The 72,089-nt window shown below is 36.4% G+C and overlaps 4 protein-coding genes, 1 long non-coding RNA gene and 2 pseudogenes across 15 annotated transcripts in view; 4 read left to right on the forward strand and 3 right to left on the reverse strand.

Annotated features, from left to right (window-relative positions):
- The first annotated feature begins 1,988 nt into the window (after nt 1-1,988).
- LOC139811182 (uncharacterized) lies at nt 1,989-4,566 on the forward strand. Of its 2 annotated transcripts, none has more exons than XR_011731568.1 (7): nt 1,989-2,408; nt 2,589-2,725; nt 2,813-2,939; nt 3,071-3,162; nt 3,414-3,601; nt 3,848-4,016; nt 4,201-4,566. XR_011731568.1 is itself a non-coding variant. In XM_071775303.1 (7 exons), the coding sequence occupies exons 5-7, from the start codon at nt 3,489-3,491 to the stop codon at nt 4,333-4,335; spliced, it is 417 nt and encodes a 138-aa protein (XP_071631404.1). In that variant the 5' UTR covers nt 2,098-2,293; nt 2,589-2,725; nt 2,813-2,939; nt 3,071-3,162; nt 3,414-3,488; the 3' UTR covers nt 4,336-4,566. The 2 variants fall into 2 exon arrangements, 1 of the variants encoding a protein (XP_071631404.1); XM_071775303.1 differs by having other exon boundaries at nt 2,098-2,293.
- Nucleotides 4,567-4,714: 148 nt separating this feature from the next.
- Nucleotides 4,715-6,018, reverse strand: LOC139811181 (putative nuclease HARBI1; annotated as a pseudogene).
- LOC139812110 (brefeldin A-inhibited guanine nucleotide-exchange protein 1-like) lies at nt 5,975-9,920 on the forward strand (annotated as a pseudogene).
- Nucleotides 9,921-16,727: 6,807 nt separating this feature from the next.
- Nucleotides 16,728-47,653, reverse strand: Zip102b (Zinc/iron regulated transporter-related protein 102B). 6 transcript variants are annotated; one of them, XM_071775440.1, is made up of 9 exons: nt 47,635-47,653; nt 47,215-47,318; nt 46,987-47,113; nt 46,684-46,910; nt 46,110-46,244; nt 17,655-19,491; nt 17,404-17,554; nt 17,250-17,313; nt 16,728-17,150 (listed from the first exon to the last, which is right to left on the reverse strand). In XM_071775440.1, exons 2-6 carry the CDS (start codon nt 47,308-47,310, stop codon nt 19,243-19,245), a joined length of 834 nt encoding a protein of 277 aa, XP_071631541.1. In that variant the 5' UTR covers nt 47,311-47,318; nt 47,635-47,653; the 3' UTR covers nt 16,728-17,150; nt 17,250-17,313; nt 17,404-17,554; nt 17,655-19,242. The 6 variants fall into 6 exon arrangements, with proteins under 6 accessions (XP_071631541.1, XP_071631539.1, XP_071631540.1 ...); XM_071775438.1 differs by lacking the exon at nt 47,635-47,653 and adding an exon at nt 47,519-47,631; XM_071775439.1 differs by lacking the exon at nt 47,635-47,653 and adding an exon at nt 47,519-47,618 and having other exon boundaries at nt 47,215-47,335.
- A 3,898-nt stretch (nt 47,654-51,551) lies between these two features.
- On the reverse strand, nt 51,552-55,099 carry Pnn (desmosome associated protein-like protein pinnin). Its single transcript, XM_071775731.1, has 5 exons — nt 54,831-55,099; nt 53,970-54,165; nt 52,478-52,651; nt 52,107-52,401; nt 51,552-52,012 (listed from the first exon to the last, which is right to left on the reverse strand). The coding sequence occupies exons 1-5, from the start codon at nt 54,983-54,985 to the stop codon at nt 51,699-51,701; spliced, it is 1,134 nt and encodes a 377-aa protein (XP_071631832.1). The 5' UTR covers nt 54,986-55,099; the 3' UTR covers nt 51,552-51,698.
- A 1,461-nt stretch (nt 55,100-56,560) lies between these two features.
- LOC139812158 (serine/threonine-protein kinase SIK3) overlaps nt 56,561-72,089 on the forward strand; it is a 245,452-nt gene continuing 229,923 nt past the window's right edge. For 3 of the 5 annotated variants that reach the window (XM_071776791.1, XM_071776792.1, XM_071776793.1), the window contains exon 1: nt 56,561-56,772. In XM_071776791.1, the coding sequence (XP_071632892.1) occupies nt 56,620-56,772 (153 nt within the window). In that variant the 5' untranslated portion in view covers nt 56,561-56,619. Of the gene's footprint in view, nt 56,773-69,812; nt 69,913-72,089 lie in introns of all 5 variants that reach the window. The other 2 variants (XM_071776796.1, XM_071776795.1) reach the window with 2 other exon arrangements.
- On the forward strand, nt 69,924-71,742 carry LOC139812162 (uncharacterized). Its single transcript, XR_011731818.1, has 2 exons — nt 69,924-70,283; nt 70,389-71,742. It is a non-coding gene; the product is annotated as an uncharacterized lncRNA (long non-coding RNA).

Below are 72,089 nucleotides of genomic sequence, written 5' to 3' on the forward strand. Positions count from 1 at the left end.
CCTGTACACACACAGAGCGCTCAAAAAAGTCTCAGCTATCCGCGAATTGAACTCACTCACAATTTTAAGCGGGAGATAACTCGCCACCATGCGCACGCCACGATGGCGAAACCGGAAGTCAGAAAGGTAATTATGTCGATCATATAAAAGAGCTGAAAAGAAAAGGAAGGATCGCTGCAAATAGGGTCTGGGGTTTAGGAGAAAGATTATGTAAAGATGATTTTAGTAGGAGATGGACGCTTTTTAAATACCTAGTGAAAAGTGTGATGGAATACGGAGCAGAGATATGGGAGTGGAGTGAAAAAAAGGAGTTGGAAAAAGTCATGTTAGATTATGTAAGATGGATATTTAGACTAGATTTTTGCACACCGAGGTATGTAATACTAAGGGAACTAGGATTAGAGAAACTTAAAATCTGTTGGGGTATAAGAGCCATGAGGTTCGAGAAAAGAAGCAGAGGGAAAAAAGATGGAAGTTTAGTAAAGGCATGTTGGGATGAAAAGGACACAAAGGATAAAAAGAAAAAGGATTTATATAATTTGGAACGGGAAAGGTTTTATAATAGCAATGGTTGGAGCTCTGAAGTAATAAAAGAATTAAATAATGAAGGTAAAAATACTGAAGGCTTAGTAAGAATAAGGGAACAGGATATTCAAGGGCAAATAATAAACAGTAAAATAGTAGAAGCAAGGTATAATACAAGGTACAAAGATATAGAGGTGACAAACAAAACGCCGAGTTATTTATTAAAAGCGAACTTGGATAAAGTGAAAACAGGAGATGAGATTAGAGCGATAGTAAAATTAAGGTGCGGTAATTTTGAGGACGCAAATAAATACTGGCTTGACGAAGATGATACGAAGTGTAGATTCTGCAAGTCAGGTAGGGACAATTTAGAGCATTATATAAGCGAGTGCAACATCACAAGTATGTGGTTTGAGAATTTAGGTAGGAATAACGGGGAACGATTAGAGAATATATGCGATGACAAATTTAAAATGGAAAAAGGAAAGGTGCTAAATAGATTATGGAAAAGGAGAGAGGAATGCTACAAAAAAGATAACGATTGTAAATAATGTAAATCATAATGTATTGCGGCTTGTTTGTAAAGAAGAATGTGTTTGATGCGTGGATGGATGTGTGAGTTAAGTGGAATTGTAAACCAAGTCCTTTCTTGGCGTATAGCTGAAATAAAGACATATATATATGTTCTGAAGAAGGCCAAGTATGGCTCGAAACGTCAACTAACTCGATTGTATATTATAATTATTATAAATATATTTTTAACATCCATTAATGCTCGAAATTGGCCATTGTTAATTACTCAACTTAAAGAAACTATTTTATGAAACTCATGTTTGCAAAGCACTTCTGGATCCGACTCTTCAAAGTGTTAGGGTGCCATTACATGGAGCGCGGAAATGCGGAAACGCGGAAGCGCGGAACAGAATAGTAACTCGATTCCGCGTTTCCGCGACTTGAGACCGCACGTTTGAACGGAAAAGCGGAATCCGCTATTATCGTGTATGTATGTACCCTGGCTTGCATAAGATACTTCATAATAACCATCAACATGATGTTTGGATCTATAATATATTATACTGCCACTTTTATAAAATAATAAAGTAATCGAAGTATGTAAAAGCTTTCCTTTTCAATGTGATTAGACAGCTCCGAAATTTGATGGAGTATACTGTATCCGCGTTGACAACGGATTTTAACGCGTTCGTTCCGCGAGCTTGTTTCTCCTTATATTACATGGAGCACAATTTGCGCGGAAAAGCGGAACAGTATAGTGACAAATAGACATTTGTATTCATTTCTTAAAATTGTGTTTACTTAATTCATTGCAATTTTTATTAATATGCTTATCTTTTCAGCTTATCTATTAAATACAAGCATTTTAATCAATAAATACCGTTAAAAATTAATATTTTATAATTCTCCGTTTTACTTTTCCGCTCAAAATGTGCTCCATGATCGCGAAGGGTGCATGCAGTCCCATTAAGCACGGATCGGAATGACGGATCGGATTCTGCTAGGAAATTCTAGTGAATTCTTGATCCCGCTATTCCTTCCGATCGGAACGCGTATATTTCCTCAATTCTGGACGGATCGGGCGGGTGTTTCTGCCCGCGCAAGGTTTAAAACGCCGTTGTATTGGAAAAATATCATCTCCGAATTGTTCCAATTCACGTGGTGTGCGTGCTGTGCATTTTAAAAGGATTTCGTACGTTATAACAACAAGCTAAAATTCTACAAGATGAGTACCAACAATCATGAAAAAGGGCCGGTAATAATAATTTTAAATATAGGTTATATGATTATAGTTTTGTTTGTTTACCAAAGAAAACCTGAAATTGACACCTCTATTGACAAAATCTGTGGACATGTCGACAAACCACATGGTAGTAATACTTTTTTTATATTATTGAACGCATATATGTGGATTTTTTTCACAATGTGGTTTTACCACATTGTTTTCATATGGTTTTCACCGCATGATTTTCAGCACATAGATATTTTCAATACGAACAACATATCAAATATTATGCGATTCATGTAGTTACATGTGTTTATATTTGCAGGCTGTAAAATGCGGTTACTGTGGGCAGATAATGTACGGATCCTGTGCGGAGATTCAAGCCCATAAGTGCTTCAAAAGCTATATATGATGAAAGTATTCATGTCCTCGTTGTCGACGAGAAGGGGCGTGCTACAATGAGTAATTTTATTTGCAAGCAAATATCTTTCAACATTTGTTTGCAAAAATTAAATATATTTAATAAGTATATAATTTATGTCTAAACAGGATTGAAGGAAGTAGGAGAAAGTACGCAGAGAGACGCACTACCATCAGAGAGTAGCAATGAGTCTACTTCATACTCGGCAGACATCATGGACGAGATGCTCATCGATGCCGTAGAGCAGAGACCAGGGCACGTATTATGGACTTGTTCGGAATGGATTCCGATCGGAATTATTCCGTTTTCCCTAGAAAAGACAATAGAAATCTAGGAAATAACTGAACAATTCCGATCGGAATCCATTCCAAACAAGTCCATAATAGGTCCCCAGGTCTATGGAATCAAAAGTTGCCAGTTCAAAAGCGAAGCTCCTGTGTACGAGGAGAATTGTGGGATGAAGTCTTTAATAATCTTGGTAATATATATAATCATTTTACTTTGTTTTATGTACTCATAAATGTATATTTAATCTGCACTCGCAAATGGGCTAATGTACGTTTGTATTCGTGTAAGCGAGCTGTAGCGGGATTCTATAACTCCGACAGTTTTAGTATTATATATGCGCAGGTATTATATATGTTAAAAAGCTGCGCAATAATATCGAAACTCGTTAAAGATTTACAGAATTCCGCCTCTGAATTCGTAATTTAAACTAGGGATTTTCAGGTTTTAAAGATGTAGCGTGGATGAAATCTCGATGGACATACGCTGAGGGACTGCTATTCAAAAGCTCGTAAAAAAATGAAAGGTTACGTACGCAGGGGATCGGGTGCGGAAGCGGGACATCCGCAGAAAAGTACATTCCGCTTCTATTCAAGGATGCAATTTCTAGACGAGGCTGGACAAGAAACCCCGTACGTAATAACTTGTCTTATATGGAGGGGTAAAAGCTATATAGTGGTGTAAGTTAAAATTTTTTAAATATTGACTTGTATGCATAGATGCAATTTATATATTGCACAGATTGCATCTAGGTACACAAATCAATATTTTAAAAATTTTATTTACACTACTTGCACTATGGCTTTTACCCCTCCATATATAGGCTTTAATATATAAAAAAGTACACTTTTTTACATATCTTTGCTGTTCAATTTTAGTACAACAAGCTCTCTACCACAGAACATATGTCGTGATGAAGATAATGCACAGATCCTGAACGATTTGGAATTCGAGGAATGTAATGTGTATTCTCCAATAACTTGTAGCACGCCAGACAATCCTGAAAGAGCAGGAAGTTCGGCTAATTGTAGACCACGAAAAAAAAAAGTGAGCTAATTTTGAATAATTGATAATCGACACACGTCTCATAGATTTTCATAATTAATTGATACATCTTCATATTATAATTGTGTTACTTTTTTCATGGACAATCAGCTTTGTTTAACAATGTATGAAAATGTAGGAAAATTCATTACTTTGAATGCATTAAATGGAATTTTTTGTGTTACAGGAAGACAGCAGCACGATCCCGATGTGCAGGCACTGCATAACAACATATTGCAGCAGTTACTTCGCGAAAATGCGCCGAAGAAGGATGCAGTGGACAATTTCCTGGAGCAGTTGGGAGATATCCTGCGTAGATTGAGTTATCTTCGAAGAAGGCAAATGCAAGTAGAGCTGCTGCGTCTCGTTCACAGGGCAGAAGACGAAGAATTAGCGGAGGCTGAACATCAAAGGCGATTTTTTCGTATTATTATTCTATTATATTTTGTACTATTATCATTACCTTTTTATCTTTCTACCAATACATTATACATTACATAATAAATAAATAAAACATTTATTTCTATTTCAATAAAACCTGATGAGTAGTTCATATTGGGGTCTAAAAAAATGAATGTTTTGTTGTTACCATTACATATATGTGTATGTAAAGTTCAAAACATTGAGATGTACGATCTTGTATTTATTTATAATTCTTAGAAAAAAAAGTAGAGTTTCTGTCTTATAATAATGAGTTAATCGCAAAATTTCGCAGCAACTAATCCGACGCATTTTCGCGACAATCAACGGGCGTTTTTCCATGAGGGATCACTTTTTACATAATACATAATACATGATAGAAATTTAATACTCATTGTTTAGAGCTTTTCTCCATTGCTAATCAAGTAGGTTCGAAGTTTCAAAATACGTAGCAAAAGAGTCTCTAATTCGTATAGCCTCAACGTTCCTTCGCGCACTGCAATTACGTACATTTTCAATTCCGGTCGACGTTACATTTCGATCATTGCCACTTAAAACAGAATAAGTTCTTTCCGTTGGCTCCAATTGAAGTTCGTGTTTCATTAGAAAATTATGTACAGCCGTTGCAGCTTGAACGGCTAATTTAGCCGTTGAAATATGAGCGATAATTGGCCGACGAAAAATTCGCCATCTTGCCGCTAGTATCCCAAATGAACATTCTACAGTTCTTCGCGCCCGACTTAATCTATAATTAAAGATTTTCTTCGTAACAGTTAAGTTCCTATTTCGAGAGTATGGCCGCATCATATAAGATGTTAGCGGAAATGCTTCGTCTCCTACTAGGACGTATGGAAATTTGAATCCGCTATTATCCAAATGCCTGTCCGGGGGCAGTTGAAGTGATTTCGTATACAATAGGCGAGCAAGGTCACTGCTAGCAAATATACCCGCATCGCTACGCCTTCCTTCCGCTCCAATGCCCACGATGCTGAAGCAACAATTTGCATCACTCACAGCAAGTAGATTGATGCTGTGGTTACCTTTGTAATTATAGCAGGACGAGCGCCACTATTCGGTGGTGCCTACAATTAACAAGAATACAATAATGTCAGATTTATTAAAAAATGTATGAAAAATGGTTGTATCAGATACGTACCTGAATGATAATGTGCTTCCCATCTATAGATCCAATGCAGTTTGGAAATTGACAGATTTTCTGAAATTCGTCAGCAACCTGTTGCCAATTGTCAGCGGTGGGTTGCAGAAAAACTTTATCTTTCAAGACCTCCCACAATGCAGTGCAAGTCTCCCTTACGATTTTGGATGCTGTATTGCATGCAATACGAAATTCGTATGTATTTGACCGGAAATGAATGTCCGGGAAAGAATCTACCATATGAAATCGTTTGTATTTCGTATGAAGACTTTTGAAGTGCAATTGAAAAATTATTTTATAGTGAAATAAATAAATATACAGACTAATAAGCCTGTAATTATAAACGATAGTTGCTAATTAAGTTTGTGACTCATAATTCCGTCTTGCAGAGGACCTCCGTAACGAGATCAAAGATGTACCAGCTGTGCAGGGTGAAGAGGTTATCTCAAACGCCCTGCCACAGCCCAATTGAGCGACTCAAATGTCATTACCGCTGAGAAGTACTTCTTGCCATTTGAATCAGTATGTCAGAGCTAGTCACTACGGATTGTGGTGACACAGCACTGGACTGCCTGCAGAAGTTAATCGCATATAGCCATCTCACTGGCAATGTGTCTGATTCAACGGAGACTAACAAGCTGCTGATTGTGCGCATTGTCGAGACAATCTGCGGTTGCTTCACCGGTCCACAGATCAATGAGGGTGTGCAGCTGCAGATTATTAAAGCTCTGCTGACTGTAATGACAAGCCAGCATGTGGAGGTACACGAGAGTAAGGTACTGTTATTATAAAACAATTCGTACTGTTTACAACGTTTACTTGGCGTCGCGCAACCTGGTGAATCAAACAACAGCCCGTGCGACTCTCACGCAGATGATCAACGTGATCTTCGTGCGAATGGAGACTCAGGCGGAGGAAGAGATCGTGAGACTTGATGGGGAACATCAGCAGGAGGGTTCTGTTATAGCAAACGGCGAAACTGAAGCCGAGGTTAGTCCAAAGAATGCTCCTAGTAATGATAACATTGATTCTCAAACAATTGTCAAGAGTATATTCTTGATGATGTGGTAAAATCCGTGGTGCCATTGGAAGAGGAAGTCAGTTTGGAGAACGGCAGTCCGGAGGACAACGGTGACGAGGCAGCCGCTGAGAATGACAACATGATAACTGCAAAATTCACCCATATGCTGCAAAATGATGCAGTCCTGGTGTTTCGCGCTCTCTGCAAGCTCTCTATGAAACCGCTGCCGGACGACACTCCCGATCCAATATCACACGAGCTCCGTTCCAAAATCTTGTCGCTTCAGTTACTTCTGGGAATCTTGCAGAATGCCGGTCCAATATTGCGCTCTAACGAGATGTTTGTTATCGCCATTAAACAGTACTTGTGTGTCGCGCTGTCGAAGAATGGCGTGTCTTTGGTGCCGGAAGTGTTCGAGCTGTCGTTAGCGCTGTTCCTGGCGCTGCTCGCCCGTTTCAAGATGCACCTCAAGATGCAGATTGAGGTGTTCTTCAAGGAGATCTTTATGAACATCCTCGAGACCCGTAGCAGCTCTTTTGAGCACAAGTGGATGGTCATACATGCGCTTACGAGGATCTGTGCGGATGCCCAGAGCGTCGTCGACATCTACGTTAACTACGATTGCGATCTCTCAGCAGCGAATCTCTTCGAGAAGCTCGTCAATGATCTCTCTAAGATTGCTCAAGGTCGTCAAGCTCTGGAGCTAGGTGCATCGCCAAATCAGGTGCGTTATAAGAAAGAGGATGACAGGATAGATGTATTATTTGGAACAGAGAATGTTCTTCGAAACAGGCAATATAAAGTTTTGTTTGTAATATTAGTGTCTTGATCTTTCAGGAGAAATCCATGCGCATCCGTGGTCTCGAGTGCCTCGTGTCTATTCTGAAATGCATGGTGGAGTGGAGTCGGGATCTTTACGTGAATCCCAGCGTGCCAGCGGATCAGCAACCATTGTCACATCCACCGGATACGACGCCGGAGATCCCGCTACCGCGTTACGGCAGCGCTGGCAGCCTCTCGTCGGCCAACTCCAGTCTCCAGTCTGACTGGCAACAAGGAGGTGCCGGACTCGCCGGAGCAGTATGAAGTACAGAAACAACAAAAGGAGGTATGGGAGGCCGGTATCGAGATCTTTAGTCGGAAGCCCGGCAAGGGTGTGCAGTACTTGCTGGAGCAAGGACTGCTCGGTACTTCGCCGGAGGACGTGGCCAGGTGGCTGCACCTGGACGAGCGGCTCGACAAGACCGCTATTAGAGACTTTCTAGGCGACCATAATCATAACCAGGTGACGAGGAGAAAACAATTGAAATTAATAGACTATACTAATTATAGACATAAATAGCGACCATGGTTGATCAACTCTAAATCATGTTATGATTATTGCGCGATAATTATGTTAATTAATTAAGATAATGACTAATTTTGTTATACCGTTTGCACAGGTAATGTACCATTACATCGATCAGATGAACTTTGCCGAACGCAATCTAGTAACCGCACTCAAGTATTTCCTGGAGGGCTTTCGGCTGCCCGGCGAGGCACAGAAGATCGACCGACTAATCGAAAAGTTTGCCAGTCGCTATTGCGAGTGTAACCCTAACAACGGCCTCTTCACGAGCGCGGATACAGCCTACGTTCTCGGCTTCTCAATTATAATGCTGTCCACCGATTTGCGCTCGCCGCAGGTTAAGAACAAAATAACCAAAGAACGATACATTAAGTACGTATAGCAATTTTTAAAGTTAATTATAATTAAAAAATTATGTTTTACATACATATAATTATTAATATTGAGAAAATTTTATTGTATTTAAGTTTATCTTTGTTAGTATATTTTTATTAATTTTTTTTTATTATATTTTATTATTATTAATATTATGTAATAATTAACAATAGGATCTACGATGAAATCGCTGGCAACAAGATTAAGATGAAGTCGAACCCTAATAATAGCCGGCTCGCCGGCAAACAGCTGATATCTAGTGAAAAGAAACGACGATTGTTATGGAACATGGAAATGGAAGTAATTTCTACGGCGGCGAAGAATTTGATGGAATCTGTCAGTCATGTTCAGGCATCATTCACTACGGCGAAGCATCTGGAACACATGCAGCCGATGTTCAAAATGGTCTGGACGCCATTCCTCGCGGCGTTCGGCGTCGGACTTCAATACTGCGACGATCCAGAGATCGCGTCGCTCTGCTTGGACGGTATCAGGTGAGAAGAAATCGGAGAAACGAAGGAAAATAGATTTATACGGCTGTGCCTTTCGTGCTTTATATTATTTATATGTTATATATTTTAGATGTGCCATTCGTATCGCCTGCATCTTTCATATGAGTCTCGAGCGCGATGCCTATGTACAAGCTTTGGCAAGATTCACCTTGTTGACGGCTAATTCACCAATTACGGAAATGAAGGTGAAGAACATCGATACCATCAAGACTCTCATCACAGTAGCTCATCACACCGATGGCAACTATCTAGGCAGGTCGTGGCTCGATGTCGTCAAATGCATCTCCCAGTTAGAATTGGCGCAGCTAATAGGTACTGGAGTACGGCCACAATTGCTGGGCTCACCATTAAAACCGCACTTTCCCTCGCCATTGGCGAATTTCGGTAATCTCGCACACTCTGCCAGTTCGCACCAGACCAACAATCTCAACTTGAGCTCGTTGGACCCCAGCGTGAAGGAGTCCATCGGTGAAATTAAAATTCCATAGATACACACGTTTAGAAATCGGTGTACAATCAATATATGAAGATGTAATGTGTGATACTAATAGAGAGCATACAGTACGTGCCGTATGTGAGAGCTTTCAACCAGCAGAAGATGCTGAATTCAAGGTGATAGCTCACATGATGCCGGATTTACTAAATGTCGATTAATTTACCAAATAATTACTACGTTTACGCGTTATTATGTAACATTAGCAAAGACTGAATCAGATTATACGTAAAGTGTGGCTTTATCTTTATTTGTAACTCTATTGTACAATTTCACAGGACATCGAAAAAAAAGAAACGTTTAAATATTCTTTATGTTACACGTGCATGGAAAGTGGCCTATTACGCACGCTACACGCGCGTGATAGGCCACTTTCCACGCACTTGCAACATAAAATAGGGTATGCAAGCCGTGCTGGAAGATGAAAATTCACGGGTGCGGAGTTGACGCACGAGCCGAAGGCGAGTGCGGTCACCGCACCCGGGAATTTTCATCTTCCAGCACTTGTTGCACAAATAACTAATAATTTATGTGTAAACAATAAAGAACTTATAGAGATTGATAACCATTTAGCAGGATAAACTGTGTTGGCGTACTCTTTCTACATGCGTACCTTCCCCAAGAGCCGAGACTCGAACCAGATCCGTGAAAAATATCGCCACTTTCGTTGAGTTTTTGTACAGTTTTACTCTAGGAATATCGCGAGAGAAAGAAAGATTTTTATCTGAATCGATCGACATAAAGAGAGAGCATATAGTAAAGAAGCTAGCTTTCGAGAATTTAAACGCATAATACTTTGTTATACTATGAGCGAATTAGTTTACGTCACTCTGTCAAGCTTTAATATTAAATTACTAATAATATATCGATATCGGTAGTATAATAATAATACATTTAAAAGCGCTCAATTTAAAAGTAGGTCCTCTGCAAGATGGAATTATATGAGTCACAAACTTAATTAGCAACTATCGCTTATAATTACAGGCTTATTGGTCTGTATATTTATTTATTTCACTATAAAATAATGTTTAAAACGTTTATATTAATTCTGATTGCAGACGGACCTTCGGGAACACTAGCGCCTTCTTCTTTTAACATGAATAACTAAAAATCTATATTTCGGCTAATTACCGAGTTTATAAATATTATTTAATTAAAATTATCTGGATGACTCACAAACTTTTTAATCACACTTCATAACTCTTCATACGAAATACAAACGATTCCGTATAAAAACTTTTATTAATTTATCTATTTCGGCTAAATGCATGGTGTAAAAATAATTAATTAATTACAATTAAACGAATGATTCACAAACCTTTTCAATTGCACTTCAAAAGTCTTCATACGAAATACAAACGATTTCATATGGTAGATTCTTTCCCGGACATTCATTTCCGGTCAAATACATACGAATCAATACGAAATGCATACGAATGAGATGCTAAACTGTCACCAGATGCTAACCAGCGCAAAGTCAGCTGCAATCTTGTACGAGCTAAAATTGGGATTCGACAAACTTCTTCTTTCTGAATCCGTGGTCCAACTAACGTTAGCAGTTCTTCAAATACTTCCGGAGTCAATCTGAAGTAATTGAAGAACTTTTCACGATCAGTTATTTGCATCTCAACGACTAAAATGTCACTTGCACCTTGTAAATGCCTCATTTCGTGCGTAAACATTGGTCGTACCCAGAATTTCCGTTTCTTTCTCATATTTTCCAGCTTTTGCAATAAAACGATGTAACCTAAATATAGCTTTCGCACTCTGTTGAACACCGGTACAGCATGCCAAGTTGGTAAATTGTTCGCCGTTCGCAGTATTTTTAACATAACTAATAAGACTGTTTTTTCATCCATCGTTATGTGTTTCAAAATGTTATTTTCACAAGCCACGTTAAAGTTTTTCTTCTTTTTCAATCTAGCCTTTTCAACGAGTAGTGCCTCCAGCAAGCCAAAATCCAGATATGGAACGCTGTCTAGATGTATATAAAATAGATGTAGAAATGAAAAGATTGTCCAAACAATACAACTTCGCTAAAAACACGTATATAGTTAAAATAACAAACCAGAGAGCACGTGCGCACTCCAACGTAAGTTAAAACTGTCTAATATTACAAAGTATTGTTTACGTTTTTTCGACATTTTCTCTCTCAACTCAATCACGCATGTCCGTTCCATTCCGTAAAAAGTTTCTCTACCAGTCCCATGTAGCAAAAACGGAACGGAATCTGGTTACAAAATATATTTTACTCCTACAATTCAGTATTTCAGAGTACTCACAACAATGTTATCGGCAAGATAATTGCACAAATAATGTATGTTTATTGCTTCAGTCGCATCAAAATAACAAAATATCGACGAATAAGGCACATTTACCTGCGACCGAAGCGACGTTCCGATCCGTTTTTGCTACATGGGACTGGTAGAGAAAACTGTTACGGAACGGAACTGGAACGGACCGCTCAATTTTAGTCAATTCTAGTGAGAAATCCGATCCGTCATTCCGATCCGTGCTTAATGGGACTGCACCCTAATACAAGGCATTCAAAACAGACGGAACGGATCGACGGAAATCTAGTAAATTTTGTCTTCCGCGTTTCCGCGTTTCCGCGTTTCCGCGCTCCATGTAATGGCACCCTTAGAGGTGTTGCTGAATATCTCGCAGACAAGCAGCAAGCTCCTGAGGAATTTTTAATATATATGATCCACAAAATGGTTCCCTTGAATATTAGAAATGAGCAGGTTAGATTATTTTTATATTTTATTTATTAACATTAAGCGACGTTTTAGATTAGATCATATTTTAACAAATATTTTTATTCTAGTAAAACTTATTGTCCAGTTGAGTGACATTGTTTTTATATAAAATGAGAAATATAAATAAATATATTTTTTAATAATATATCCATATTTGGTTCCATTTGGATTATATATATGCTATATAAAATTAATTTATACTTTTAATACAATAAAAAAAATTAGTGTATATGAATTTTGTCCATTAAGCTATATATAACTTTTATTACAGTTTTTATAAACTATATATCTAAGCAATACCTAGTCTAGGTAATTTATAGTATCTAGATTTACAAAATCTAGGCTTAATATTGTAATTAAAGCTATTATAATTAATATTGTAGTTTTCGTTATGCTCGTATTTACGGTGTCAATCTCAATGTTACTGCGCTACTCGCATCACCAGATCTTTGTCTTTATCGTTGATCTCATACAAATGCTATTGTAATAATAATATTGTAATTAATATTGTGATTTAACAGCTTCTATATTAATCACCAAATATAAGATTATTATTTTTATGATATATATAATAAGTTAGATTCTCACGTTTAGTTTTACTTTTTCATAATATGGCATCTAATAAAAGAAGCAGATTATTTTAATAAGTCGTGTGAGCTTCTTGGAGTTAAAAAATTACGACTGGAGTTGGCTGCGAAACATACAAGTATTATTTCTCCTGAAGATCCTATTCTTGTCGAAGTTAAAAAGTATTTACATATGTCAGAATCTATTATCGAAGATCCTCTACAATGGTAAAATAAAATGAAGTTGTCACTGCCGAATTTGTACAAATTGGTATGCTGCATTTATGCCATACCGATTACAAGTTCCTCATCTGAACACGCATTTTCTTCTGCAGGTTTGCTTATCACAGCAAAACGTTCTTCGTTAAAATAATCAAAATCTAATAAAATATTATTTATTCTCGATAATTAATTCAAATTAATAAAAGATATGTATTTAAAGTCAATAAAATAAGTTTTACATTAAGTATAAGTTATATTATTCATATTATTTATACAACTTAATATGTGAAGAAATGTTTAATAAGTAAGAGAGAAAAAAGTCTGATATCTGATTGTTATACCAGTGAATTACATTTTATTTTTGTTACGTATGGATGATCAGGAATAACATTTTAAGATAAATTTTCTTTTCTTTTATGAAAGAAAAGATATTAGTAATGCTAATAAAGTGATCGTATTTTGAAAACAAGTGCTGAGTATTTATTGTTTGCTATTTTTGTTCATATTATTTATGAAAAGTTAAAATTGAACTTTATTTTAAGTCAGGAGGATTTAAAAAAATGTATTAACGCCGCCGTTCGCCGTCGCCGCCGATAAATTATCACTCGCCAATTCCGCCGCCGCTGAAAGAGAAAATTATCGGCGAACTTTGCCGCCGCCAAACTATTTTGGTTCAAACGCCGCAATTCACTACCATTCACTATTGCGCGCCGCTGTTCATAGAGCGCCGCTGTTCTATAAACGCTAACGCTATTAATGCACTACCTCGGAAGGAAGAGCGTTGGTAGCGAGCAGTTATGACGTATAATACTACCAGTAATGACGTCACGACAGCGTTTGGTAGCGCTATCATAGAGCTCTGCGAACAGCCAGTAGCGCTTGGTAGCGCTAGGTAGCGCTAATAGACCTCATAGAAGTTAGCCGGACAATTTCGACTTATATGACATTTTTTTTACGAATCGATTGTTAGTCGTTTGTTATTGATTGTTAGACTAATTAGAACGTTTGTTAGTTAATAGTTTTTACGTAATCACGTATAATAATTTTTAGTGTTAATTTAGCCGGTAAATATAAAATTCTTTACAATTTTCGGTTCAAACCGTGGTCAATCGATGCGGAATCGTTTGTTAGTTCCGAATATACTAATTAAAACGTTTGTTAGATCACGGTTTCGCTAAAAAAAGCGAAAAACTGTATATCGTTTAGCTGCTGCCGGAGAGTGGGGGTGAGACGTAGAATATGTGGCGGTTTCGGAACGCATTACGTAATAGTTTATCAACTCGGGAAACGTGCTTAACCTATTTTCAATTTATTTATCAGATTTTTTTATGCCTAATACCTGGCTACATTTCACGTGCAAAAATATAGGTAAGTGTAAAATGGTTATGATTCCTGTCATACCGACGAGCTGTAGCGACTACGAACATGCCCTGTGGCTATATGCGCATGCTCAGTGGCCGCACACGCATGCAAAAGTGCGCGAATTTGAAACGTATGTATACTTATATAATGCATATCACTTATTGTTAGCTTTCAATGATGAATATATCTTATATAATATATCAAAGTACGGGAGGGCTTTGCTCCTCTGCACACCCTCCCCCCCCCTCATGCATGTACTTTATAATTTCGCTTTACAAAACTTAGCATGTACTTTAAGTTATAAAGCGAGGTCCACGCTGCCTACCGGCGGGGTGGGTGCAAGGGAGGGGACCGAAGGCCCCCTCTCGCACCCCCCCGTGTGTGTGTGTGTGTGTGTGTGCGTGCGTGCGTGCGTGCGTGCGTGCGTGCGTGCGTGCGTGCGTGCGTGCGTGCGTGCGTGCGTGCGTGCGTGCGTGCGGCGTGCGCGTGCGTGCGTGCGTGCGTGCGTGCGTGCGTGCGTGCGTGCGTGCGTGCGTGCGTGCGTGTGCGTGCGTGCGTGCGTGCGTGCGTGCTGTGCGTGCGTGCGTGCGTGCGTGCGTGCGTGCGTGCGTGCGTGCGTGCGTGCGTGCGTGCGTGCGTGTGCGTGCGTGCGTGCGTGCGTGCGTGCGTGCGTGCGTGCGTGCGTGCGTGTGCGTGCGTGTGCGTGCGTGCGTGCGTGCGTGCGTGCGTGCGTGCGTGCGTGCGTGCGTGCGTGCGTGCGTGCGTGCGTGCGTGCGTGCGTGCGTGCGTGCGTGCGTGCGTGCGTGGTGCGTGCGTGCGTGCGTGCGTGCGTGCGGCGTGCGTGCGTGGCGTGCGTGCGTGCGTGCGTGCGTGCGTGCGTGCGTGCGTGCGTGCGTGCGTGCGTGCGTGCGTGGGTGCGTGCGTGCGTGCGTGCGTGCGTGCGTGCGTGCGTGCGTGCGTGCGTGCGTGCGTGCGTGCGTGCGTGCGTGCGTGCGTGCGTGCGTGCGTGCGTGTGTGTGCATAACATCTACAATTTAACATAGTCAGGATAGTCAGGATAAATTAATAGATTTTATTAGTTTATTCTAACTATATTAAATTGCATATGTTATGCATACACACACATACACACACACACACACACACACACACGAGGGGGTGCGAGGGGGGCCTTCGGTCCCCCTCCCTTGCACCCACCCCGCCAGTAGGCAGCGTGGGACTCGCTTTACAGTACATGCTAAATTGTAAAGCGAAATTATAAAGTACATGCATGGGGGAGAGGTGCAAGGGAGCAAAGCCTCCCGCCCACGTATGTACTTTGATATATTATATGTGATATATTCATCATTGAAAGCTAACAATAAGTGATATGCATTATATAAGTATACATACGTTTCAAATTCGCGCACTTTTGCATGCGCGTGCGGCCACTGAGCATGCGCATATGGCCACAGGGCATGTTCGTAGTAGAGTCCTATATAAAGAGAGAAGCGCAACCGGTGTATCGGCTGCTGATTGGCTCCGCCATTTTGTCGACGAACAGTGGCGCGACTTCTTCCTGCTTTGAGTGATGCAATGTCATGTAATGTCATCTGTTTGGATATCATAGTACACAATAAATGTTGTATACCTGGATTCTCGACAAAATATGGTCAAGATCGTTTTCTTCGAATTTTTCCGACAAATAGTATTTTAAAGACGGGATTTCTTCCTGCTTTGAGTGATGTAATCTTATAATGTGATCTGTGCATCGTACATCATGGGAGGTTACAACAAATGTTGCATACCTGGATGCTTGACAAAATATGGCCAAGGTCGTATTCTTCGGAAATTTCCGACAAAAGTATTTTAAAGACCAAGTGGAGACAAAATTTAGGAAATTTACGAATATTGCTGTCAGGTGGCAAAACTCAGAACCGCATCCTATGAGTACAATTGTGCTTTTAAAAGAATATGTCATGTTCTCTAAGGAGAATGATGGTGATACTCATCAAATAATGGTTTCTGATGAGTGCTTCAAGGCCATTATAAAAGCAGAAATAACATTTCGTGAGGTCCGTGATCATACCACTTCATTTCAATACACAGATGTACTTGAGTACCTTGTGAATGGGCTAGAGTATGTATGGAATAATACTTCTATTCCAAATTGTCACAAAATTTGCAATAAAATACTACGATGCTATTTTCGATCTAGACTAAAACAATATGGCTTATTGAGAAAACAACAACTTTCTAATAATAATATCAACAAAAGTAGCAAGAGTGTAAGCTATGCGGACAGTAGCAAAGTTATTATAAAAAATGAATCTTTTTAACAGAAAATTGATTAAAATAAATAATTGAAAATATTTACTGCAAATAAATATATTTTTACTTTTAATCATATTCATGCAACAGTATGTTTATGTTATTTTTTCACAATTTTTTTTTTAAACTTACACAAATAAATATTACAAATCTTGGAATAAAATACATAATCCAATTTTGATCCTTTTATTTTGATCCTTAAATTTTATCTGATTGAGGTCCGGATGCACCGACCTCTTGGTAAACTGATAGTTAAATCATATGTTTTTCCTTCACATTAGACAAAGATAGACATATGATTTAACTATCAGTTAGCTTACCAAGAGGTTGGTGTAACCGGGCCTAAAAGGATTTCAGTAGAAATTGTTTCTGTAAATCAATCGATTAAACATTGTTTTTACACAAAAGTAGGTATTCACTGAACTAACTTTAATAACAGTAATTGGTAAATTAGATATTCCAATTTCATATCTTTTACACTGTTCTCGGCTATTAATTTTTTTATAATTCTCGAGTTTCTTTTTGCTTCTTCTTTCAGTTGTTCCAAATATGCTGGTCTATTTGATATCAACGAGTCTTTCTCCATTGTTGATCTGGAAATGTAAAATAATTACTTATTAAAATCTTCAAAGATAGTACTTAATCAATGACTTAAAGAAACAAGTGACACTTTATTAGCAACAAATACTCACATTAATCACAAAAATTATTCTGTCAATAGTGTATGGATTTCTCTTGGATCTTCGCAAAATTATTCTACACGTTACGATCAAATAAATCAGTTTATTATTAAGTCAGTATTAAAATTTCTGTGATCAAATTACTTTTATATGAATATATATTCACCTTAAATTTGTTACAACTCAAAATATTAACGAACAGCAGCACGTTGGGACTCCACGTTACAAATAATTAACTTAAACTTTTTTTAAGTTCGGGATAAGCCTATCACCGTGTCTCCAACTGAGGGTTTTAGTTAATTAACTCAAACGGCAATCTATAATAAATTAAAAAGGTATAAGGTATAGCCTATGTATAACATAACCTCCCTCCTCCCTTTAATCAAAGAAAACCTCTTTCGATTTTTTTACACTCACATACACGGAGCCACGCGTCATTCTGCTTCTCCACATTTTACGTTTGATATTCGATCTGCGACGAGGACAGAATGATACTTATAGCGCTGAAAGCGTCAAAACGAACGCGAACGCAGCCACAGAACTCCGTTTTTCTGGAGCTAAAGAGCCAGTTAGATAAAAGAGAAGGGGAATATCACGTGATATCAGGCAGCCATTTTGTCGACGAGTAGTAGCTATATATATTGCTCGGTTGCGCTTCTCTCTTTATATAGGACTCTAGTTCGTAGTCGCTACAGCTCGTCGGTATGACAGGAATCATAACCTGATTCCTGTCAAATTTAACGTTTAATATTTCGCGTCGCGGAGCAGAACGACACTTTTTTCTGCCAGATTGGGTCGTTTCGTGCAAAAACGCGTCGAATGAGCCTAAATTCATCGTTTTTTGTGCTGCTGTAGCTAAACTGAAGAATTACCCTATTACGTAATGCGTTCCGAAACCACACTACATATTCTACGTCTCACCCCCACTCTTCGGCAGCTAAACGATATACAGTTTTTCGCTTTTTTTAGCGAAACCGTGATCTAACAAACGTTTTAATTAGTATATTCGGAACTAACAAACGATTCCGCATCGATTGACCACGGTTTGAACCGAAAATTGTAAAGAATTCTATATTTACCGGCTAAATTAACACTAAAAATTATTTTCGTGATTACGTAAAAACTGTTAACTAACAAACGTTCTAATTAGTCTAACAATCAATAACAAACGACTAACAATCGATTCGTAAAAAAAAAATGTTATAAGTCGAAATTGTGTCCGGCTAACTTCTATGAGGTCGCTAATAGCGTCTCCCCGAACCCATTATATTCTTCAGTCTTTTCTACCCTTATTTCATATATAATTCTATAAGATTTGGCTGATTAGACCCAGCTTTTTACGCGATTAAAGGTCCATATACGAAGTCCATATATGGACCATGTAACCTGAACTCCCAAAATCAACATCGATTTGACATTGCGTTGATTAAAACCCCACTTGTGCTACTAAGCTAACTTTCTATCAATTCATGAAAAGATTAAAATTAAAAAAGTGTGCAAATTAGGAATTTGCACATTGCTTCCTTATCATTACAGATCGCTACCATTGCTCCTATTTTATTTCGCTCATAAAGCTTCCTCTATAAAGAAGCCAAACTAATAAATACTAATAATAATTATTAATGCATCGAATAAAATACAAGCTTCCTCATAAGAGAAGCTTTGTGAGCGAAATAAAATAGGAGCAATAGTAGCGATCTGTAATGATGAGGAAGCAATGTGCAAGTTTCTAAATTTTTTTGATAAAAATGCTAGATTTTTGAAAAGTATTTAATAAATCAAAGCTGGGATTAAATTTAATTAAAAAATATATTTTAATCGTATTAAGAAATACACATCTACAAATAATTCTCGTATTTTTTAGTATATCGATCTGTATATAATATGATACAACTTTTTATATCTTAAAATAATTATAAAAACTATCTTAAAGAAAGAATTTCTCAAATTAGGATAAAAACTTTCATTTACATATGTAAATATCTTTATATAATACTTCATTTGGTCAATGATGATGTCCAGTTGTAATCAAAGCAGGTAAGAATGATCCTATTACTAAGAATAATATTTCTTTAACTTTAAGTCCAGTCGTAGAGAGCGTCGTACCCTCGCCGCTTGGCACATGCGAATAATTACTGCTTCGTGTCATCAATTCTGGCAAAACATGTACAGTGGCTACATAAAGGAATGTTCCAGCACTAAACAACATAGCCAAACCAGTTGCATTGACACTGCTCAGTGTTTCTTTTCCTTCCTGAAACGATACAAAAGTTATAATTAATATTTATAATTCAAAAATTATTCTCTATAGTACAAGAAATGATAATGGAAGAATTATAAATTATCAGTTATAATAATCTCTATATGTATAAAAATGAATGTATGTATGTATGTTTGTCCGCTATGCAAATGTACAGTTTTCAAATTAGAACAACTTAAATTTGGTATACTATCTCATGATACTCTAACTTAGACCATAGACGTATTTTGAGAACCGCATCATTACCGATTTTTTGGGAAACCGGTTCCAAAATTTTTCTAATGTCTGTCTGTCTGTCTGACTGCGAACTACTCATTCATTAATGGACCGATTTTCTGGAAACCGGTGCCAAAATTTGTCTAATTTTTCGGAGATGGTGTCGATAAAAAATAAATTAATATAAGAAAATAAAAATAAAAATAAAAAAAGGGGCCCTCATACCAAATTGTTTAAAAAAAATCCCTTTTTTCAAAAAAAAATTTTTTTTGGGTAAATATTACTATTCGAGGAAAAACATCGTCTACTGTCTAATAAATTAACCCGTAAAAGGTTTTGGAAAGGGGTCGAAGTGAAGGGAAAAGATCTGCTGGGAAAGAATGTTTATTAGCATCAGTTGCGTTTAGAATTTCATGATCAATTTAATTTGTGATATTATTATTTTACTCTCACAGTTTTCAAATTAGAACAACCAAATTTAGTATATTATCTCATGATACTCTAACTTAGACCGTAGAGGGTTTTGGGAATGGGTCTGAGGCCGGGGACAAAGGGCCCCCATACAAAATTGTCTAAAAAAGGTCCCTTAATTTCTTGAAAAAAAAATTTTTTGGAGATTATATTACTATTCGGGGAAAAGAAGGAAGAGCTTTTTAGCGAAAAAGCTAGTTAATCATAATAATTAATAGTTATTATAAATAATTAAAAATGTAAAATTTTATATAATAAATCAATATTTTTGAAACACTATATATATATATATATATGTAGGTCCGGAAGTATGTTCCGGGACTTTTATTTTTTTACATCGGTATATTCCAGGACATTTGGCAGTTTCCAGGACTGTCCTGGAAAAAATTCATGTCCTACGGCACGTTTCGGGACAATTTTTTGAATCTGATTACATATATATGCGTTATATTCCAGGACTGTACATTTCAAAAAACGTAAACAGTCCCGGAACATACCTCTAGACCTACATATATATATATATAGTATATATATATATATATATATATACAGGGTGCTAAAAAAGCATTCAGCATTTATATGGTAGATAGTATATTTATATGGTACACATAGTACTGAGAGTAAAAAAGTTTTAGTAAACATAGATTGAAAACTAAATCACACATTTCAGAGATATAAACAATTTTATATATTACTACTGTGGCGATTATATCGTCATACAACTGCCGAAACAACTTGAAGTAAGAAATAACGAGGTCGAAAAACAGGGAAAGACGTTAGATCGGAAAACATAAATATAAGTAACGATAAGCGGAAACGTTAAAGGCAAGACACAAACAATAATTATTAACGTTAAACCGAACGAGACGTGACGAGCGACTTCTCGAAGGACACGAAGTCCGGAGAGGAGAAAACTGTCGCGAGATCCCGGGGACAGAGAGACAAGCATTCGACACTGCGACTCGCTAGGGTAAAGACGTATCCGCGTGAACTGTAAATACTTAGAAACTTTCGTGATTAAAGACAGTATTAAGTATTAAGTATTAAGACAGTATTAAGAGACAGATTTGAAGAGATCAATCAATTAATCCTTTCACGCACGACTTATTCCCAAACTACCATGACTGTCTTTTATATGTCACATATGAAAGTTTACCTCGATGTTTACAAACCGCGTTCTAAATGAACCGCGTTCATTCAATTTCCATACATACTTTAGAAATATTTCACCAGCAATCGTTCAGTTGTCATTATACTATTAGCGATTGTAAATCTATTTGGTGATTACACAGTTACGAAGTATCGTGTTGAAAATGTCAACGCATACTCAAATCAAAAGAAATAATTAATGCAGATATACATTTTATGTATGGTCATGGTAATGGAAATGCTGCAGCTGCGCAACGTCTTTACGCAAAAAAATTTCCTAATCAAAGAGTTCCCTCACATACATTTTTTTGTCTTTACCCATGTCTTTGTAAATCAGGTTCATTTGGAACTCGCCATCGGGACTCCAAAAGGCCTAGATCTGTATTGTCATAGAACGCTAAAAAGATTTGCATTTTAAGGGCAGGAAAATTCCGAAACCAATGTAAGAAAAATATCGGTAAATGTTTACAATTAGGGCCCCACCTCCGATGACCTTGACCTTGACATATGTTGTCAAGGTCACCTTCCTGAGTGACCTTCAGAAGGTTTTAGTCGGGGGTCGTTTCTTATTAAAAAGATATAAACAAAAAAAGTTTGGAAAATATAGCAGCTATTTTGAGTATTGGAAGGCATAAATGACTAATATATATGTCGAAATAGTTCACGCATACATTTTTCACGCGAACCGAGGTTCACGCACACCCCCCCCTGCTTTCGGGGGAGGTGCGGTAGTCCCGAAATAGTTCACGCATACACTTTCCACGCAAACCGAGGTTTACGCACCCCCCCCTGCTTTCGGGGGAGGTGCGGTAGCCCCGAAATAGTGCACGCATACACTTTTCACGCAAACCGGCCCGAAAGCGGGGTGGGGGTGTGCGTGAACCTCGGTTCGCGTGAAAAGTGTATGCGTGAACTATTTCGGGGCTACCGCACCTCCCCCGAAAGCAGGGGGGGGGATGTGGGTGAACCTCGGTTCGCGTGGAAAGTGTATGCGTGAATTTTTCATGCGTGGAAAGTTAATATGCGAAATGTCACATGGGTTAGATGACGCGCTTTAAAAGTATTCAACTGTTTAAAGCGCGTCATCTAACCAATGTAAGTATTCTCTGCTTTAACAAAAAGACTTCAATTTATCAACAATTTACTACTTTAAATGTTGTGTTTTGGTAAAGCAGCGACTTTCTCGCGAAATAAAGTATTCTCTGCTTTAAAGAAAAACGTAATATTAGTCGTTTATGCCTCTCAGTACTTAAAATAACTGCTATATTTTCGAAACTTTTTTTGTTTATAACTTTTTAATAAGAAGCGACCCCCGACTAAAACCTTCTGAAGGTCACTCAGGAGGGTGACCTTGACAACATATGTCAAGGTCAAGGTCATCGGAGGTGGGGCCCTAATTGTAAACATTTACCAAAATGTCCAATGCTATATAAGTTAGTGCTCCTCTTGTCTGAAAAACACTTCATGAGCAGTTACTTTATCCATACCATATCCAACGAGTGCAAGTATTCATTCCATCGGACTATTAAGCAAAAGTACAATATTCGGTAATTATTCACTTTAAGGGAAGCACCTCCAATGACCTTGATATGTTGTCAAGGACACGACCCTGAGTAACTTTTCCTCATAACTTAATCATCGCTCATTGCTTATTTAAAAGTTATGAACAAAAAAGTTTGAGAAATATAACAGTTTGTGTCAGTGTTAAAAAGAGTAATTTGCTGATATATGTGTATAAATCCTATTTCTCTTATTATTATTCACGTCGCCTGAGAAAGACGTTTCAAACTACTATTAACCGGCTATTGCGATAAATATTACCACATGCCTCGGTGGTCGAATTGGTACGACGCCCTACACGGAATGAAGGAGGTTCCAGGTTCGAATCCTGGCTGAGGTAATATTTTTCGCAATAAATTTTCTTTACAGTTATTAGATAATTAAATCGAGTCAATTTAATTCCGGGGAGAGAAGGGTTTTTAATTCTAACAATTACTGTGTTTTAAGTCCGACAAATAATCGGCGCGCAGTTTGTTGGAAAAATTATATGTATATATATAGACATATATGTATACAGTAACTAATATAAGGCTGTCAAAGACCTAAGCTTTGATCGCATGGCTTTTGATTCTAATTGATTGTATATCGTCGATCCTATTTCTCTTATTATGTGTATAAACAGTGCACATTTAGGCGAGAGAAAAGCCCTCCCCCGCAGGCAGGGGTGGGTGGGGCGGTGGACGTTGGTTAGCGTGAAAAGTTGAAAACCTTACCCGTACAATAATAGACCTCGTTTTGCCTTATAAGCAGGATTGGTGGGATGAGGTGAACCTTGCTTCAATCTATTCAAAGGTCTATTATTGTACGGTTTAGGTTTCCAATTTTCCACGCGAACCGAGGTCCAACCCTACCCACCCCTGCTTGCGGGGAAAGGGCGGTAGCCCCTCCTCCGCCTACATGTGTACTGTCTATGCACACATATCAGCAAATTACTTCCTTTAGCACTGACACAAACTTGTAAATTTCTCAAACTTTTTTTGCTAATAACTTTTAAATAAGTAATAACCGACAATTAAGATGTAAGGAAAAATTACTCAAGATTATGTCCTCTAGACAACATATGTCAAGGCCATTAAAATCGGTGAGGTCGCCCTTAATCTCATTGTGCGGTTCGGGTTTTCAACTTCCACCGAGGTCTATCTCCACTCACCCCTGTTTGCGGTAGTCTCTTCTTCGCCTATATGTGTACTGTCCATACACGTATATCAATAAATTACTTCTCTTAACTCTGACACGAACTGTTATATTTCTTGAACTTTTTTTGTTCATAACTTTTAAATAAGCAATAAGCGACGAATAAGTTATAACGAAAAGTTACTCAGGGTCACAACATGTCAGGTCAAGGTCATCGGAGGTGCTTCTCCTAAAGTGAATAATTACCCAATATTCGCAGTAGCTACTCGGAAAATGTACACTGAATCCGTATTTCGTAATTTGCATTTACTGATAAAGCTGCAAAATGGAATTACAAAGAAGGATGTTAAAAAAGTCCGATTTTTGGCCCTTCAGCGAAACTTTAGTTGACCGTAAAAAATTGTTGTTTGGGATCCACAAGGAACCATAAACAAGAAAACAATCTTACATCTTAGATATGCGGGGAACATTGATTTTACATCGAAATTCCTTGTGAAAACGAAATATTCGGATACTACGCTAAAATTTCTCATGAATTGGATGCATTGTGAAGGTGTTTTTATTATAATTGGTATCAAAAGGTTTTTGAAATCTCTGATCACGAATCTATTATCCAAATTAGCCCAGTAGCAGGGGAAAAAAATAGGTCTTGCCCTGCAAAAGGTCGGGTAGTTCTGATTTTTGGATATGTTTTATATTTTGGGATCCTAATGAAAAATCCAAGTTTTTGACCTTGGCGCACTTTCGCTCGCGCCGCCATCTTAAAAAAATGGAGCACAAAACCAGTTTTTTCGGAATATCTCCTTACCAGTAGGTATTTAGGCAAAAATAATTATTATCAATTTTATAAAAGATATAATTCCCTACAACTTTTGTCTGAAACATTTTTTCGTATATGCAATAGATAGCGAGTTACAGCACTGTAAAGTGGAACAAATTATTAAAAATTTCACAAAAGGCTCCTTTTTAAGCATATTTTATTATAATTATTGTTTATTAATTTCTATTAATATAAATTTATTATTATTATTAACAATAGTAATAGGACTCTAAGATTTAAAATCGATATAATGTGAGAATGCCGTCTAGTCCGAGCTTTTGGATCTAAGTAACGAAATAATTTTTTGTGTGAATTTTTAGTAGATATTATTTCCAACAAATACTGCGCGCCAACTGAATTGTCGGTCTTGAAACACAGTATGCTTGTAGGAACAGTAAATTTACATATTTTTAAAACGATAATCGATTTAATTTTTGATGCTGATACGCATCGTATCTAACATCTCCTCCCTCCAAATATTACTGTAATGAATTTATTGCGAAAAATATCACCTCAACCAGGATTCAAACCTGAACCTCCCTCATACCGTGCGGGCGTTTCACCAATTCGATCACCGAGGCATGTGATGATTTTTCTCGCGAAATAATTTTTCGTGTGAATTTTTAATACTATTTCCAATAAATACTGCGCGCCAACTTGAACATATAAATTAATTATTATTTATTTATAATTAAATAGAATAAATATACGTAAAATATTTTCAGCCTACGAATATGTTTAAAACGGAGCCTTTTGTGATATTTTTAATAATTTGCTCCACTTTACAGTGCTGTAACTTTGTTTAAAGTTGAACGAAACAGAGAGAGAGAGAGAGAGAAATTGTGTAGAAGTAGCCATCTGTGGCATTTGTGTTGCGGTAGGTCAGGCCGCGCGTTCAGCGTAGGCCATGTATTACTACGCGCGCGAGACGCCGACCGCGTTGCGTCCCGGGCGAGAGAAGCAGCGAGCGTAGTGTTACACAGCGCGTGCGTGAGCATGTCAGGAGGGGCGCGCAGCCCGGCGAGCGAGCATTCGTCTTCCGGCAGTCGTAGAGTAAAGTCGTGTCCGTCTACTAAGATCGGTTTTCGAGTACATTCTTTCGAGCGAATTAATATTCGAGATACGTAGTTGCGAAAGTCGTTCTGACTATAAGAACCTGTTATCGGGGCGGTAGTGTATAATATTTCCGAACGCCCAACAAGAGATAGAAGGACATTCGTTGCAGTATTCAACCATTGTGGACCGATTTGGAAACCCTCCCCGGCTTGAGTCAAGCAGCCATTGTGGAACGTTCTGGAAAGCCTTTCTGACACGAGGAAAGCAGCCATTGAGGAACATCGAGAGATCTGGTCTTGGCTTGGTCATTGCAATCTTTAATAATTAACTGAATGTCATATTTGAGGAGAGCTTCAATTATAAGGTAACCGGCTTTGGTCTATTTGAGAGAGGAAGTTAGACGCCCGTCTAACGTTACACGAAGGATCCCCGATACTTTCATAGTGACCATTCTCACTTGCATAAATCTCGAGAGCAAGTTAAGAGGGATACTTCCTCAATTATAGAAGAGCCGCGAACCTTTAATGTCGAATCAATTACTAAAACTGAGCTCAGTCTAAATATATTCAATAATCTTTTCTTGCAGTTGCAATTATTTCAATAACAATTAAAGAATGTAAATTGCTAATTTTTGTGCGATTGATATTACGTGATAAACACGAGACCTTTAGATTATTCACTTGATTCCGTTCTTATACGTACGTGCTTCACACTTAAGACTCGTTTCTAATACTTGATCTGCGATAATATATATTAACCGTTTGCTTGCCGTTTTGAAAATATCTCCCAATAGATATTTACTTATATTCTTCACTTAATGACATTACGGTGCGTACATGCGTAACACTTACGATTCGTTTATAATAACTTTACTTGCGACAACATGTGTTAACCGTTTTCATGCGCTTTGATAATATCTCTCAATATTCTCGTGTCATTTGTTCCTTCCTTATCTAAATCAAGAGGCCAGGCTCGTGCACGGGCTTGTTCCTAACAAGCTTGCTATCCATTAGATATACAAAAAAATGTTTCAGACAAAAGTTGTAGGCAATTATATCTTCTACAAAATTGATAATAACTATTTTTGCCCAAATACCTACTGGTGAGGAGATATTCCGAAAAAACCGGTTTTGTGGTCCATTTTTTCAAGATAGCGGCGCGAGCGGAAGTGCGCCAAGGTCGAAAACTTGAATTTTTCATTAAGACCCCAAAGTATAAAACATATCCAAAAATCAAAACTACCCGACCTTTTGCAGGGTAAACTTACCGAGCTACTGGGCTAAATAGCAAAATGTAGAAATGACGAATAAAAAATGACATTCTTGACATGTAGTTTTGTACGTAAGATTGCATCATTCAAATATTTTATCAAAATGAGTCTGAGCGCGCTTTTTCAGACATGCTGATTACGAATCCATTAATTAAATGAAAAAAGAAAAGCTTATATAGTCTCATTTTCTCTCTAAAATCTATAAACTCTCTAAAAGGGGGTTACCAATTTCTATCTTTTTAGATAAAAATCGATAACCCCTTCATTATTAACAATTTTTATTAATTCTATTATATTCTTCAGTTTTTTCTACCCCTATTTCATATATAATTTTTTAAAATTTAGTTGATTAGTTCTTAAGTTATAGAAATTTTGGTAAGTTTGGCTGTTTTTTTAAACAGAAATCTGTAATCTCTTTATTATTAGCAATTTTGCATTTTTTTAATGCAATATTTCGACGTCTTAGAACATAAGAAACACATTGGCATAGAAAACTACGCAACCAGTTTTCGAAAAGATCGGTAACAAAAAATAGTACACTTTATAGCACTCCCCGGGAAATTCTACCCCTACTTCATATATAATTCTTTTGTAAGATTCAATCAATTATTTCCCGAAAAATTGGAAAAATTAAAAAAACCGGTTTCCAAAAAGATCGGTAACAAAAACTGTACACATTATGGCACCCCCGGAAAATTCTACCCCTACTTCGCATACAATTCTTTAAGATTCGGTCAATTAATTCCCGAAAAATTGAAAAAATTTCGGTACCGGCTTCCAAAAATATCGGTAACCCCTTTTGGAGACTTTCTAGACTTTAGAAAGAAAATGAGACTATATAAGCTATCAAATGACAACTTGTTTATTACTCTACGATTATTATTTTAGAAAATATAACAAAAAAACTACACAACCGGTTTAAAAAAAATCGGTATTAAAAAATTAACCCCACCACCGCCATTCCCGGAAAATTCTACCCCTGTTTCATATATAATTCTTTAAAATTCGGTCTATTAACAAATGAGTAATTCGCGGAAAACGTTGCAAGAAAACGTGCATCTGTAGCTGAAGTTACCCCCCCTTACTGTCGACAAAGACGTAATTCTACGTCAAAATCTAACATGGCGGGTTCAAGATGGCCGACCCAAAATGTTTGTATTGCCAGAATAAAATCAGGTAATTCATTTATTTTATAGAGTACTTGACGTTCAACGCCTTCAATTATTATATGTAATAAAACTCATTATATGTAATAAAACTCAATAACAAAAACAATTTAAAAAATTTATCAACAGAAGCATTTCAAGTTAACACTTCAAGTTGCTCGGCCGCAGTGAGCAGCAGCATGTGGACAGTGACTATAGTCACTGTTCGGCCGCAGTAAGCAGCATGTGGACAGTGACTATAGTCACTGCTCGGCCGCAGCGAGCAGTATAATGGACGTACTGAAAGGATTAATATCAATTATAATAAAAAAAAACCTTCGCAATGCATCCGATTCATGAAAAATTTTAGCGTGGTATCAGAATATTTAGTTTTCACAAAAAAATTCGATGTAAAATCAATGTTTCCCGCATTTCTAGGATGTAAAACTTTTTTCTCTTGTTCACGTAGGTCCCAAACAACAACTTTTTACGGTCAACTAAAGTTCCACAGGAGCCAAAATTCGGACTTTAACATCCTCCTTTCCATAGTAATCATATACCTATGGGCATTAGAGAGAGATAATCCTCATGCATTTATTCAAACAAACCACCAAAACCATTTTTCGTTAAATATTTGGATGGGCCTTATAAAAGATCACCAATTTAAATCTCTTGAATTTTTTTATGGGAATATTTGAAAAGCATAGTTTATTCTTCGCCGATAAATGACTTGGAAGTGAACTTCCAGGGTGCTTGTCAAATAATCCGACAAAAACCTGGAATTTTCAAGAAAGTTTGCGACTCTGTAAGAAGAAGATGCCAAGCGTGCATTGAAATGGAACGAGAACATATGAAACACTTATAAAAAATCGCTACTTAGTCAGTCATGGTAGTAATACAAAATTGTTTATATTTCTGAAACGATTGAGTTTTCAATCTATCGAAACGAATATCGTGAACGAGAGTATTGGCCAACGGTCAGACCTCACATGTAACGTGCAGGAAAGCCAAGAGGACAGAAGGAAAAGAGAACAACGGGAGCAGAAGACTGCTGCGCACGCAACATGTACATGATCGCAAGGTCGGTATAGAAAATGACCACAGACATCTATATATTACTGGGGTGCTAACTTCTTATGTATAAGGGTCTGGTAATCCTTATGTACAAAATAAGTATATAAAAGCATCCTTTCCGCGCATGCGCCTTGATGCGTATATATTGGGTTGGCCAATAAGTCCGTGCGGTTATTTATAAGTAACATTTATAAGTAAAAAACCGCACGGACTTATTGGCCAACCTATTACTATCCCAAGAAGCGCTAATGCGCGTATTGGGACCTGACATTTGTCGCCATGACATCTGGTGGTCAAAAGTAAAAGCACTCTATTGTTCGAAATTCCGTTATCACACTGCGCCATCCGATCAGATGGCAGCATCAATCGGATATCGACGGGCCGGATCGCCGGAAGTTGCCGCAACTTGCGCAAGCACGGGCGCGCTCATCGCCAACTTCTTCCTCGCGACACACAGAGTCGTACAAATGGCCGCGCAGTGATCAGACGTACGACGTGTACTCTGTGCATTTGATTTGTGAATACGAATTGAAGTGCCTACCGCAGTGATTGAAGCTGCCGAGATACTTTACTAACGTCTAAAGAGACCGCTCGTCCAACTCTGGTACATCGACACGACGAATCAGGCTCACACGTGCGCGAGTGCCGACCGCCACGTGTCTCACCGGCTCACGGGCTAATCACCACGAGGAGGGCAATTAATATAATTGCCTCTCGTACTCACGGACAATCTAAAGACTTCTCATTTATTCACCGCTCATCGTTTCCCAGGTCAGATTGTACATTTTTAACGCATTAAAGACGGCTCAGACTGTGTTCTGAGTTACACATAAATTAAAGAAATAATTTGTTAACACCTTCCACGCGCGTCCTTCTCATCCCGCTTCCATCGCCGGGATTAATCAGCGATTTCGCGAACAAATATTAACATTTTAATAACAGACTATAACACAGCATTTGAAGCCCACCAAAACTGTGAGCTGATCGGCGCCATATTGGTTAAACCTCGCCTTCATGTCAGATCCCAATAACGTGCTTTTAATGCGCGTACAATTGAATTGGCTTCAAAACCACATTAAGGCTGCGTTCGAAAACGCTACCTGAGGGTAAACTCGGGTGAGTAGTGGTGGGGGTAGGGCGTATCCCGAGTGTAAGTAGTTTCCGAACGGCAAATAAGTAATAAGACATGGCGGACGAAAGGCAATCCCGAAAAAATATTATTGTATCCTGTGCATGACTGCTGGACAAGAAATAATCAGGATAGCTTTAGATAGTTTATATCCAGATAGTAATGATAAGCCGCTGAGTGCTTCTACAGCTTCTACTTCCTTTTAATAAAATTAAATGATGCAATCACCAAATAGCGATGACATATTTTTTTATTTAAAATTGTTGTAATGCGGAAGCCGAGTTGGCCTCGTTGCGACACCGAGCTGCCAGCGCACGAGTTCCGGCTATTGCCAAATACACCTTCGGTGGCATTCCGGGCTTCACCAGGTCGCCAGGCTACTGACCTGAGCCCGGAAGCAAAAGCGCTGACAGCTGAGTCGACAACGAGGAAGCGACTCCGCGCGATAAAAAGCCCGCCCTTCCGATAAGCGGCTTGCAGTCCAGATTCCGAGCACGTACCGCGTTAATCTATTATTATTATTACATATTATACACTTTGTTACACCCGCAAGTCAGGGTAGTGAAACTAAGGCCATTCAGTGTATTACATCAAATATCTACTTTATTAAAAACCACTGCTACACGAATCTCGCGAGTGTTGTTCTTTCTTCCACCCAGCGGATCCTACGAACGGTGCCGGCCCTGAGAACGACCTCACGGTGCGGCACGACAACAAAATTATTGGTTATTACTTTACAAAAGGAGTGTAAAATATATCGATTGCTTAAGCAACTGTTAAGATATATTTATTACGTAAAATAAATTATTAATTAATATAAATAATAGAAAAACATAATCGTAATTAGCGTCAAGATATTATTAAATGTAAATAAAATCTGATAATAAATTAGCGGTAGGCAATAGAATATAATTAACCCTAGAAAGACTTTTTCGGGTCTGAGAGATCCAGCCAAATTTTCGAGTAACTGGCATCGCGGGGTTATTGACATTATAAAGATGGCTCTATGGCGTAAAAAAAACTTTGGTCCTTTCCCTACCATTTGCCGCTAGGGGGACCCTGTAGTCGCTACGGAACAGTGCGAACATAAGTAGCATCGAGTCTCAAAAATCCAATTATGTACGACTCGGTTGAAATTCGAAAGTAAATATATGCCTCTTTTTTTGCTGGTTTGGTACAAAATAAGTAGTATTAAATAGGGCGGCAGTGTGGTCTAGTGGTAGAACGCCAGACTCGTAATCTGAGGAACCAGGTTCGAGTCCACTAGAGCCATGAAGCATGGAATGTTTTTCCGATAGCTGCGCCCCTCCGTGCAAGATAGGCTCTTGTGCGGAGAAAACTGGGCTCCGTCTTTCGGAAAGAAACGTTAAGTCGTTGGTCCAAAGGGTTAAAGTGAGAGGAAAAGGATAGTATTGGTAGTAGATTGCGAACCTTGCCCGGATATGCAATAAATTACGAATTTTACAGTAGTATTGAATAAATATTAAAGTTTTTGTTAGAGTTTTTTGATATTAACAATATTTATTGGTTTATAAGTATGACTTTGATATTAAAATGTTTGATAGAATGTGTGTAGTACACACACACGCGCGCGCGCGCGCACACGCGCACACAAATATCACCGCATAATGGACAACTTGGTACCCTACAACTTTTGTGCAAAACATTTCTTCCGAAAACGTCATCTTTCCGAGATAATCCAGTGTCCCGATCTTTTTGTTACAGCCTTTATGCAAATGTCGGATCGTCCGATAGATGGCATCTGATGAGATCCGTTTCTCGTATTTGAAATATGACAAACGATAGTATAAGAACGGTATATAAATCAAGTGTTCGGTACACCTCATCGAATATCAGTTGTATCGGAGTCCACGCTTATACTTAATAAAGTGGCACACAATTTTGTATCGATATATTTATGGTTTTATAGCATTTTACATCCCTTCATGATTTTTAATTATATCTGAGCAGATCTGGATACATTCGGTAAATAATTACATCTCGGCAGATCAAATTATATCTGGTCAGATCTGCTTATATCTGTTCAGATCTGGCCAAATAGAGACAATTTGCAGATCAAATTATATCTGGCCAGATCTGATGAGCCAGATCTGGTCCATATCTCGACAGATCTAATTTTTTTTTCCCGGGAGATTAGATCAGAGCTCGGCACTCCGCCTAGCGCTATTCTTCTTACCTCGTCGACCCGCGCGGTCTATGAGCCGCTGGAGGCTCAGGCGCGTATAATTTGTGAACAATAGCTTTTCATGTCACCCATGAGGTACTATTGTTGATAAGTTTTTTTTCTTTTTAAGTGGGATCCCTAGTAGGCCTAATCCACTGATGACTGAAACGACCCTTTAACTAATTGAATAGAAGCAGAATTCAATAATTAATGAAATAAAGAATATTCAGGCTGAATTTCGGCATCTTTTACGGGCGAAAACGGGAACATCGACCTGCATATTGCATGTCGGTAATCGATTAACATCGGCAACAATTTTTCACTCCGTTTTAGGCGGCTTGCTACGTGCAATACGCAGATCAATGTTCCCGCTTTCGCTTGTAAAAGATCTCGAAATCCAACCTAAATTTTTTTTATTTCAATAATTATTGAATTCGGCTTCTATTCAATTAGTTATAGGGTCGTTTCATGCAGTGAATTAAGCCTACTAGGGATACCATTTCAAAAAAAGATGTGTCAACAATAGTACCTCATAGGTGACATGGAAAGGTATTGTTTACAAATTATACGCGCCTGAGCCTCCAGCGGCTCATAGATCTACATATGATACAAAATATATTTCAAATAAAGATCAGTTGAGCATTAAATAAACAAATTTAAAAAAATGTTATTACCGATAAAAAAAACATCAACTTTACTTTTCTACATAGTCATTAGGGTGGAGCGAACTTGTATATAAAAAACAAAATTTTTGAATTTTATAACGCAATTAGGCGGAAAAGATGCGAATATGTCTAAAACTAATATCTGTAAAATTTCAACTTGATCGGAGCTCATCTTCTGCCTCCAACTTTTTTTTGAAAATTTTACTAAAAGCAAAATTTTGAAAATTAAAAAAGAAGACGCAGCTGAAAAGGAGGGGTGTCAATAAGGCCGTTTTTTGGCTTACGTCAGAATCGCTCCAAACTGTGGTATTTTCTTCCTACCGATGTAGCTCACAACTTCCTAGAACCGTTTGCTGTCCAAGCAATTACTTAGAGGCTGAGAACGGGCAACTTAAAATCTCAAAAATCAATTAAAGTTTTTCACATGGTGGTAGTGCCGGTTTCATTTCAGCATGTTATTGTTGGGAGAGTGGGAGGGAGAGGGAGGCAGGGGAAGGGAGAGTAAAAGGTTGAGGGGGAGGAAGAGAGGGTGGGAGGTAAAAGGAGGAAAAAGAGAAAAAATAAGGGTCGGAGGGAGAGGGAGGAAAAAGAAGAGAGAAAAAGAGATAGGAAAAGGAAGGAAAAAGGGAGAGGGAGGCAGACCTGGTTCCTCTCGTCTGGTTCCCGTCATTCTCTCTCTCTCTCGCTCTTCCTCTCTTCCTCTCTCCCTCTCCCCCTCCCCCTCTCCTTCTCCCTCTCCCTCTCCCTCTCCCTCCCTCTCCCTCTCTCCCCCTCTCCCTCTCTCTCTCTCTCTCTCTGTCTCTCTCTCTTTCTCTCTGTCTCTCTCTGTCTCTCTCTGTCTCTCTCTGTCTCTCTCTGTCTCTCTCTGTCTCTATCTGTCTCTCTCTGTCTCTCTCTGTCTCTGTCTGTCTCTCTCTGTCACTCTCTGTCTCTGTCTGTCTCTCTCTGTCTCTCTCTGTCTCTCTCTGTCTCTCTCTGTCACTCTCTGTCTCTGTCTGTCTCTCTCTGTCTCTCTCTTCTCTACCTCCCTCCCTCCCTCCCTCCCACCCTTCTACCTCCCACCCTCCCTCCCCCTCCTTTCCTCCCCCTCTCTCCCTCCCTCCCAACAATGATATGCTGAAATGAGACCGGCACTACCACCATGTGAAAAACTCCATTGATTTTTGAGATTTCAAGTTGCCCCTTTTCAGCCTCTAATTGCTCGGACGACAAACGGTTCTAGGAGGTTGTGAGCTACATCGGTAGGAAGAAAATACCAGTTTAAAGCGATTCTGACGTGGGCCAAAAAACGGATATTTTCCTACATGGGAAATTTTGAAACAAAAGTTGGAGGTAGAAGATGAGCTCCGATCAAGTTGAAATTTTACAGATATTAGTTTTAGACATATTCACATCTTTTCCGTCTAGTTACGTTATAAAATTCAAAAAAAATTTTTTTCGCTCCACCCTAATAGTCATTGCTTTTTCTAAACATAAACCACTTCTTGTGAGGTACTATTTTATATCTATTGCGTAAAAATAGCGCTTGGAAGTTTAGCCAATTCAATACCGCTGCTTTTAATTTCTATTATTTTTGAACCGCTGAAAACTAGCTTCTTAAGATAAAGGAAAATATGGGATATGTTAGAAAATGTTTTTTTTTTTCAATAATACAAAGTGTGTCACACTGCACAGGGTAAAAAAATTCAATATTTTTACAATATATAAAAATTTTTCGAGTACTATCTAAACAGCTGTAACATTATACCGAGTAATTTTAAAGTTCCCTTTTATAAGTCTCTTAAAAAGTAGCTTGATAATGGTTTGAAGAAAAGTAACAGTACTGAATTGCCTAAATTCCCAACTGGTAGATCTTTATGTAGAGAACATTAAAAAGTTGGTGCTCCGATACAAAAAGTATTTGGAAGAAACTGATAATTATGTAGAAAAAAAAAATAAATATATAAATATTTCTCTACCAATAATACAATTTTTTGACGTAGAACTACGTCTTTCCCGAAGAGGATGGGGTAACTTTGAGTGCACGACTGCAACGTTTTCTTGTAACGAAAACATGCAACACTAATATTTCTCGAAAAGTAATAAAGGAAAATATACCTTATTATAATGTTTTTGAAAGCTCTCAATATGGGCTAAATGCTCTTGCAATTTATTTTGCTGGTTTTTTAAAACTGATTTTCTTAATATGCCAATGTGTTCAGAATGTTCTAAAACGTCGAAAAATCATAATTTTTAATAAATGTTTCTATGTGTTGTATGTATTCCACCCGCTAAGATCCGATTCCAAAATTCTAATTTTTCGAGGATGGCGATGATGGGTTTGATTTTTTTAAAGATTTAACTTTGTTTTCTTAAAAAATCTTAGTACCGGTTTCATGAAAATCGGTTTACAACGAAAAAACTACTTATTCATTAATTGACTGTTTTGGTTGAAACCGGGACCAAAATTTTTATAATTTTTCGGGGAGGGCAATTGGTTTAATTTTTTCAAAACCGATTTTCTTCAAATTGATGACTGAATTTTACAAATTTTTTCATATGTTTTCAGGACACATTTAAAAAAAAAAGAAATTTTAGAATTAGCTTATATTGTTTCCTCATTTTGACGGGTGTCATTTGAAATTTTACACATTGCTTTTAATTTATGCCCCTTAACTACTGCGTATGGTAACAAGTTGATTTACTGTAAATAAGTGGGATTGGTATAATATAGTATAATATAGTAGTATATTATAATATAGTATAATATAGTATACATCAAAACCATGCAATTAATAAATGCAAACTTTATTTTTTAAGAAAATATTTTTCGATTTAATGTATAAAAAACTGATCACGTCTATGAAACTTGTTTTTTATTATTTTATCTTTAATTTTTAATTTAAAAAAGACAAATTAAATTGCTATTTTCACATATTATATGTCAATTTAAAATACGGTGTTCAAAACTAAATATTTTTAGAGTTATAATCTATTTAAATAAAAGCCACTTTTACGAACCTGGATATGGAAGATTTGCGTCCTCACTCTAATGAAAGGAACAAATTTCTTAAAAGTAAATTAAATTATCTCTTCCAAATTTAAAAGAATTATATATGAAATAACCGTAGGAAAGATCGAAGAACATAATGGAATTAGAAAAAAATTTCCAAAATAATAAAACATTACGCAAATTAGAAATTTGCACATTGCCGCTACATGGACCTTTACCGAGGAACAAGGGTATCCATAGGATTTCCCCCACATTAAAAAAAAGATGCTTAAAAGGAAATATAGTAAAAAAATTTAGTATTTTTTACTTCCAAAAAATTTTTAACCTAAAGAAAACAAACGCAAATTAAAAACTTGCACATTGCTTCTACATCATTTTATTTAACTTATAAAGTTTCCTAGGAGAAAACCAATTATATGCTAATAATTTGGGTCTCATAGATGAAAATTTGAACTAAAAAAACGAGCACAGTAACAACTGTGCCGCAAAAAAACAACGTAGAACTACGTCAACTGTCACTATTTCATGTTAAAGTATTCTTCTTTCGCTGAATACTATAACATGAAATAGTGACAGTTGACGTACTCCTACGTCTACTTTCCTTCGCTAAATACTTTAACATGAAATAGTGATAGTTGACGATAGTTTGCCGCACAGTTTTTATATCTTAATTGGTTTCTCCTAATAACCAACTGGCTCTTATTTTTTAAACACGCCTTATAGATTGCAGATCCTGCAATCTATCCATCCATCCATCCATCCATCTCCATCCTCCTTATCCATATCCCTAATTTAAAAAGTCATGGAAACGCAAGAAGTGCTTGTTTGGAGTCAAATATATCGCGTGCATTATTACCGTTTTTCCGTGTATCTGATTAGCTGTCGAGTTTGCGCGGCGAGTTTCGCGATGCTGATGATGCAGTGAGCTGTGATGGATGATGACAGGATAACGGCTCGCATCTTGTGGGATTAGTACGCGAGGTTAATGGGATTATAATATATATATAATATATAATTTTTATTTTAAAAAAATTTTTATTTTTTATTTAAAAAAAATTAATTACTGCATTCTTCATTATATATATTTTTAAAGAACACAAAGTTAAAAAAGATATAGAGAAGAAAGTAAGGGAAAGTGGAAAGTTTTGTTAAATAAAAAGTAAGGAGACGACAGAAAGATAAGAGTAGAAAGATAGAAAAAATTAGGTATAGAAGAGAGAACGAAAGAGAAGAGAAGAAGGAACGATAAAGAGAAAGGTATATATTATAAAAATAGATATTTATATTGTTACGCCCGTGCTGTACGCCCGTTCCGTGCGCTCATGCGGGTCGCCCCGTAGCGAGAAGTCGCGAATCGTCCTTATAGCGACGGCTGTGTTATTGATAATTACGTCTGTCAGATTTCGCTCCGGGTTTCCGTCACGATCGGACGTGTTAACCCGAGCTCCGTGTACAAACGAATCTTCATTAAACGAGTTCCTTTTATATAAATAACGAGCCTTATTTATTGAGCAAGTGCCGGAGTGCGCGTCGCGAGTGTGTGCAAGAGCGAGAGAGTGGCTAACGCCCGGCGAGCGTACAATATTACAAAAATGTATCTATCATAATTATATATTTAGGGCGGCAGTGTGGTTTAGTGGTAGAGCGCCAGACTCGTAATCTGAGGAACCAGGTTCGAATCCACTAGAGCTATGAAGCATGGAATGTTTTTCCGATAGCTGCGCCCCTCCGTGCAAGATAGGCTCTTGTGCGGAGAAAACTGGGCTCCGTCTTTCGAAAAGAGACGTTAAGCCGTTGGTCCAAAGGGTTAAAGTGAGAGGAGAAGGATAGTGTTGGTAGTAGATTGCGAACCCTGCGGGAATATGCAATAAATGACGAATTTTTAATTATATATTTTAAAATTATAACCTTGGTTAAAGAGAATAGTAGAAATGCAGGATTATGGATACAATTAGATCATGTCAAATACTTATTTAATATAGTTATCAAGTAAAATTTAATAACTTACCTCGTGATTTAAATAAAAAAGTCTATCTACATAGAAATGTCCGTTTATGCTCTAACTTTCGTAATTTTTTAGATATCGGGATGCATTTTTTTTAATCGATAAAGTATTATGTAAGGAAGGTTGGGATTGAATTTGGCAATGATCGGTAAAGCGGTTTTTTGTTTAAAGAAAATTTCAAATTTTTGTAGAAATATTTGTGGTTGCTCTAACTTCCGCAAATTTTAAGATATCGGGCTGTTTTTAATTTTATTATATTCTTCAGTCTTTTCTACCCTCATTTCATGTATAATTCTTTACGATTTGGTTGATTACATCCAGTTTTATACGCGATCAAAGATCCATATGCGAAAGTCCATATATAAACCATATAATCTGAATTCCAAAGTCAATATCAATTTGACATTGCGTCAATTGTAAAATCCCACTTGTATTACTAAGATGACCCTTTTTCAATTCATAAAAAGGTTAAATTTAAAATAAAAAAAAGTGTGCAAATTAGAAACTTGCACATTGCTTCCTCATCATTACAGATCGCTACCATTGCTCCTATTTCATTTCGCTCATAAAGCTTTCTCCTCAAACTAATAAATACTAATAATTATGCATCAAATAAAATACAAGCTTTTTATATATAATTTACATAAAAATCCTTGAAAACTGTAGTTTTTGAAAAAATGGGGCTAACAGCCGAATAATGTCTGATCCCTGAAAATAAAGAAAATACACACGCAAGATCAGGTTAGGTTAGGTGACTTTGCGTGCGTATTTTCTTTATTTCCAGGAATCAGATACTATGTATCTGGTTGTTAGCCGTTTTTTCGAAAATTACAGTTTTAAAAAATTTTTATATTAATAACATATAAAAATACGATCCATGCAAGTGTTGAAAGTGTTTATAACAGCAAATGCATTCATTTCTGTACTAAACGTATCATAGTTTATCCTTTACAGAAAAATTAACAAATCTAGAGGTGTATTGAAATTAATGAACATTAGTGTATACGTTTAAAAATTCATGTGTTTTATATCTCGTGCTTAAGGTAGGAAACTTACAGAAAATAAAGAAGAAGAAAAAAAGAAAATTTTGTTGAATAGAAAATGAGAAAATGTCAGAACAATAGAGATAGAAAGAGAGAAAGGTAAAGATAGAGAAAAAAGAAAGAAAAAAAGAGAAGAGAAGGAACAATAATGGTATACAATATTATAAAAATATTTAAATTTGATACATCTGCAGTATAACGCTAATCTCTCCGTTTTTTTTTTAATTTTTTATATTTTGTGTATTTTGCGTCATAAAAAAGATTTTGATATACAATAAGAAGAATATCGTTGTTTGTGTTCCGTTTGTTTAAAGTTTATAATATTTAAAATATCACGATGTGTCGATAAATAAGAAAATAACAATTTATGAATATATTATCTCTCTCAGTTTTGCATTAATATCTACCAATTATCTCGAAAAATTTGTATTTAATTTTAAAAATGTTCAAAATAAAAAATATTTCTTTTTACTTCTATTTTCGCATAAAACATTAAAAAATAGTTTTTATTTAAAAAATAAAATTGACTATTACTTGACCTGTAGTTGCACCATCTATAACGAAACTAAAAGTTTCCTCTTTAATATCAGACAAATCTTGTTTAATACATTTTACATTGAATATAGTTAAGCTCTGTAAAAATTTTTCGTTTAACGTGCTTTGTAAAACGAGAAACACAGACTTTACACCTCAATAATATTTTTTAAAACATGAAAATGGATCAAAATTTTTATTAAATTTTTAAATTGCAAAAATAAAAATAATAAAATAAAAATAATATTTTTTAGTAGTAATGTAACAATACTTTTAACACTTAATGTAATATAATAATATTTAATGTTATAATACTTTTTATAAAATATTCAGACAGAAGTGTTCAATCATACTATTTTTTCCATGGTATCTTAGCATATTTTTAATCGACTTCAAAAAGAAGGTTCTCAATTCAACGAGTATGATGTACATGGGAATGTTCACGATTTTTTCTGAAACTACTGGACGGATGCGGTTTTCACTGTCCTATAGATCAATCCTCCAGGAAAGTTTTAGTACATAAAATATCGCGTTAGAACATCAGGGTACGGAGCATTAAGAAAATATACGTACTTAATAATTACAAGCAAACAATAAATTATTATTTTTGATTCGTATTAATTGAATAACGCACTAAAGAAGTATAAAAAAAAAATAAAGAAGCTTTAAAAGATATGAAATAATACTTTTAAGAATTCCTTTCAGTTTTTTTAAGTCAGTGCAAAATTAATATTTTTAAATATTTTTTTCAATTTTTTGAAGTCGGTGCCCAATTAATAATTGTTAGAATGTCAGATCTACGTGTGCTCGTGCCTATTAGGTCCTAGTTACTATCGATGTAGTTTAGTAACGCTAGAGAGAGGGCTAGTTTCTTTTTCGAGTTTACTATCTAATGTATAATGTACTACTCTATGTTCTTTTTCCTTTCTTCTTCCGGTAGCTTCCGCGTGTGCACGTTAGTTTTGTTTAAGCTACTTTATTTTATATATATACCCTGCATAAAAACGTCTTATTCAAAAATATTGTTTCGCATTCACGAGATTTTGTCATGAATTCTGCTTTGCAACAATTTCGGATTGAATCACGGGTCAATACTTTTCAGTGCGATACTGGGAATAGAACGTGAAAATCTTGTATGCCTCTGAATCCAAAAACAATTAGTAGAAGAAGTGAATCCTTTTTAATGCGAGAATTCGCATTTGTTTGAAGGTTATCGATTGCGATTGAATGCGAGGAATATTTTAAGCTAAGTGAATTCTTGCGAACCAATACTTTTCAATCCCTTTCTTCGCATCAGAAAACAGAATTTTAATTAATTCTTTTCAATCCGACATTTTATGCAGGGTAACCCGGACAGTGCCAAATAAATACTAATCGTCAAGTACTCTACACTATTATCGTTTACGCCTTTTAACCAACCACTTCTAACAATAATAATTACTAAAAATAATAATTACTAAATTAATTTGACGTCAACTTCAAAAAATTAAAAGAAATACTTAAAAATATTATTAATTTGGCGCCGACTTAAAAAAATTTGTAACGATGCACCCCTTATGACAAAGCATCGTCCCCGGCTACCACCCTCCGGGAGCCGCCCGACCGATTCCCCGTCGGGCGAGCACAGGGCGCGGTGCGCCCACATCTTTTTAAGTACTTGAAACGCACCGTGTGCGCGGGAAATCCGCCGCACCGGTGCCCTCCCGCACGACGCCGAAGCGAGCCGATCCCCGCCGAAGCGAGCACGCGGGATCGCGCCGCTCCCACCACCGCACCGTCGCCTGACAATCGGCCTCCCTCCTGCCACGCTCACCGCGACGCGCGGTATAAAAAGCGGCGCGCTCGACGAGGAAGTCACTTCGTCTTCATCTCGGCTCTCCTGACGAAGCTACCTCCCGATACCTTCCGAATCCTAGGGCAACACGTACAACGAGGTCCAGAGTTCTGGTTCTCGACTGAGGGTTCTCAGAGTGTTCCCGAACTCCCTGATTGCCCCGACGATCACGGTACCGCGGGGTCGAGCGTGCTCGGCCTCGCCGCGAGAGTTCTCACAACCGTGATCCCGGGATTCTGCCATCCTCTGGTACAACCTACCGCGCTCGCTTACCCGTGCATCGCATACAGCGTTCTGATAGCTGTAGCCGCGTCCCGCGTGTAATATACCGCGCTCCGTATGTCACGTCCCGCGTTCCGTATGTAATATACCGCGCTCCGTATGTCACGTCCCGCGTTCCGTATGTAATATACCGCGTTCCGTTATCAGCGTATATCTTTCTTGTATGTATTAAATATATGTATCAATCACTATGTAATATACCGCGTTCCATTAGCGTCTACTCGTAGCCGCGTTCCGTATGTAATCTACCGCGTTCCGCCTTATCGTAGCCCTGTATACCGCAACGAACTCCGTTCTGTAAAATACCGCGCTGCGTTATCTCTCCCTTGCGTACCGCACCTCGAGGCGAAGACTCGAGTCCCGAGATTTCGTATACCGCGTCGCGTGCACCGGCACTACCGACCACGGTAATTTCCCGCGTTCAGTTCGTGTGTAATACCGAATCCCGAGTATTGTATATGATAGTTTATAGTATAGTTTTGAATATTCGAATAAAGTGCATATTCACATGGCAAATTGATTACTGTTTCTGGGCCTGTCATCGAACTCCCGATCCCGTAAACTCGTCCGCGTTCGATAAAGTCAGGCCGTTACAAATTAAAAAGAATTCTTAAAAGTATTATTTCATACTTTTGAAAGCTTCTTTTTTTTATTTTTTTTCATTTTTTAAGAGCTTTTTTGAGAGCTTTTTTAAAAAGTCGGTTCTATTTTTTTTTAATTTGTACGCTGACTCATCAACGTAATAAGAAAAAGCAAATATGTTTCTTTAAATTTTTAAACAATAAATGATATAACTAATCCTATAAATCATGATCGCATCAATGATGAAGATGGCTACAGCGTGTCTTATGTAATATATGATTCTTTCATTTTTTATGATTAAGGTATCATAAAGTTAAAAAAAATGGAAGAAGAAATAAAAAAAAGAGAGCCAAGAGACAGAAGAAAGAAGAGAGAGGAAGAGGAAGAGAAAAAGAAAGAGAGAGGAAGAGGGAGAAAGAGGGGGAAGAGAGAGGGGGAAAAGAGGTAGGGAGAGAGGGAAGGTGGGAGAGAGGGAGGGAGAGAGAAAGAGAAAGAGGGATGGAGAGGTAGAGGGAGGCAGAAGGAGGAAGGGTGGGAAGGAAGGAATAAGGGAGAGAGGGAGGGAAAGAGAAGGAGGAAGGGAGAAAGGGTGGAAGAGAGGAAGAGAGGGAGGGAAGGAGAGAGAGGGGGAGAGGGAAAGCGAGAATTAGTGAGAATAAGAAAAAATGGCTGTAAAATGCGAAACAAAACAGAATTAGAACGACAGGATATGAATTTAAGAGAATGGATGAGGATAAAATTGAATAATAGGATATGAACAAAAATCAGAGAGAATCAGAGAAGATAAAAAAAAATGAGAGAAATAAAGAGAAGACAATGACAAAAATGAAACATTATAAATAAGAACAAGTAAGAATAAAGAAGAATGAGAGAAGATAAAGCAGTAAAATGCAATAAAATTAGAAAAATGATGCAGAATAAATGAGAATGAAGAAAACTATATGAAGATAACAGAAGGAGACTACATGAAGATAGTGGTGAAAGAACGTCACTGAAAGTGAATCAAACAAAATAAAACAAAATGAGACAGAATGAGAGAGTATGGCTACGTTTACACCCTGAAATTAGGCCGCGGCCTGTACCTCAAATTCGACCTAAATTATTTAGCCCGCCTGCTGTAAACAGTTGATAGACGACCGGACCTGGCTTCAGATCAGGTCGCGTATTTTAGTGACCCGACCTAAAATCGGCCGTTATCATTTGCGATGTAAACGCGCGGTCAAGCGCGACGCGTCCTAAAAGCTTCATTTGCTTGTTTGGATTCGCTGCAATTCAGGGCGATCCCAAATACGATCCCGTCAATTTTCATCCGGATCATTAAAATAAAGTTGTTTTGAATTTTGCGAGAATCAATGAAAAAGTTACCAATTTTTGCTTAAAAAATGTGTAAGTTATTTGATGGATAGAATATCATTTAAGGGAGGTATTGAATTTGGCGAGGATCGATGAAGGAGTTACCGATTTCTGCTCAAAAAAGTTACATGTATAAGTTATACATGTAATTTTATATAGAGTATCATTAAAAGAAGGTTGGTATTAAATTTGGCGATAATCGGTAAAAAGGTTTTCCTTATAAAATTTTGAATTTTTTGAGAAATGTCCGTGGTTGCTCTAACTTCCGCCAATTTTAAGATATCAGGCTATTTATAATTCTATTAGATTCTTCAGTCCTTTCTATCCCTATTTCATATATAATTCTTTAAGATTTGATTGATTAGACCCAGCTTTATACGCGATTAAAGGTCCATATGCGAAGTCCATATTGGACCATGTAGCCTGAACTCCCAAAGTCAACATCGATTTGACATTGTGTCGATTGTAAAACCCCACTTGTGCTACTAAGCTCTATCAATTCATAAAAAGATTAAATAAAATTAAAAATTGTGCAAATTAGGAACTTGCACATTGCTTCCTCATCATTACAGATCGCTACCATTGCTCCTATTGTATTTCGCTCATAAAGCTTTCTCTATGAGGAAGCCAAAACAAATAAATACTAATAATTATGCACGGAATAAAATACAAGCTTCCTCATAGAGCTTTGTGAGCGAAATAAAATAGAAGCAATGGTAGTGATCTGTAATAACGAGGAAACAACGTGCAAGTTTCTAATTTGCACACTTTTTATATTTTGTGTATTTTGCGTCATAAAAAAATTTTTGAGAAGGAATATCGTTGTTCATGTTCCGTTTGTTTACAGTTTATAATATTTATAGTATCACGATGTGTCGATAAGTAAAAAAATAATTTATAAATACATTATCTCTCTCAGTTTTGTATTAATATCTACCGATTATCTCAAAAAATTTGTATTTAATTTTAAAAATGTTCAAAATAAAAAATATTTCATTTTACTTCTATTTTCGCGTAAAACGTTAAAAAATGGGGTTTCCATTTAAAAAATAAAAATGACTTTTATTTGACCTGTAGTTGCACCATCTATAGTGAAACTAAAAGTTTCCTCTTTGATATCAAACAAATCTTTAATATATTTTACATTAAATATAGTTAATGAGGTGCCACATGGGTGATTAGAGTAAGATTAGGTTAGGTTAGGTTAAGTGTAATTTCGTGCGGATATTTACTACATAAATTATATATACTATATATATTATATTTTATATATGTTGTATATATCATATAGAATCAATTTTATTAGTTGATAAGTGCTGTAAAAATTGCTCATAAGATTTTTTTTATTTCCGAAAGTTGGGACCACACGAACTTTATTCCTCACATCGAAAACAACTTAAGTGTAAAAAAACTTAAGTGTAAAACTCTAGGTCGATCGGAAGCAAGGGTCATTCGGAACTATATCCATATATAATAAAGTTCTTATTCCGATAAAAGCTGCAAATATTTGAATTAAATTTAAACAAGATAATTTTTAAACTAACATACATTATGATTAATGCCATCACTAACAATCTTTCTCCTGTAATTTTATAATTATTGAAATATTTAATATTAATAGAATCACAGAAGTTGGAATATATGCACATGTATTATTAATAATACATATATACGGAAAATTAATATTGAACTGCCTAAGATCTATGCTTAGACCGAAAACGGCTTGTATATTTAATAGAATCATATTTTTGTTTGTTTAAAAATTTATCTTAGATTTTATTTAACCAACAAAAAAATAAATCTGAAAAAAATTAATCAATATTCGAATATTGTTCAATTGTGCTTGTTGAAATGCACAATTTATAATACTCATACTTTAAATACTCTAATATTTGCAGTGTTACTATACATACATACATATATATATATATATATATATATATATATATATATATATATACACGAGGGTAGTCTGAAAAGTTTTGAGCCTAACATCGACTTGAAAGGAGACTATGTTAAAAAATTTGACCAGACCGAAAAAAACTTGTTTGAGGCTCAAAACTTTTCAGACTACCCATGTATAGTTTAAATACATATTTTTTACATTACTCACTTTTCCAATCCCGAAATACGTCACAAGTGCAAGACATGGTGCCGCAAGAGAAAAAATTAATAAATGTCTGCTTATCCTCTTTTTATCTACACCTTCATGAAGAAGAAATGACACAAGTCCAAATGCAGCTGGTGCCTAAAAAAGGCACCATAATTAAATTTTTTAATAACACAAAGAACATAGAAATGATGCAATTACATTAATATTACATTTGCTATTAAGGCTCCTAGATACTCGCCGTGGTTATATTGGAATCCCACTGTCAGAAGCAAGAAATGACACATACAGGCTTATATTCAGGCGCATGACTAGGCTTTGTATTACATTCATTTTACGACTGTTTATTAACTGTCAAAGAAAAGGGACAGATCTCGGAATATTTTTGAAGTGTGTTGAAGTAATCTAAAGTGTTATTTTACACAAATATCTTTTTATTTGGAAATTGCATACAAGAATTTTCAGCATGTCATTTCTCGCTTCTGATGTCACGACCTTACATGACTGTAACAAGAGCCCAGGAGCCTTAAGCTCTTGTTAATCAATTGTTAAAACTGTTGATGATCAGAAACTTTACTTTGTGCAACATTATTGCCAAAAAAACTATCACTTCAACATCAGCTTGGGATGTAGTAGCAGCAGCTCCTAATGCAACTCCATCAACTGCTGCATGTACTACAAGACCTAAAGTTGCTGTAACACTTTTTTGTCTTCCATCACTTTTTCTTGCTGAACATTGATCAATCAGAAGCATAAATACAAAACCAAGTACTAAACTAATTCCAATTAAAGAATGTAAATCACCTGTAACATAGCAGTATCAATTAAAGATATTGATTTTAGAAAATACATAAATTATAACAAATATAAAATTATATACCATGTAACTCTTTTCCATTAGTAATTTCACCAGTAAATAAAGCTCTTATACCTTCAGGTATAATGACTGCTAATGCAGTTCCAACAAGAAGACCTGCTCCTAATACCGACACCAATTGTAATTTGTCCTAGAAAAAACAAATACTGTATACAGTATAGCGTGCTTTGATACATTCAGAATATTTCATATAAAAAATATTTTTCATCTTATTATAAAAAATTATCTTACTTCCGACAAACTCATGACTAATGGTAAAGATCCAGCCAGGCAAGAGCCAACCAGCATAACAAGAGTAAGCATCCATAACATTGCTACCTCTTCCATTATTTTCTCTTAATAATGAAAGGAACTATTAATTTCCAATATTACATTATCAATTAATAAAATACACATGTAAAAACAAGATTGGTTAACTGCATGTTAATCGTAAATTATAAACTTTCTCTTTACACTGATCTATCTCACTTCTATCATATCTATCATATATATATATATATATCGCAATTTTACAAACAGATAAAAGTATATGTACATAAAACAACAACAATTCTTCACTTTATTGGCTCCTGCCGCCTAACAGCGGACAATACGGAAAACAACATCAATGACTGATGCACGTGAACATTAACAGATTGCTAAATTCATTACCTAGAATACCTAGATAGTAAACATCATGGAAGTTCGGCCCAGTATATTGGGTGCTTTCCAGTTAACGACGCAAGTCGACAAGCATGCGGGGAACACATACTTTTGCATAACGCATAAGGGTGCTGTCACATGGCAGTCAGAAATTCGGAAAACGGAATCTCGGAAAAGTAACGGAGAGGGGGTCAGAAGTTATTAAATGCATTTAATAACTTCTTTCGTTAAAAGTATTTTAATTTTTTTTCCATTTCATAATCTCTATCTCTACAAAATAATATAAATACACAATTTTTAATACATAAATAGTTAATGTACATACTGTCAGACATGCAAAAATTGCGGACTTGTCAGTCCGAAATTTTTGTGACTGGGCTCCCCATGGACTGATATTTCCGGAATAAGTAAAAATTGAAAAAATTATTTTTATTGTTTTAGAAGAAAAAAGATACTTACCGTAGTAGTAGTCTATTAAAAAATAAAGCTTCGACGTATTTTTTATTATACTCTAAAATTATATAGAAATCTCTTTAATTTAAAAATATGTTAAGGTAGAATGCCATTTAGTTTTCCATAAAAGTCGTTCCATGGGGAGCCCGGCCCTTGAAAAATCGCACCGATCGAGCTGACTCTGATTGGTTGACCCCCTCTCCGTTACTTTTCCGAGATTCCGTTTTCCGAATTTCTGACTGCCATGTGACAGCACCCTAATACGTAAGCATAAAGGCCTTCACACATAAAATGTCGTAAGGACGTAAAACGTAAGCCCTGGCTACATCTATCGTAACGCTTTGATCGTGGTCGTAAGCAATGAAGTCGTCGTAAACCGTATATCTATGCCAATTTATCTATAAACACATTTTTCTTCGCACGTCGAGAAACCTGACAGGTTAGGTTATGTTGTAACGCCAGACAAGCGTCGTAATTGTAAAGGCCTTCACACATAAAATGTCGTAAGGACGTAAAACGTAGGCGTAAGAAAATCGATCAATCCCAATCAAGTATTTCCCCCTACTGTGGTTACGGACAGCACAATACTTGATTGGGATTGGTCGATTTTCTTACGCTTACGTTTTACGTTCTTACGCGATTTTATGTGTGAAGGCCTTAAAGAGTTCAAGCTGAATCAACTCATACGATGAGCTTACGATAGCGATTACGACGAGCGTTACGACCGTTACGACCGTTACGACGAGCTTACGGTGAACATTACGATAGATGTAGCCTAGGCTTAAGAAAATCGATCAATCCCAATCGAGTATTTTCCCCTACTGAGGTTACGGACAGCACAATACTCGTTTGGGATTGGTCAATTTTCTTACGCTTACGTTTTACGTTCTTACGGGATATTATGTGTGAAGGCCTTAAGAAAACTGATTGGTCTATTTCCTTAAGCACATGTGTATGGACCAATCAATTTTCTTATGCTTAAGCCTTGTGTCCACGATGCTAGAACTGTGTCCGAGTTTCGGTTTAAACCAATGAAACTGCTACTTTTCTGTAAGAGCTGCAAGTTGATTGGCTTTACGCATTATGCGTTATGCAGAAGTGTGTGCTCCCCGCTTAAAGCTATATCCACACAAACTTGCATAAGCATAAAAGAATTGATTGGTCCATATGCATGTGCATAAGGAAATAGACCAATCTGTTTCTTTATGCATATGGTTATGCACCTATGCAAGTTTGTCTGGATAGACCTTAAGGCCATCGCACACATTTTAATTGCATAGGCTGCATAAGCATAGCATAAGACCGCTGGACCTTTGAGCATCTTATGTAAATCAATATAGCGACTTTATACTGGATGCTCATTGGTTTAGCGGTCTTAAGGTGGAAGCACATAAAATTGCAGGAGCCATGAGCAGAACGCAGAAGCCATATGCGCATGCGCTATGATATCTGCCTGCATTCTGCCCATGGCTATGGCTTCTGAATTTTCAATCTACATAAACTATGCTTATGTATTTTTATGTAGATTGAAAAAATTTTTTTTTTTTTTTTTTTAATCAATATAAAGAAAAGACCGTGGGGGTACCCATGTGGTCATAGTAGCAAAACCGAAATCTAAATTGCATCACATCAAAACAAAAGACACTTCGACTAAATCAACATGGACGCCTCAATAAAAGCGTCCCAAACAGAAGTTAACTGCGTAATAAAACCCGTATACTCTTATAACACTGAACTCGAAACTATGTGTAAGTGTATGAATGTATGTATATTTGTTCGTGTATGTCCGCGGTGTTGGGAACTCGTATTGCCGTAGGTACGTTAAGCCCAAGGAACTGCGCGGATCACTTCCCCCTGCGGCCAGATTGAAAATTCAGAAGCCATGGGCAGAATGCAGATACCATAGCGCATGCGCATATGGCTTCTGCGTTTTGTTCATGGCTCCTGCAATTTTATGTGCTTCCACCTTTATGCTACGCTTATGCTACGCTTATGCTAAGCTATGCATTTTGTGTGCGATGGCCTTTGCGGGGAGCACACACTTCTGCACAACGCATAATGCGTAAAGCCCCGGACACACAAATCGACGGAAGACGTAAGACGTAAATCGTAAGGAAATCCACTAATCAGAGTCGACTATTCCCCTCTTCTTCCCTCTTAAAAAGGGGAATAGTCGACTCTGATTGGTGGATTTCCTTACGATTTACGTCTTACGTCTTCCGTCGATTTGTGTGTGAAGGCCTTAAGCATAATGCCCGTATCAGACTACGGATTGGGATTGAGATTGGATTGAAATTTGACCAATCAGAGCAAAGTTTACTAAACTTGAGATCAGTTTTCTCTGTTCTGATTGATTAAATTTCAATCCAATCTCAATCCCAATCCGTAGTCTGATACGGGCTTAAGTACCGGGTTGCGGCTGATCTTACTGATTAAAACGAGCATAAGTTTAATGAGATTCGTTATTTAATTTGGCTAAATAAACTTTGGGAACACTTTTTGCAGAGGTTATAGCTTATTGGTTGATTAACATTATTATAAGGGTTCATACTATAAATACTTTGAGTTTGATCGATAGGCTGGTGTTCAAGGATGAAAATAAACTTTGGAAAATTAAAATTTATTAAAAATTCGAATTATTTAAATAAAAAACTAAAGCAAGTACCTGTACGTCTGTTGGAACACTATTTTATAGCTTGTCCCCCCGTTCCATAATCGATGTCCCCTTTTTGGAACGATCAAATATTTCTCGTTAAGTACTCATTAAGTTTCAACTATTTTTATACATTTAAATGGGTTTGAATATCCCGAAATAGCTTAACTTGTAGCTCTTGGTTCATTAGAACAGTTTTTTATAAAATAAACTACTGTTCCATACAGGGTACATGAAATTGGTTATAGTCGTACCTAACCTCTTTTCGAGATTTCGTCCTGCATGGGGAGGCACCCTTCTCAGAGTGCATTTACGACTGTCGTTAGACCCTTAAGGCCCTTGCACAATGCTAGACAATAGGCAATAGGAAGAAATCATGTATAAATGCAGAATAAACAGTGGCACAGGCAATATAGTCCAGGCAACGTAGGCGAAAAACATGCGTTATTTGGAAATTTGTTCTCGAAGAATGAATTCACTTGAAATTTTTTGGAAAGTGTTTTTCTATCCTTAAATAGAAAAGTTTACCTATTTATTTCATGTGCTCTTACCTATTTTTAGACAGTTTCCGTCACGTTGAAAATTCTGTGCCTATTACCTGTTGCCAAACAATTGTAGCATTCGAATTTTTTAGGTTGTACCTAATTAACGAATTTTTGGTTATTTCTTCTTTCCATTGCTTGTTGCTTGGCATTGTACTGATTTACAATATATATAAATAAGCTAATTTATTTCAAGGAAAAATTCACCTTATTTTTCTGTAAGGAGACTAAAAGCCATAAAGATAAACTACAGATTTATATGGTAATAAAATTACAAGTTTTTTTATCTTTTAGGAATATCTTTAATTGTACAATCATAAAACAATGTTAAAAGAACCTATTATGAAAATCCTCATTTTATGTTGGACCATCGGCTGTATATAATATTAATATGTATAACTCTTTTTATCATAGCGATTTTTATTCTAGCCATTGTTTACTTCTGGTTGAACTATTTCCAATTGTACTTCTTCTTTTTTCTCAATAGTATGATCATTATCAAAGTTTTCATTTATTATAGATTGTATTGAAATATCAGCATTATCATTGATTGCAGTCTCAATATTATGTTCTGGATTAGGATCTCGATTTTCTTCACCCTCTTGTATTAAAGGTGCAGCTTCTACAGTATGTAAAGATGAAGATGCTTCAAAGTTTTGTGAATGTTTGCCTAAACCTATCTGAACCTCTATTAGATTTAATTCTTCAACCAAAGCTTTTTCTCTTCTTTCAATTTCCTCTGAAATAATACAAGATAAATATACTATTTTATATACATTCGCGTAAGTATATAAATAAATAAAATTACATACAATATTTATGAGAATACTAACCATGAAGTTCTTTTGTGGACTGCACTAGTAACATGTCCGTTTGTGGATGTTTACGCTTTGGTACATAATAAATAGAAGGTTGTGCATGCGTTTTTATAAAAGAAACAAGGGGCAACTGTGCATTGCGCCAATCTTGAAACTGCCGACTACGTGTGAGCTTTGCTTCCAATGCTCGTACTTCAGCCAATTGTCGTTTTCGTGATAAAAATAGTTGTTGTCTCTCTTTTCGTAGTTCTTCTTTCTCTCGTCGTCTAGCCTCTTCTACTCTAGCTTCTACTTCTGCCTTTTTATCTTCCTGTAAATGAGACATCACATATTTTAATGATAAATATATCTATTTGCTGAATATACCTTACCTAAATATATCTTACCTTCGCCTTAAGTTTAGTTTCCTCTTGTCTAAATTTTTGTAAAGTACCCAAAAGTGCACCAAACATACGTTTATTTCTTTGTCGACTACGTTCATCTGTTCTTTCTCGTCTAATAACCTCTTGACGCGAAGGAATTTCTCGAGGAGTGGCTATTACTCTGGATGATACAGCAGGCTTAATAAACATTAAGATACATATTAGTTTATCTTATGTACAAATATTAGAGTAGAATACATCAAAGATTATAGAAAATTATACTTGACGAGTCAAAATACATGGTTAAAAAAGTATAATAAAAAAGTATAATTTAAGTAAATCAAAACAATAAAATAAATTTTTTTGTGTTAATTTATTTTAAAAAATATGAGAAAATTTATAATATATTTATGCTTTTTTTAAGCTTGCATGATCTCTAATACAGTTTGTGTCATCAAATTATTGAATTTATATCAATATCAAATATCAAAATAATTTATAAATAAAGAATAAACGCGTATAAAATAAAGTAAATTAAATGGAGTCTGTCTCAAAAGTTTCTTTTCTTTTCTTATTCTGAATTTCTTTAAGGCTGTTTCAAACAAATCCTTAAATTTGTTTTTTTCCTGCATTTTTATAATGCTGAAATAAAAATATAATTTTCAATTAAAAAAATAAAATGACCTTGATATAACTTTAAAAATTAAATAAAAATATTTTTATTTTTATTATCAAATTCTACATTAAATATAATGGTAAATATTTCTTTACACAGTCAGCCCCGATGATCTTGACCTTGACATATGTTGTCAAGGACATAATCCTGAATAACTTCTTCTTGTAACTTAATCGTCGCTCATTGCTTATTTAAAAGTTATAAATAAAAAAAGTTTGAGAAATTTACAAGTTTGTGTCAGGTTTATTGTTGTACGGTTCGGGTTTTCAACTTTCCACACGAACCGAGGTCCATCCCTACCCTCCCCTGCCTGCGGGGGAGAGGCTATCCCCCTCCCTCGCTTACATGTGTACTGTCTACACACATCAGCATACATGTCAGCAAATTACTTCCCTTAGTATTGACACAAATTCGTATATTTTTCAAACTTTTTTTGTTCACAACTTTTAAATAACCAATGAGCGACGATTAAGTTATAACGAAAAGTTGCTCACATTCATGTCCTTGACAACATATGTCAAGGTCAAGATCATCGGGGTTGACTATATAAAAAGAGAAATATTTACCCTTAAAAATATTTTAATACATTATATATTCACGAAGTATCTCAAATTGAATGTGTAGTGTGCGTGGGTATGCGTGTATGTGTGTACAAATACATATTGAAATGTCCAAGCATTCCTGCTGGTCAGTGTACAACCAAAATTGGAAAAATTTAAAGAATGTGAATTTTGCAGAACCATTAAATATTTTTATATTAGACAGACGTTTCTATTAAAAAGTATCAATCACAAACAAAATATATGTTATTTTCAAGATCATATATACGTAAATAAATACCTTAGCAATGCTATCGTCTTCATCAGCACTGTCATCTGCAGTAGATGGAACGCGTGCACTTAATCGACTAAAAACTGTTTTTGGTTCTACATTTGAACTCCCTTGCCAGCGCCGTTTGCCTCCAGGCAGTTCATTATTCACAAACTCTGTTATAGTTCTTCGACGATCTTCTTGCAATAGTCGTTTTTGAGGTATTCTAGAAAATAATGAATTAAATAAAACAAAATTACACCTAACACAATCACACTAACAAGAATATATAAATATATAGTTATTTAATATATAATAAAAATATAATGTTTTATACATATATATATATATATATATATATATGTGTGTGTGTGTGTGTGTGTGTGTGTGTGTGTGTGTGTGTGTGTGTGTGTATGTGTATGTAATATAAGGCTGGTATTACTACGTTTACGCAAGCGTTACTTCTGTAGTAACTTAAAATAATTCCTTCGCGTAACCGAGATTTTTTAGTAACTTACGATAATTTACTCCGTGTAAACGAGTGAATTATCGTAAGTTACTGAGAAGTAACGCTCGCGTAAAAGTAGCAATAGAAAGTCATCTTATATATAACATCCAACTATAAATATCGCTTTAAGTAACACATATGAAATAAACGAGAAAAATATAGTACAAGTAGTACAAAAATAAAGGTTACACAAAAATGTATGAGAATATCCGTGATAATGAAAGTTTTATATATATATATATATATATATATATATATATATATATATATATATAAATTGCTAAAATATCTCATGACTGTTATTATGAAATACTTTAAAAATTCATAATAATTTTATAAATAAATTTAGAAAATAAATTAAAGATTTTCGAATTAAATATTACCTAGATTGCAATGGACCGCTTTCACCATCAGGAATATCCCGGCCCAAGATTTTACGAATGCTGCGATCGAGACCACGAAGCCCATCGCGGGCGACTTCTAACTGAGCTTCTAATCTGTCGGCTCCCCATAACTCTTGACAATCTAATTTCCTCATTACAAATTCTTTAACCACTTAATAACACAGAAAATTAATTTCTTTAACAAAAATCACAATAGTATCGTCGATATCGTCAATCGTCACCAAAAGACCAAAGAGATTTTATAAACTGTGAATTTAGACATAAACATAGTAACGACTCTTGCTCATAGAACGCAGAAACGCTTGCCGCGCAGCAGAAAGCGAAGCGGTAGCCAATCAACATGCCATTTTTTCATAAAAACTAGTAGTTTATTGGTTACGGCTTTTTGCCATAGAACGGAGAGAGAAGCAAAATCACTGAACAGAGGCTGGTATTCATACCGGCTGCGGTCCACTTGACGCTACAAATGCTTTGGAGCGTTCTTCTTCTCCTTCTTTCTTTATTGAAAGAAAAGAGAAGAGAAATTCTTCGAAGCATTTGTAGCGTCAAGTGCAGTCAAGTGGACTGCAGCCATAGTAGGGTAGCGATCATGTAACTTTTTCCCTAGAGCGGAAATGTGAAAAGTGAAAAGTTTCATGTAACTTTCTTATTGGTGTTGAATAGAAAGAGATAAACTTTAGGGGCAATTTCACCAACCACGGTTAGCTTAACCGACCTTTAAAGTTAGCAGGATTGACCAATAGAAATGAATCCACCCTGCTTTCTATTGGTCAATCCTGTTAACTTTAACCGTCGGTTAAGCGGGGAGCACACACTTCTGCACAATGCATAATGCATAAGCATAAGAAAATTGATTGGTCTATCTATTTTCTTATGCACATGCTCCCCGCTTTAAGCTAACCGTGGTTGGTGAAATTGGCCCTTAGGGCCAAAGCACATTGTATGACAGTCGTAGTCGTGGACGTAAGTAATGCTAATGCTGGGTCTACAATGCAAGTCGCAAAGTCGTGAGTCGCAAGAATTGACCAATCACAGTTGAATTTGAGAAGAATAATCGACTGTAATTGGTCAATTCTTGCGACTCACGACTTTGCGACTCGCATTGTAGACCCAGCATAAGACTCCATAGACGCGGAAACGCCGTGCGGTAGAGTGCAAAGACCAATCAGAAGGCTGCCGCAAGTCGCCTGCGGCAAAATCAAAATTTGTGATTGGTCAACGCACTCTGCCGCATGGCGTTTCCGCATCTATGGAGTCTTAGCATAACGCACAAGCTTTGGCGTATCTTGATTTGTCAGGTCGAGGACTACGACCGTCGTATATCGCTACGCCCTTGAGGGTCTCTAGCTACGCCATGTTATGTGCTTTGGCCCTTCCTTGTAAAGGCCTTCACACATAAAATGCCGTAAGGACGTAAAACGTAAGCGTAAGAAAATCGACCAATCCCAATCGAGTATTGTGCTGTCCGTAACCCCAGTAGGGGAAAATACTCGATTGGGATTGATCGATTTTCTTACGCTTACGTTTTACGCTCTTACGACATTTTATGTGTGAAGGCCTTCACTAGAGTGAATTTTGGAACGCAGTATACATATACTGGTTATACTGTGGTGGTGGAATTTTGGAACGCCCTGGAAACATCAAATGTTTACTGTCACTAGATGTCAGTATTAAGAGACGATTATAATTCCTCTGTCGACGTAATTTCGTACTAAGCAGTATTGCAATTGGCAACGAGTCAAGCACGAGCGAGAGAAGTGATCAAAAAATGGCATCCGTGCCGACGTCGCACAATGAGGTTTCCCAGGAATTTTCTGTCAACAAACTCATCCGTGTCGGTTATTACGAATTGGAAAAAACTATTGGTAAAGGAAATTTTGCCGTAGTTAAAATGGCCACTCACGTCGTAACAAAATCCAAGGTAAAAGACGCCGTAAAAACTTTTAGTCACAAACATGAAACCCGTCATTTTGTCGTTAATATCTTCTGAATATCTGTGTGAATACTTCTTTAGTTTTATATTTTTAGGATTTAATTATAACATGATTGTTTTAATACAGTTATGTTTTATGGCTATATTTAACCAGTTAATATTTTAAAAAGTATATTTATCATTGTTCAAAAAAATACATTGTTGCCTTATTTGAAGTACCTATGTAATTCATATGTATAAATTTCATAAATCTTGTTATTTATATTTGCACATTAGACATTTTGAGCAAACATGCAACAGCAATATATCAGTAGCAGAAATATTTCTTGGAATTTTAAAATTGGTTTATAGCTAGCTTGATTTTAAATTTGTATATCCAAATTTATATCCTTTTAATTAAAATGTGGCGTTAATGAGAAAAAGAAAGAAAAAAGAAATAGTGACTACACACATACATTTGTGTACATACAGATACATATTCACGCATATAAATACACTAGTGAGGTTATATGTTTATTACATTTTCTTATAGTTACATGAATATTATGTTAAAAGTAACAACTTACTAGTATTTTACATAAATACATATATAGTTAGAAGGTACACTAGGTAATCTGCTTGCACTTTTCTATAAAATTATATATTTTTTTTGGAGTAAATCTATTTCTTTTATTACTTGTGTCGAAAAGGTTATACAAATTTATGAAGAAATGCATCAAGCAACAGCTTGAATTTTGAATCAGACGATTTTAGATCGCAGCATAAGTTGCCAATAAGTTGCTGGCAAGTTGCTACACAAAATTGTTATCTCGTGAAGGCATTAACTTGTCGACAAATGTGGACTTAGTTGCCACAATTCTGCTAGCAACACATACTATGTTGTCGGTAACGTGCCAGCAACAACGCAGACACGTTGCTATCTGGGTAGTTTGTATAACTATTTAATGATTATGTTTTGTTATTGCGCGTTATTTTTTATAAACAAATATTTTTTTATAAGGCCTACGGCCTGCCCATATTTGTAATAAGATTATATTGCCAGTCTCCATAAGTGGAAGGGTCACCGATGAAGTGAGACAGAAAAAAAGTTACTTTGTCCGTTGTGCGCAAAGCATGTGAGTTAGCATTCTTACTTTCTTTTATTGAGAGAATTGTCGCGCATACGCTTAGCGAATAAAGTCCTCTGCCAGACAGAGAGTTGGCTACGTTTACACCCTGAAATTAGGCCGCGGCCTGTATCTCAAATTCGACCTAAATTATTTAGCCCGCCTGCTGTAAACAGTTGATAGGCGACCGGACCTGGCTTCAGGTCAGGCCGCGTATTTTAGTGACCCGACCTGAAATAGGCCGTTATCATTTGCGATGTAAACGCGCGATCAAGCGCGACGCGTCCTAAAAGCTTCATTTGCTTGTTCGGATTCGCTGCAATTCAGGGCGATCCCAAATACGATCCCGTCAATTTTTAGGTTTCTTTCGGTGTAAACGAATGATGACTAGACCTACTTCGGGTCACAATATAGGTCAGGCCGCGATCAGGTCGCTGGGTGTAAACGTAGCCAATGATATCGTCTGTACCGTGATGTTTTCGGCCTTTTCCCGATCTAACTAGCAATGTAGTTTTATTACATATATGGGTCTGTCACAAAATGACAGCTGCATGTATGTACATAAGACTGTCTAGACCAATGGCGTCTAACATAAAGCATGCTATGTTAGACTAGATGCTCATTAGTTTTAGTTATGCATATGCAGTCTTATGTTATGCATATGCAGCTATGTTATTTTGTGTGTGATAGGCTTAACACCAAATCCAGCCACAGATTATATGTTGATGTACAAGGGTCGTAAAAGAAAAAAATGAATTTAAATGATACAAAGAACACAGTTTATTATTAAAACCTGTGTATAATTACTATATAAGAAAGAGATAGTTTACAAATCAAGATATTCCAAAATGTAAATATTGCATACAAGTAATAAATGGCAACAAGTTTGCGAGATAGAAAAAACCAAGGAGAATGAAAGTGACCATTATCCAAGAAGCTCGATATACCAAAGTCATAAATCAACGAAATAGACTTCTAATTGCACCAAAAATTCAATATCAATGAAAGCCGCAAAGAATCAGTAACTGTAGCAAGAGAAAAAAGACATCTGGTGCAATATAATCTTCATGTTTATGTTGTTACGAAAAAACTATCAATGAAACTGTATCTAAGAATAATGAAATACAACAACTTTAAGGCTAAATAACAAAAGACTGATCACTAAATGACTGAGGCAACGTTCTCTGGATCGATGAATTAAAATTTAAAATCTTCAGCTTTAAACGACATATTTTTATTCGACATATGCCTAGACTGCATTATACTAATAGTAAAATATGGAAGTGACTTATAGTAATATGAGAATATCTATAAAAGAAGTAAGGCATTCATTTTGTATCAATTGTATTCTCAAGAAAGAAATACAAAGAAATTCACGAAAATCATGCCTTTCTTTCAAATAAGCTATTAATAGATAAGTTTATAATGCAAGTGGATAATAATGTAAAATATATTTTACAGTTTTGTAAAAAGTACTTGGAAGACCGTGAAAGAATTGTACAAAATATTGATTGGACTTTTCAATTGACAGATTTAAATGCAATCAAATTTTTGGAAAGACAAAACTATACATAAAAAAGGGTCCAGTTTTTAAAAAAGATTGGAAAATTTATAAAAGATCTGATGTATATCATATATTATAACAGAAACTATATAAAAAAATATGATTAAAAATGTGATTAAAAAAGAAATTATACAAAAATTAGTCAAAAGAATATCAAGATTGTGTCAAACGAACATGTCAAATAAAAAAAAGGATTTTTTTGCGAAAAGTAAGTTTAACACACACACACACACACACACACACACACACACACACACACACACACACACACACACACACACACACACATAATAATAATCACACATAATAACCAAAACAGTCAAAATTACAAGTTTATAATTTTTTTTTAATTACTTAAACTTATAACGGCGCATTTTCTGAGATTTTCTGTGACTTTTGTTGCAATGTAAGTGATTAAATTGATCAATTTACTTTTCTCCTTTATCCTTTTTCTATAATGATATACAGGTTATCTCATTTTAATCTTTCCACGTAATTATCTTTCGTACTATTTGTTTTTCGAAAAAAATATTTTGAATAAAACTTATTCTGTTTCGAAAAGCACATCTTATTATAGACACAGGTCTTGTCTAAATGGAGGTGCCTCTAAGATTTCAAGGTAATTTTTGTTTTTTTAAATAATGGTACAACAAAAATAGGGGTTTTTATATATTTAAAAAAAATACTCCAAAGATTACCTTGAAATCTCAGAGCTACCTTTACATAGGCAAAACTTGTATCTGTAATGAGATGTCCCTCTCGAAACAGAGCAAGTTTTATTTGAAATATTTTTTTGAAAAACAAATGGTTTAGGAGATAATTCGGTTTTAACATGAATTTTTTTTATTAAGCGGTTTGGTAGATCATGGCATACTTTCTTTGTTAACTTTTTGAATTTTTGCAATATCTTCAAAATTGAAGAAAATATAGTACACGAAAGTGTGCTGTGACGTCATACTTTATATAAGAAATGACGTCATACCTTTTGAAGTTGCCGTCATCAAAGAAACTTCAGCAAGCTATAACTTTCTCAAATTTAGGTTTTTTTTTTAATTCAAAAAGTACTAAAAATCGGCTTAGATTCTCTACATTAATTATGGATACCGCTTAATAAAAAAAAAAATGTTAAAACCGAATTGTGTGGAAAGATTAAAATGGGGTATCCTGGTTAAGGAAAGACCAGGGCTATCTGTCTGGACTTTACGCTTTTTTCAAGTTTACTAAAAAACTAATAAAGATATTTGGCTAAACATTTTAATGGTATAACCTTTCAACCTTGCTATTAAAAAAAAACAATTGTTAATCTTTTAACATTTTACAGAGATGAATTTCTTAAGTGGTCAAGCGTAGAGAGATGGCCTCATATGCTGGGCTATCTGTCTACATTCGAGGGGCTGTCTGTCCACATAACAATAAACACATTATTTATATTAATTTTTATACTTAATAATATTATTTATTATTAATATTGAAAAAACTGCCTAGTCATTGGAGTCAGCAGTAGTAGGCACTTCGTGTAGATTTTGTAACAGGATTCCTGCGTGGAGCTGACTTCTTTATGTATGGTAGTATCAAACTGATTTTGAGCCTGTCACAAAATCAACGTAATGAGTTTCTTTTGTTCCCTTTTTTATTTTTTTTTGCATTTAAGGTTTTTGCTTTTTCCTCAACAGTTTTTTTTTGGAGGGTGATGAGGTTAACAGCGCTTAATACTTCGTGGTATTTTTTTTGGCATTTTTGCGTAGGGGTGCTTTTTGAAGAGGGTTGAACTAGGTCAACAGGTAACTCTTTACTAGTGGAGGGTCGCAAGCTTGGTCCTGGTATAGTTACTGGCGGTACTAGTTTGCTGCTGATTAGAAAGAGGTGCCAATTTTGCAAGAGCATGTGATTTGGTATCGTCAATAACCGATTCATTGACACTTTCAACGGGTACTAGATCTGTTTCGCCGATGGGTATAGGCTTATCAGTTACGCTAGCTGGCAAGAAATCTGATTTGTTGAATATTTCTAAATTAAACGGATGGATTCCTGTCTTCTTGAAGCCTGCAACAATGTTTGTTGGTGTAATGGATACTGGAGATACCGGAAATAGCCATTTTGACGATCCCTGGAATATTGTCATATGTCATCATTTTTCCAGGATTATATTTGTGATCCAATTATTACACACGGTATTGTAAGCTTTCTTAAAAGGCCCGTACATAGACACATCTAATGACTACACTTTGTTACTACAGTACGGGGGAAGAAACAACATTATTATGCCGTTTTCACGCGCAAAATTTATTGCTGCAACACTTATGAGCGATGAGTGATTATCTAAGTGACAGCAAAAGGACGGGCCTTTCTTTCGAGCATCTACTAGGACTGGTGATTTGCTTTGAAGGTTTCGATATTCAAAGTTTCGAAAAATATATTTGTGTGAATGACGAATTTATTTAGAGGACGCTAAAAATATTGTAAATAAAAAGAATTAATTAATATATTTGCTCAAAAAATAATTTTTTTGAAATAAAAATTTCAAAGTATTATAACATGAATTATTACATATTTAATATAGAAGAGTTTTAAATAAAAAATCAAGCAGTTTTTACTGAAACATGAAGCAAGTTTTCGGAAATATTTCTCGTTCTGATAAATAATTACTTAAAAGGTTAGTATTGCAATTAATATTTATATACTCTTATTTTAAAAAAATATATATATATTTAAAAAGAATAGTTGACGAGAATAGCGTTTGTTGTATATAAGTGAATAAGATAGTTTTTAAAAGTGGAGATTACTTTTAAACTTTCAAAAAATCAATTTTTTAATTAATTTTTATTAAATGTTGAACTTTTTATATTTTTTTAAATAAAACGCTTGTTAAAATTTGAAATATTTACCAAGTTGTAATATTTTGTTACGTCAGAGATTCAAATTGTGTTAATACTGTCACTTTAATCGCGCATTTTTCAAAATAAATCGAATTGTTCAACACATTTTACTTTTAATCTAATTAAAATTTGTTAATACAATTAACAATTTGTTTTTAAACTAAATTATTTTTAAACTATATACTTTTTGTTAAAAAAATAAAAGTATGGTTTTATTATCTCTTGTTGGCGGGTGATAATTAGAGTTTGTTTATATATAACGCGGTTTTATTCAGATTAATATTACAACGATTATGGTTACACGTGGTCAACCGTGCGACGCCAGAAAGAGAACTGAACTGAACTATGAGTATCAGAAAATAGAATAGATAGGCGTCGGTAATGTCGCGACAGTTAGTTCGAGTGGAGCCACTTCGTATCTCCAACACCTCCCCTCGAAGTCGTAGGCTCGAGCTAGGTTACTCGCGCAACTCAATCATCCCCAAACCATCCTGGCACTGAATGTGTTTAGGTCCGGTTAATCCCTTGGTTAATATGTCTGCCGGCATATCATTGGTAGACATATACTGAAGCTCAATCGCGCCCGATGCACAATGATCTCGAATAAAATGGTGGCGCAAGTCAATGTGTTTGGTTCTTGAATGATGCACGCCAGTGCTGTATACCAAACGCTGTGCTCCCTGGTTGTCGTTGAATAGTATGGTCCCGTCGCATGGCCTTGCTGTGTCGCGTAATAAGCCTTGAAGATAAATCGCCTCTTTGGTGGCCTCCGACATGACCATATACTCGGCCTCTACACTCGATAGCGCTACAGTTCGTTGCTTTCGAGCTTCCCAACATATTGCTGCTCCTGCTAGGATAAATGCGTATCCAGAATATGATCGCCTGTCAACTGTGTTGGCACCCCAGTCTGCGTCAACTACTCCGTACAATGGTATATCTGATTTTTGGTACATCAGACCATGACCCTCGGTGCCCCTCAGGTATCTGAGGATTCTTTTGGCTGCCAGCCAGTGCTCAGTTGAATAGTTCGTATTGAATTGACTCAAGAAATTGACTGCGTACGCGATATCTGGTCTCGTAGATACCGCAAGATACATCAATGCTCCAATGAGACGTTGGAAAGGATATTTCCTCATTATCTTCTCATTAGCTCGTGACGGTTTTGTCAGTTGTACATTTGTATCAACTGGAGTCCTTGTTGGTTTGCAATCTTGCATGCCAAACCGCTCCAAGATAGCTTCAGTGTATTGGCGCTGTGTTAAGACAACACTATAGTCATTCTCGTCTTGTTGGAACTCGATTCCCAGGCAATGATTTACTGGCCCCAAGTCTTTCATCTCAAATGACTCCGCCAAATTCCGCTTCACCTCCTTCATCCAGCTCGGATCGTTGGTTGCGATCACAATATCGTCGACATAAATCGCAATTATCATCACGCAATTTTTCCTCCGCGATGTAAACATACATGGGTCTTGGTCTGTTGGTCGCATACCCATTTGCTTCAGTTTTGGCACAAGACGACGATACCATTGCAACCCTGATTGTCGCAATCCATAAAGTGTTTTCTTCAATAAGCACACACTATCTTGATGTGCGTTCAATGCATATAGCCAACGTTTTGCAGTTCTTACAATATCTTCTTTTTGAGTTATTTCCGCATTTGAACCTACATGTTTTCCAACGATGATCTTCGTCAATACCTCGTGCAACTGCTCCGGTACCTCCATGTACACGTCCTCTTCCAGTTCACCATTGAGATAGGCGGTTACCACATCCATTTGATGGATTTGCAACCCCAATTCTGCCGACAATGCCGCCAATAGTCTAATTGAAGTCGATCTTGCCACGGGGGAATCAGTTTCATGGAAATCCTCCCCTGCACGTTGTGAGCAACCCTTTGCTACGAGACGTACTTTCTTCTTTGTGACTAGTCCACTATCTTTGGTACAGAAAACAAATCTACTACCAATCATTTTTTGCTTTTGCGGTCTTGGTACAATTTCCCAAGTGTTGTTACGTATCTGCGCAAGGTATTCATCTTCCATGGCTGTTCTCCAGTCTTCGACGTCGTCGCTTTGCTCCGCTTCTTGCCACGTTGCAGGATCGTGTGTTATTGTTAAGTTACATTCCATAAACGCGTCATCATTGTCTGGAGTCTCACCAGGTAGACCCTCATCATCCGAAACCTCACTATCCTCACCATCGTTTCCGTCATTGTTGTCAGCGTCCAGATGATATAGTTTTCTCGGCCTTCCAACCGATCCGGTACGCAATATCATCGGCCTTCCCCTTCCACGTTTCGGTGGTTGAAGCCTCGTTGGTAAAGGAGCCTTCCGTTGCCCTTCGTTTAGGTGCTCTAACGATGACATCTCGAACTTGAAGTCCTTCGGCGTGATGCTCCTCTGCCTCGTCCTCAATCAACTCGTCTTTCCGTTCGTGTCCTCTAGTTTCGATTTGGTCGGGTTTCTCGTCCTCAAGAAACTCTTGATATTCACGATCAAAAGCTGACTCGTTCAAAAATTTCACGTCGCGACTCACGATTACTTTACGCGATTTCGGTAGCCACACGCGATATGCTTTTGATTCATTTGAATATCCTATGAAAATACCCTCCTCTGATCTCGAGTCAAATTTTCCTTTTTGGAGATTTTTGTCCGACACGAACACTTTTGAACCAAAGATTTGAAAATATATCACCGTAGGTGTTTTCCCTTTCCATAATTTATACGGTACCTGTCCATCCAGCGATTTTGTCACGCACCAATTTCTCACATAGCACGCAGTATTTACCGCCTCTGCCCAAAACACTGGAGAAACATCCGCTTGACGCATCATGCACCTGGCCATTTTGACCAGCGTCCGATTCTTTCTCTCCGCCACGCCGTTTTGTTGGGGGGTATGCGGTGTCGATAATCGCCTCACGATACCGTTTTGCTCCAAGAATTGGTCAAATTCCTTGTTGCAGTATTCTTTTCCATTGTCCGACTGTAATGCTTTTATTTTTCTCCCTGTTAAAGTTTCTGCTGCGGCCTTGTACTTTTTAAACGCACTCAAAACATCGCTTATGTTTTTCACAAAGATAACCTCGCACCAACGCGACCTATCATCGATAAATGTCACAAAGTATTTTGCGCCAGAATGTGACGCAGTTCTCATCGGTCCACACACATCTGAATGCACTATTTCTAATAAGTTTTTCGTACGACCGCCTTCACTTTTCGGAAATGGAGCTCGAGTTTGTTTCTCGCGAATACACACTTTACATGTTGACATTGTTTGATCGATCTTAAGTTTCAAACCATGCACAACTCCGCTTTTCGCCATGTTTTTTAAGTCTCGTTCGTTTAAATATCCCAACTTGTAATGCCACTCGTCGATCTCACTCTCAGTATGATTCACGGACATCACCACATTCTTTCCTTTTCTCGCCGCATCGTTTTCATTTATCGGGTTTTTGCCCCTTCGCACATAATACAAATTTCCGATTCTATCTGCTCGAAAAATTATTTCTCCGTGCTCACCGGTCACGGTCGCGCCTTTTTCACGAAAATGTACTTCATATCCGCGATCCGTTATTTTCGACACCGATAACACGTTTGTACGTAAATCCGACACGTAATATACTTTTTCAAAGTTTACATTTGTCTCCTGTTTACCATTACTCACGGCCATTCGCACGTTTCCCGCGCCCGTTATATTCGTTGACTCACTGTTCGCCAAATTCAATGTCTTATACACACTTTCGATTTTCTCGAACTTTGTCTTTTCAGTACACATGTGTGCAGTGCACCCACTGTCCAAGCACCATTCTACACCATTTATGCTCTCGCGATTAAATAATACCGTCTCAACTGTGTTCAGCATCGCCGTGTCCCCGCGCGCCCGTTCTGAACTCACCGATTCATTGTCATTGTCTTCCACCTGTCGTGCACTCACTTGTAAATTCGCAGGATACTTTGCCAGACACTTTTTGGCAATATGACCGGTTTTACCACAACGGAAACATTTAAGTTTTCTTTGACCCGCACTTGCTTGGCTTTCGGTTTTATCATTCCTCGAATCTTCACGACTGTCATGTGGCACACGCGTGTTTTGACGAAACTTTGACCTTCTCGCGTACATAACATTCTGCTTTGTATTGTTGTCGCTCGCTTTTCGCGATTCGTATTCTTCAAGTATTTTCACTCGCAATATCTCGGGATCTGGCAACTCATCTCGCGTCTCAATAGCGCAACGAAAATTTCCAAACGATTCTGGCAAACTGTATAACAATAAGATTGTTAGCACTTCCTCGTTGACTATCAAACCGATCTCTTTTAATCTTGCCACTGCCTCGAAAAATTCCGTAAGGTGGGTTCGTACATTGTCCCCCTCTTTCAATCGTGACAAAATGATTTTCTTCAAGAGTATCGCTTTTCGCGCCGGTCCCTTCGACTGGAATGTCGACTCGATTTTTAGCCATACTTCTCTTGACGTTTCTAGACCACGGATCACGTTCAGCTCCGACGTACTCATCGACAACACGATATCGGCTTTTGCTTTCGCATCTTTATTTGTCCATTCCATCGCATCTGTCCCAGACGACGGCTTCACTTTTGTCCCGTTCACGTAGGCCCATACGTCGTTTTTCACCAGTATAGCCTCCATCTGCATTTTCCACGTATCATAATTTTCGGCAGTTAACGGCTCGATTTTCATAATCGCCGACATTTTAACACCACTTTTACTGTCTTTTATTGTTTCAGTCTTTATCTCGCGATTTCTCTATTTTCGCGTATTGGTTCTCACACGCTAACGGTTTTCCCGTATACGTGGCGCACGGTACACCTTAACCACGTTTTCGCCGAGCTCTTTACTCGCGACTTTTAATCGAACACTCGCGTTTCACGCACCCTGGGCCCATAACCTGTTGGCGGGTGGTAATTAGAGTTTGTTTCTATATAACGCGGTTTTATTCAGATTAATATTACAACGATTATGGTTACACGTGGTCAACCGTGCGACGCCAGAAAGAGAACTGAACTGAACTATGAGTATCAGAAAATAGAATAGATAGGCGTCGGTAATGTCGCGACAGTTAGTTCGAGTGGAGCCACTTCGTATCTCCAACATCTCTAATAAAAACTTGTTTAAAAAAATGGGCACAGTAACAACTGTGCTGCAAGCAACAACGTAGAACTACGTCAACTGTCACTATTTCATGTTAAAGTATTCAGCGAAGGAAAGTAGACGTAGGGCTACGTCAAATGTCACTATTATTCAACCAAAGACAGATTTTTTTTAAATAAGAGTACCGATGGCTATAAAAAATTTTTTTAAATTTATAGACAGCAATTCTGTTTCGATCTATGGATAAAGAGGAAATTCAAATATTTTCTATTTTTTAATTACATTTTTACTTATTTTTATTATTGAAGTACTTTTTTTATAATGGAATATTATAAATTGGGGAACTTAACGGATAGCATGTGACAATTAAATCATATAGTAAAAAAATTATTTTCGAAAAGAAATAAAAAAGTTTCTTAAAAAATCGAAGTTATTGAAATCCCATCTTCATCAATGGCTTAAAAATTTCGAAACTAAGTAGGATTTGTAAGATTTTTTTAAAAAAAATCAAAACGGTTGCATTAAGAAAAAAAATATTTTTTACTTAAATCCTAAAAAAAGTCATATTGCCCATTAAAAAATTTTTTTATATTTTCTTTGAAAAGTACAGTAAAAAAAAAAAGATTACCTTATTTTTTACAATATTTTTTGTCTTCTTAAAGTTACAGGCATTTGAAATTTTAAACTGCATTTTTTTGAAAAAATCCATAACCAAGTATGTGTAGAAATGAAAATTTAAAAAAATTAATGGAAGCTACTTTCATTTAGTATAAAAACACAAAAAAATTTCTGCTAAATCAAAAATGGTCGAGGAAAATCCTCTCTGATTTGGCATGAAATGCGCTATATATATATATAATATAAATATATATATATATATATATATATATATATATATATATATATAAAAACAATGCAAATTTGAAATTAAAAACCTATAAAAATTCAGTAAATTTCCCCCATTTATTTTTGGGGGAAATTTACTGAATTTTTATAGGTTTTTAATTTCAAATTTGCATTGTTTTTTTAAATTGAAAATACAGAAATTTTATGAAAAATTAACTGAATCTGGTATTTTTACAGATCATTTGTAAATTAGCTCCTATAGAGCCCAGTCAAATAAAGATTTTTGGATGAAAAAATTGCCGGCAAGCTGGAAATTGGTATACAGGTTCATTTTAATGTTTTTTTAAACATACTAAAAGTCCCTATACATAGAGCGTGAGCCGGCTGCGCCATCTTGAAAAAAAGAGTACAAAAATGGGTTTTTTGCGAATAACTCGGAAATTATTAGTTTTACGGGAAAGAACATTCAGAGCGAAAACGTAGCTGATACTCGTAATTTGGTTTTTTGTAGAACTTCGTACGACTATTAGTTCCCGAGATAGATTTTTTTGAAGCATCGTGCAAATGAGGAAAGAGCTGTTTCTTCGAGCGTTTTTTCAAAATATCTTAGTTCTGGCTGTCCGAAAGTAAAAAATGCATACAATGAAAGTGAAAGAGAATTAAATTACCTACAAAATGCATTATTTATGTTATACCGCGCGATTAATATTTCTGGAAATATTACGGTTTAAATGAAATTTTGACTTTCGGAAATTATGAGAATAAATATTTCCTTGCAATATATAAGTCGGAAATGGGTAGTCCTACGTAAAAAATAGTTAAAATCAAATAGAAAGGTTATTAAATTTTCATTATTTTGGTTTTTGACCGATTTGCGTACGACTAATAGTATTTTTGATATCCGTAAAAGAAACGGTTTTTAGGTACACTTCTCAAAATGGCGGACTTCCAAGTTATCAATAGATGAAATAAAGTAAACGCTCGTGTGTCAAAATAAACTGTAAGAATAAAGGCCAACAATCGAGCATAGACGTGGATGTTAAATTAAAGTTCGTTTATTAAACATAAGTATGTGTAGAACGGGACGTTTCGACCGCACAGGGTCTTCTTCAGCCGATACAAATTAAAAAATTACATAAAGTCGCGCAATAATCAGTAAACCCGTAAACGGTAAAAAGAAACAAATTCGATGGAAATAACAAAGTCATCCGGAGTCACATCTTACATGAGAGTATTCTAATGGTAAAATATAAAATTGTATATATGTATATAGATTTCTGTAGAGTCAATTGTGCAATGTAAAATTGTGTATATGTAAATTCGCAAGTCAGTAGTCCGAGGTAAATCCATGATTATTTTTCGTTGATTGGCGAGAACGAACCAAGTCAGTTGTTAAAAGGCGTTTAATCTTAAGTCCGACAACGGTGTGGTCAAGTTTAAACTACGTTCTGAAATTTGATGTCTCGATAATGGGAGGACGCTTATGTGGTTTAAAAATTCTCCATATGGACTTACAAATTGCAGAATTATGTCGTGGCCCGATGTTTCGCGCTCTCACGGTCGATGTTTTCTCCTTTCTGTCTCAAATACTAATGGCAAGCACGCTCCGTAGGTTAACAACAAGGTTAGTCTTTGAAATAATAAATAGTTAGATGTCGGTGAGTTCGCTGAGAATACTGTAATATGACTCATCCAGATACTCTGTGTCCTTGTTCAAATTAATGCCTTTCTTTTGTTCTTTGATATGTAACATTTCCGAGATGAGTCTTTTATAATAGTTAGGTTCCGTATCCATTATTTTAACGTTATCCCAATCGAAGGAATGGTTAAATTCCTTAATATGTTCGGAAATGACCGAGTGTCTGGATGGGTCCATTTTTATGTTATTTTTATGTTCGCTCATTCTAGTTTTTAATTGCCGCTTTGTCTGTCTTACATAGGAGGCCTTGCAATCCTTACATGCAATCTTATAAACAACGTTACTATTGATGGCTAGTGAGTTCTTGTCCTTTTGTGCTTTAATTATGCTATTCATTTTGTTAAGGCATCTATAGCCTATTATGTGTTCCCTTCTATTGAATAGTAATGTTGCTTTTTCAGATATGTTATTGACGAACGGGATTACTATAAATTTTCTATCATCGCTCAAATCTATTGTATTGTTTCCATTGTTTTTAAGTTTTCCATTAAACAATTTGTCAAGCCTGATGTTTATTTTATCAAAAATTAGTTTTAAGGGATAACCGTTGTCTAATAATATTTCGATGATCATTTCTAAATTTTTCTTGTGAAATATAGGGTGAGATAAAAGAATTGCTCTGTCCACTAGACTGTAGATAGTGCCGATTTTGTGGCACACAGGATGGTTTGAGAAATATGATAAATATCTACCCGAGAACGTTTTCTTGTGAAACCAATCAATTTGTATGGCGTTATCCACTACTTGCAGCGACAGATCTAAGAAACTTAGACAACGGTTATTCTCGTATTCTATCGTGAATTTTAGGCGCTCGTGATAGCTGTTGAAAGTTTCAAGGATACATTCTATCATGTTCGACGGCGCGGCCATAAAAATGTCGTCAACATATCTGCGGTAAATGGACAAATGTAAATTTAAGGAGTTAGCGTTTTTTGTTCTAAGTCTTGCATGACAACATCAGCAATTATTGGGGAAAGTGGTGATCCCATTGGTGATCCATGGGTTTGTTTGTATATTACACTGTTAAATGTAAAAAAGGTTGACGAAAGAACAAATTCTATCGCCGTGATAAATTCTTTTTTGGATACCTTTGTTCTTTTTTTTAATATAAACCCATCTGTTGCTAATGCTCTCAAGTGCCAGACCTATGGGAACATTCGTGAAGAGAGAAACTACATCCAGCGATACTAACAATTCGTTGCTCAAAATCTTTTTACCTGAGAGTTCGCTATACAAGTCAAAACTGTTATTGACATGACTGTCAGTTTTAGGTATGCTTTCAGAAATGATTTTGTGTAAATAATTAGCAAAGCCATAAAGCGCAGTGTTCACGTAAGAGACAATTATTCTATAAGGATAGTTTTCCTTATGGATTTTTGGAAGACCATAGGCTTTAGGGAGAAGTGAGTCACTTGAGCGGAGAGAATATACCTCCTTTTTGGAAATGTATTCTTTCTTTACCCATATTTTTAATAAGTTGTTTAATTGTATTTTACATTGCACAATTGACTCTACAGAAATCTATATACATATATACAATTTTATATTTTACCATTAGAATGCTCTCATGTAAGATGTGACTCCGGATGACTTTGTTATTTCCATCGAATTTGTTTCTTTTTACCGTTTACGGGTTTACTGATTATTGCGCGACTTTATGTAATTTTTTAATTTGTATCGGCTGAAGAAGACCCTGTGCGGTCGAAACGTCCCGTTCTACACATACTTATGTTTAATAAACGAACTTTAATTTGACATCCACGTCTATGCTCGATTGTTGGCCTTTATTCTTACAGTTTATTCCAAGTTATTTTTTTTTTAAATACATGTTTCTTGAAGTTTATTAAATTATCTTTAAAATGATTTGTTATTTGACCTTCTGTGATGAATACTTCCAGAGATATAGCCTTTTAAATATTTGTTTATGTTAAAAATTTCTTAATAATTTATAGTTTTTTTTACAAAACATGACATAAAATTACTTTAGAAAAAATAATATCGACATTTTTTCAAAAGTTTATATGCATATGTATGTGATCCTGCAGTGAAACCGGTTTTGAAATAAAAGTTTTTAAAAAATTGTCATTTTAATTATGTCTTTC

The sequence above is a fragment of the Temnothorax longispinosus genome, chromosome 4, assembly GCF_030848805.1.
Source record: "Temnothorax longispinosus isolate EJ_2023e chromosome 4, Tlon_JGU_v1, whole genome shotgun sequence".
Taxonomy (NCBI): domain Eukaryota; kingdom Metazoa; phylum Arthropoda; class Insecta; order Hymenoptera; family Formicidae; genus Temnothorax; species Temnothorax longispinosus.

What these genes read in the sequence shown, in the direction of transcription:
- Pnn (XM_071775731.1), bottom strand. Translation starts at nt 54,985, where the DNA reads ATGAGGAAATTAGATTGTCAAGAGTTATGGGGAGCCGACAGATTAGAA. An exon ending in AGCGGTCCATTGCAATCTAG is followed by an intron (nt 54,166 to 54,830) that starts GTAATATTTAAT and finishes ATTATTTTCTAG; the next exon opens with AATACCTCAAAAACGACTAT. An exon ending in AAACTAAACTTAAGGCGAAG is followed by an intron (nt 52,402 to 52,477) that starts GTAAGATATATT and finishes TCTCATTTACAG; the next exon opens with GAAGATAAAAAGGCAGAAGT.
- LOC139811182 (XM_071775303.1), top strand. Translation starts at nt 3,489, where the DNA reads ATGAAAGGTTACGTACGCAGGGGATCGGGTGCGGAAGCGGGACATCCG. An exon ending in GAGGCTGGACAAGAAACCCC is followed by an intron (nt 3,602 to 3,847) that starts GTACGTAATAAC and finishes GTTCAATTTTAG; the next exon opens with TACAACAAGCTCTCTACCAC. An exon ending in GTAGACCACGAAAAAAAAAA is followed by an intron (nt 4,017 to 4,200) that starts GTGAGCTAATTT and finishes TTTGTGTTACAG; the next exon opens with GAAGACAGCAGCACGATCCC.
- Zip102b (XM_071775440.1), bottom strand. Translation starts at nt 47,310, where the DNA reads ATGGAAGAGGTAGCAATGTTATGGATGCTTACTCTTGTTATGCTGGTT. An exon ending in TAGTCATGAGTTTGTCGGAA is followed by an intron (nt 47,114 to 47,214) that starts GTAAGATAATTT and finishes TGTTTTTTCTAG; the next exon opens with GACAAATTACAATTGGTGTC. An exon ending in TAATGGAAAAGAGTTACATG is followed by an intron (nt 46,911 to 46,986) that starts GTATATAATTTT and finishes GCTATGTTACAG; the next exon opens with GTGATTTACATTCTTTAATT.